We start from the raw sequence: 72,089 nt of genomic DNA, 5'->3' as shown, positions 1-72,089 counted from the left end.
TATCGATCCAAAACTTTGTTTATAATCCATCAGGTAGATGAAAAAAGTACGATATATCCTGAGATATTCTATTGTAGGATACTAAAATAGCATTTTAAATCAGAATCTATTGTTTTGTAAAAGAAAAAATGGTAAAACTTGTTTTGAAAAGAAAAAAAACTATAAATTTTATTATATTTGTAAAAAGCAAGAGGCTATTGATGTATCTATTACTAATAGAAATCTTATTATGACTTTTTGGAAAAGGCCAAATGAGTGTATTCGGCCTGTAAAAATTAAATTTTTTATCTTAATTTGTACATTTTGCTTTGATATACAGGTTACAGCAAGTAGAAACATATTCTACAAGTTATTTTACTTTTAAACGGTGTTGGCAGATTTTCCCCCTCTAGAAACCGTTTTCAAAAATATTATTTTAGGTGAAACGTAACACCAGCTTCGTATGAATAGAAGCCCGAGACGGATAAAGATCTAGTTGTTTTTTTTCAGAAAACGTTTCTGTGTGAACGGTCGTAAGTATTTCGACTATATAGTGGATGACCCATTAAAATATGGAAACTTACTAATGAAACAATAATGAAGTTTGAGTGATTGAAATTAATTCATATTTCGATATATTAATACAATAACAATTAGTTAGAAAACAAATCTGAGCTCTCTAGTTTACGTACAAGTCGAGAAAATGACACATGAGCGTGATCGACAAATTTCCATTCGCACATTCCAAGGAGTTGGGCATCTCCAGGACCACTGTTAGCAAGGCTCCAAACGTTGGAGATACCACTTTTGACATCAGCAATGAAAGGAACAAATCTCCTCCCTTGCAAGGCTCTTTTTGTTTTTTGAGTTCTTTTGAACTATTTTTGAAATTTTGCTTTGAATTCTTAAAAAAAAAATTCAAAAAAATTTAATATTAGAAATTTATTCCAAGAAAAAATTAAATTTTTTGTGAATAGCTATGGATTTCTGAAATTAAAAAAAAATAAGAAGAAATGCTTACCCCCTCGGTCATACAGTTTATTTTTCTAAAGGAGTTAGTAGCTTTTGTGTAGCACTGTAGGGAAAAGGCTGGCAGCCGGCAGTAGAAATGAATAATTATAGATGGGAGACAGATATTATTTATGGGACCTGTCTTTGTTTTGATGGATTAGAAATGACGTCATCATAGGTTTTTAATAGTATGTAAGAATTGAATCCGTGGGGATTGTTCGTACCTCAGTAAATTCCATCACTGTTCTTCCTCAACTATCTACTATCGTCTATCAATACTCTTACTCATCAATTATCTCTTCGCAACAATTGAAATCTACGTAAGTAATAAGCAAGTTACTCGGGTCCCTCACTCCCTTCTCCAGGATCAGGGATAACTAGAGTTGTTTTTTTTTTACTTATAAAATTACCTTTAAAAATTATAAAATGAAAAAAAGTTGTTGCGTTTGCTCTTTCTTCTTTTTTTGTTGATTGTTTAATCGTTCGTCGTGTTGTTAACTTTTCTTTCTGAAGTAAGCTTTTTTGCTTATATTTGCTGTAAATTGTTTAATATTAAATATTTAATAAAAGTTTAAAATAATGAAATACATATATATGAATTCAAATATAATTATGATATTTTCCTACACTTAAACTATTTTACATGTAGAAGGTTCTCCTCTTGATAAAAGTAATTCATTTCATCCCCTAAAATTATATAAAAGGGACCTGATATTAATAAGGTTCTTAATTCAGTCGTACTATATGTGTTGCTCCCGCCTTCTCCTTTCGCTTTTTTTTTCTTTGCAAAAATATAAATCCTAGTGATCATTCACTCTTACCTGCTTACGGTTCAGCTCTGGATTGAATTCCACATCAATGAAGAGGATGATCATCATTCATAGGATCATTTTAGAAGTAAATTATTAGAATATCTAATTCAGCCTTTCTTGTTTCCCTTCAAATAATATATTATTCAGTCTCTACTACTTTTTTCCTATGACGCCTTCTGCGCCAGGACAAGAAAGAGAAATTGAAGTGCGAGTATTTATTTAGTAAACGGCACGTAGTTTTAGTAAATATAAATACCTACCGGGCGTATAATGAGCATGTATAAAAAGAAACCGAAAATCAACATGGTAACCATGGCAGTTTGATTTATGCATTTGGGGAGATCAGCTACAATCAGGAGGAAAATGAAATAAACAAGGACATTGGCAAGATTTATTCCCTTGTTGATCCCAAATTCTACTCCAAGTCCAAAGGGACTAAAAATTATAAATCTGTAACAAATAATCAGGTTTAAACTCCGTCTTCTATGAGCATTAAACATACATGAATGTTCAATCAGGGTTTGAATATAATTGAGTCTATTCAGGAAAGGAAGTTCACTACTTCAGAATTAAATAATAATGCCAACTGCTAAAGAAAATAATATTCCTTTTTGAGATTACAAATTTAGAAAAACCTGGTCCAACTAAACAATACACACGATTTACATAACTAAAGATGTATTTGCCTCATTCTTAGTCATCCTCCAGAATATGGAACAGAAATCCACAGTTTTATTTTCTTGCACCGGAGGAAACTAAACTTGGAATTCATTTGCATAGAAGGAGCAAATATCATTTGCCACAGCTCCGAGTCATCTCTACAACGAATAAAGAATAAGGTGACCAGATATATTAAATGCAAATTGCGGACATTTTCAATGCAGCGGTGAAAAGTCATTTAATATTATCATTCTGGAATAAAAAACAGGAACAAATACATTTCCATGTGTTTTAACAAGCTTTTATTTGATAAAAAAACTGAGAAATACAAAGATGTCAATATAAGTTAGGTTGGTTTTTTGGCCAGAAATTTTCTACTCACTACTGAATACAAAACTGATTTATATATATATACAATAGTGTTATGTTGGTCCTTACTAATTCGGCTTAGTCAGGTCCAGTCTTAGGACTGGTCTCATCAGTCCTTGGGACCAGTCCTTCGGACAGTCAGTAGTAAAAACGATTTAAAAAAAAAGTTGGGTAACGTCATCAAAGTCCAAACTTCATAAGTGTTATAAGATATGCAGGGCTGAACTAGATCGGAAGAGACTGAAATGGACGGGACTGACACAAAACTACTTAGCAATATTGAATAAAATAATGTGTAGGATTTTAATATTATGAAATATTAGGCCGTACCTGTAATATATATTTTATTTCGAATTATTTTATTAATGCTTTGAATAACTCCAGAATTTAGTAAAGCTTGTCGATAGGCAATATAATAATTAGAAGTATGTTGCTTCTTCAACCATAATGAAGATACATAGTATGCCAATCTTGCCAATCCTCTTCTTAATTCCCTTTTTTAATTCGTATTTAATATACGTTCTCCCTCTTTTTGGTAGTAAATAATTCGTTTTTTTGTGCTTTTTGAATGGATAAGCATTACCGTAAAAAAACTTTGAGACACGGGAAATCGATCTTGTTTTATGAAAAAGGTCAACTTATTAGCGAAAAAACAAACCTGCTCTCCAGAGCCCAGATATTTGGTCTGATTAGAATGAAACATGACCATCCTTGTACGTGAATTAAAATTCTGAACAACTTTTATTTTATAACTAAATTTTGTATCTGTCTCTTTTTTTGAAATAAATACCCTATGCGTTTTTATCAGCAGACATACAACTATAATATTACATCATAGTAGATAGGTATATAATTCATTTTAAAAATTGTGGAGAAATAGTATATTCACTTATTTGGCCAAACGAGGACCCACGTGATCAACAGCTCAAAAATGTATTGGTGCACAAAAACTTTTTTTGTGAGCTAGAGGTACTGTTAAGTTATTATTTGCAGATATAATTAGGAGTTATATATAATTATGTGGTCTAATATATTTTACTTTTTAGGAGATGCTCATTGGAGGTCCGGAAGACAATCTAGCTTTATCTCAGAAGATTTTTATAATATGGAGTTTTGTTAACGTACTAATTTAATTATTCTAGTTCAAATATGTTTATTCTGCCTTATTTTTCCAAATACAATTAATATAAAAAATATATTTTATAATTAAACTATGAGTACAAGTCAAGTCTCGAGTCCAAGATCCCACCTCTGACAATAATTGACCATTGTATATTAAATTATACATTTACTATTAATTATTACAATAATAAGTAATAAATCATAAATATGTAATTGAAAACTCCTCTTCTCTTCGGTTTTCGGTGGGAAATTCAAAAAAGTAAAAATTCAGAAATAAAACAATTTCTTCTTTCCTCACATAAATTTGAGAGTGTAATTCATTAATCATCCCTCTTTTATATCCCAGTCTACGCCAGTAAAAAAATAATAGAGAGTGACGTCACATGAAAAGCAAAATCTTGCGAAAAAATGTTAAAACGTTTCGCATTGTATCTCCTTAGGCAAACAGTAGCCCTGCCCTTCTTTACTTAGTTTAAAGCTTTAACTGGCATATGATTTCGGGCCTTTTTCTGTTTCTTTTTGGAAGAAAGGTTGCGTGATATAATAAAGGCAAAGAGGTGATAGGTGAAGGTATGTTAACAACATTGAGAGCGCTTCAAATATTTTAATATTCTTACTATATATGACGTTGAATAATATTTTTCTGTAGGAACTTTTCTATTTTTATCGAGATATAGGATCTTTTTGTAAAATATCCAGAGTGATTATTGTATAATTAACTATATTTCCCAGTTTTTTGGTCAACTAAATTTCGGTTTCAAAGAATTTACCTCGCTTTTGCTCAGCGAATATATTCTATATCGACTTATAGGAAAATCATATATATTCTTGTCAAATTTATTTGTTTGTCCATTCTTCAAGATGGCCGACTTTCAGAGTAATGATGTACACTGAATAATTCTATAATAACAAGCGTAGACAATTTTTTTAAATATTTTAACAGCTGACAAATTATTTTATCCTTATTTTTCATGGAAGAAATAAGGAAAGTTATTTGTATGTAAATTGCTGTGATATGAATCAATAAGGAATGTTGATTTACCTTTTTTTTCCTTCTTGTGGTAAAACAAAAGTGCAGGGATGTGTATAATTGGAGTGTAAATATACTTATGCAATATACATACATAGTTATTAAATACGTATAAACAGGAGAAACGTTAAAAAATTGTTCTTATACACATAAAACTGTCCCGTTTTCCACGAAAATCCCCTCAAAACGAGTATCTAACTGTCAGTAAACTAGAACATCCGCAGGGGGTGGGCTAGAGGGGTTGTAGCCCCCCCCCCCAAATATAGGCATTGTTCCTTTTCACTAGAAAATTTAAAATTTGATTTTTTTTTTGCTTCAAAAATTAAATATTTGTAATTTAATTCAATTTTTAAAATAAATAAAAAGTAATAATTTGATAAGAATTGCAATAGATTTTTAAAAAATTCTAAGAAAAGTTAATTTTTTGTAAACACCTATTGATTTTGGAAGTTTTTTACCCCAATCAATTTAATATCTAATTTTTCTTTGTAAAAAATTTAATATTTGAATTAGAATTTTTGATTTTTTTGTTTCAAAATAATGCAATTATTTGTGAAGTGCTGTGGATTTTTAAATTATTTTCAAAAAAAAAAAAAAAATCTACTTTTGAATTATTTTTCTTAAGATTCCAAAAACCAAGCTATACTTAAATATAATCCTACGGGTGCCACTGTTAAACATTTTTTTTGAAAGTGCAGCCTTTAAATAGGTTCACCTATAGCTATAAGCTTAGATTCTACTTTAAAAAAAATCTATATTAAATATTTTGAAAAAAACTTTAAATATTTTGGGTTTTGGAAGAAAAACTCAAAAATCCACAGCTATTCAAAAAGTTAAGCTTTTTGAAAAATAATTTAAGAAGTTAACTTTCTTGGAAATAAATCTCAAAAATTAAATTTCATATATTAAACATTTGAAAAAAACAAATCTAAAATATTTAATTTTTTCGAATAAAATTTCAAAAATCTACAGTTATTCACAAAAATAATCTCAAAAATTAATTTGGAAATATATTGAAATTTTGAAGTAAAAAGCAAAAGTTCCTTTGGGGGGGTCCCTTCTGGCCCACCTTCTACCGACGCCAATACTTTAAGTCTCGATCCGGCCTTCTCGTCGTCCTCTACATAAATCCTATCCCTAGACATGCCATTTTTTTACTTCATATGAGCACCCTCATACCATTTCACTTCAAAAATAGTATCACTCTACTAAAAACCTACATAGTACTTATATGATGTATTTAAGAGTAATTATTTTTCTTATTTTCAGTATTACGTAAATAACATTTGTTTGTTCTTTTTGAAATGACAGTAATAAAAATAAAAAGTATTATACAAGCAATAATAATTTTAATCAGAGCTCTACTTTTACTTTCTTTGATATCTGATTTACAAAATAAATGTTTCATGAAATAAAACATCACTTCTGAACAAAAGTTCTATTAAAAATATAACTGATTTGGTTTGTGATTTCATTCAGCCTTTGTTTTAAATATATAATGGAAATTGACACATTCTACTACATACTAGTGATGACAGGGATCCCGGGTCCAAACCGGGTTGCGAGCCATTAAACGGAGAAAACAACTTTTTCTTAAAAATAAGGAAAGAATCGATTTGTATTCAACAACTCTACTGACCAAATAAAAGGAATGAAGCGTCATCATTCATCTAGTGTTCATCTCCTTTAGAAAGTAGGGAAATAGCTCAGGTACTAGTGATGTAAATCGTTTGTATTTTTTTGGAATTGGAAATATGAATAATTAATTTTCCTTTTCTTAGCTGTTGTTTGATGGGGTTTTAATAGTTTATTAAACTGGTTAGAACGTCGCTCTCTCTAGCACTAGGTACTAGACAAAAAGATCATGATTAATATTTGATTTACCATGACTTTGTATATTTAATGTATTGATGGTTATTTAATGATATAATATAATATAGTTGTGTAAATGAGGTAATAATCAGTCGTGATCATTATTGTATCGTTCTAAACATTCTATGGCGCAGTCATTTTGATATTTTTGATCAAGTTAATGGAAAGATTCAAGAATGCAAAGGGAGATGAGAATGATGATGATCTTGCTGGAAGAGCAAAAGCGAGCTCGTAAAGAGTCTATCAGATGAGATGAACAACGCCTAGAAATGGTAGAAAGAATCTTGAAGAATCTTGAATTGCAAACATTCTGATAGAATAGAAGCACGTCCTTTGGAGGAAGAAAGTGACATACAAATAACTCAAAAAATGGAAATACTCATAAAATCTTCACCTCAGCTTGAAGAAAATATAGAATATAAAGAATTTATATATTGGAAGACTTTATGGGAAAATTATGTGTAAGCTCTTGGACTTGGGATGACAATTAAGAAAAGAAAAATGTAGTTTTTAAGTCATTGTGTTGTCCGAAAATGCTGGATAAGATAGAACATGTCATGTCAATCGAAATTTTTTAAAAGAAATGATGGATCTTATTGAAAATTACCATAAGAAACAAATTAATGATGCATTTGAACGGGTCAAGTAAGTGGGAAAGAATCAGAGTAAAAATGAGTGCTTTGATTCATTTACAGGGCTTTAAGTTGCTAAGCAAAAATGTTGGATCAAGGGAGTTGTCATTTGAAGACTGGATATCAACACTAATGATAATGCGAATAAATAGTGAAGGAGCAAAAAAAAATATAAAACCTTTTTTTAAATCAACTGAGTTGTCACTTTTAGAAGTTATATCCATTTGCGGAAAGGAAGAAAAGGGTAAACTCCAGAAGGAGGCATTGGCAAGAAAATCAAGTTCGATAGCAAGTTAATAAACAAAATCATAAAAAGGAGCAGATAAAAAAAACTTTGAGGTTGATGTTCTTATTGAGGAAGAAACTATCATAGAAATCGAGAAAAATGTCCTGCATATGGGAAGAAATATAATCAGTGTCAAAAAATAGGTTATTTTAAATTAATGTGTAAATAAAAAAGAGTTTTTTTCAAATCTAATACAGTAAAAGTGAGCAGTGTAAAGAAGACCGTAGATGATAGAATGGTATCTCTGGAAGTAATGTTTAGACAAAGAAAAATTAAATTGAGCATTGTTGAAGTATAATTATCAAGTGTCGATTGGTCGAAGTTGAGAATTATTGGGAAAATACAATTAACATTTGTTTAAATAATATGTGAGTAGAAAAAACTGTCATTATATGTAAAAATATTACTGAAGTATATTTGTCAATAAGAATTTGTAGAGAGCTTTGGTTAATTACGGGGAATTTTCCCAATCAGATTCGAATAGCAACATGAAATAATGAAATGAATGAAGATGTGGATCAATTTAAAAATCACTGATGAGGTGGTAATTCGATGATATTTTTTATAATGGGCAAAATTAAAACCAAATTAAAATGGGTGGCACCATTCAATATCATTAATTTCTTTATTTACTTCACCTCTATAGGCAAATCGTATGGTGATATACCTAATACAATTCATTCTGCAAGACCCATACGATTTGCCTATAGAGGTGAAGTAAATAAAGAAATTAAGGATATTGAATGGTGCCACCACCCATTAGTTAGTTCCAAAATAATATGAGAAAGTTAGACTTAACATTGATTTAAAAAAATTGAATAATCAAGTTTATCGACCAATTCATCCAGTGAGGACTCCAAGGGATGTTGTTTTGAGTTTACCTGCAAAGGGCAAATTTGTTACGACAATGGACCAAAAGTTAAATTTTATAGATGTTACATATCTAAAGAAAGGCACGGAAGTTGATCCTGATAAATTTTGGGCAATTAGTAAATTTCTGAATAAAAAAATAGGAAGGACCTTAGGAGTTTCTTGGGCTCAGTCATCAACTTAGTCGATTTTCAGTAAGGATAAGTGAAGTAGCAGTCCCTATTAGAGTATTATTATCATCAAAAGTAGAATTTAAATGGACTACTAACCATACCTTATCCATGGATAAATTGAAAGAAATGTTGGCTTCACCACCTGTATAAGCACTATTCAATTCTAAATTAGAAACACGTGTTGAAACAGATGCATCAAAAATTAATGGTTCAGGATATGAGTTACGTCAAAAGCATAGAGGGATAAAAGTTAATAAAATTTGGATCTCTATTTTTGTCTAGTGCAGTGACAAGGTATGCTACAATCGCATTGGAGTGATTGGGAATATTTTAGGTAAGTAAGAACTACCATATATTTTCGATCTGGATTACCTACATTTACGGTTAAAACTCATCATAAACCTCTTATCCCTATTTTAAATACTTGCACTATAGATATGGGTGAAAATTCGAGATTGATCCCGTATAAACTCAAGTTGTGCCACTGACAAAGTTTGTTTTTGTTTATGTAAGTATTGACTGTCATACCAAATAATACAGATTTTTTAAGTCGTGAGAGTGTGTATTTTGAGCATGTTAAACCGAATTTGAACTTGGCAACCATGTCAAATTTATAAAACATTTTGTATGAGAGCAGTTGACCTTCATGACATTTTTCATTAGATCAACTAGAATCAACTGTGACGAGGGAGAAGGAAATAAACAATGAAATTGGCCAGAATTACGCCGGTGTCGATCCACAATTCTACTATGAGTCCAAAACGACTTACAATTATAATCTTGGAACAAATCTTCAGGGTTACTTCATCTTGTATAAGCACACACGAATGCTCAATTCGGGTTTGAATATACAATGGTGGTCTGAAAAGTTTCTGACCTAACAAAGATGAAATAAATTTTTTCTCATTTTTTATTTTTCAATATAGTCTCCTTGTATCTCTACAAACTTTGTCCAACGAGGCTCTCATTTCTGTGACACGTCCAAAAAGTACTCCTCATTTTTTTATTAAAAATAATATTTCACGAATAGGATTCATCCGTCATTTGACAAAAATCTTTGGAGTCCATTCTTTATTTACTGTATTTTTGTTTGGGGATATATTGGCAAATAAAAGTTTCATCTACAGTAGTTATTCTGTACCAAAACTCGGCTTTATTGTGCCTAAACTGCACCAACAGAGTGATACTCAATTTAATCTATTTTCACAAAAAAAAACGCACATGAAAAAATCTTTTATACATATTTTTTTGAGCTGGTAGCCTTCAAGACTCTTGGGAATCTTCAAATAGCCCTTAGCTTAAAAAGTGTTGTTGAACCCTGTATAGATATGAATATCTTTTATTTAGGAATGCTGCTATCTACCTCAATAACGCAAAAATATACAGTGACTTTTGTTGTCAGCTGTGAAGATTTCTGTTTCTTCTCCCCAAATCAGTGTTCTGAATGTTAATTCGTTGAAATAAAATGGACTCTTGTTAAGCTATTATTAGTTTTCACCAATTATTGAATAATAATTTCATAGCTGAAAAGAATTGGGTATCTCCTAATTGATTTGGGATCTGTTTTTTTCTTTCTTTTTGTATGAAAGGCTGCATAAATAATAAAAGTAACGACTTGTATAAGAACATTGAATTCATTTTGAGGTCCATATAAATAATGTATATTTTTTGCTCTAGGAGTGAGAGAGAATCGATCTTACGCGCATTGAGTTTAAAATAATAATTTCTTCCGAGCGCATTGCCCATTATGCTACGTTGCTCCATACGACAAACATATTTTATGGACATTTTTTGCAACTTATTTCTGCTTAAAAAGTACTGTAACAGGCAAGCTTCGACATTGAACCTAAAAAACGAACGGTGTTCACTCTTTCCGTTCATTTTTTTGAACAAATGAACGACGAACAGAAAAAAAATTAACGATGAACATAAAAAAATAAATGTGAACGGCGTTTATTCTGACGTTCATTTTCTTATTGTCCATAAGAGTTATCTTTTTAACTATTTTTTATGAAGATTACTACATTTTTTTTTCTTAATTATGTGGATGATTAAAATCGTTATCTATGATGGTTGCTAAGATATAGTTTATTTAGTCAATTTTTTTTTCTCAATCTGTTGCTTCATTTAATTTCACCATTAACTGGAAAATAAGTCATGTCAAGATAGCCTTCAAAATAACAAATAAGTTATAATGGATCAAATAAAAGGTATCATGGACCTTAATGCACTTGTTTATTTAGTTTTTGTAAAGTTTTATTCAATCTTTTTATCCAAAGTACATAAATTTAACCCTACAAAAGTACCTTCAATCTTTATTACTGCGCAACATGAAAGTACTTTGGCTTAATTTTTAACATCTTCTATTTTCAATATCTATCATTAACTGTTTGGCGAGTATAGGAAGATATTCATATACTCAAATTTCATATTATACAATTCAATTGCAGGTATTTTAAAATATAAACTTTTACACAATACTGTACTCTGTAATTCCTGAAAATTTAATTCAATTTTCTCGATGTTTAAGAAAGTTGTGTTGTTTTATTCAAATACCCTATTTTATTAGATCACAGATATTGGTGTAGGAAATTTGATTATACGAATTTCTTCCCACGTTCTCCAGAGAATAAATGAAAATTATTGAAAAAAAAGAAAAGTTAAAAATTAAAACAAAGTACTTACATATTGTGCAATAATACAGATTAAATGTGCTAATTTCGGGTTAAAATTGATGTACGTCTCATAAACAAATTAAGTGGAAACTTGACAAAAAAAAAATACTAGATCAACTAATGTTTTAAGTCAAGTTTAACTCTTTTTCTCCCCATTACACTACATTTGTAATTTTGAAGACTATCTTGAGATGACTTGTTTCCCTACAAATGGCGTAATTTAAGATATAAATGAATTGAAATTTTTTTTAAACTGTGTAAAATATTAAGAATTTATCTACATTAAATATAAATAATATGAATTTGATTTCTCCCATTTAAGTAATGAAAATTCAGCATTTCTATGGGGACCCCCAAAACACTTCTATACTTCTGTGTACGCCTTCTCCAAAAAAATTTATCTTCTTAAATTGGCATTGTGTAACATACATACTTTATTTGCTCTAATTTTGGGGAAAGTATTATATATAGTTTACACTTACATATAGATTTTCTTTGTGAACTCCAATCCAAGGAAATTAATATACTGAAGCTCCAAAACACTATGAAATCAAATTGTGAGATAATTATTTAATAAACTTAGAGAGAGACATATGTTTTTAAGGCCCGGTACCATAACACAGCTTGATGAATGGGCCTAGTAAGCCATTGAGGATTTATTATTACAATATTAAATTCAAATCATTTCTGTCAAACTATAATTTGCAGTTGTGAGTGTTTGAGTACATAATTCTAGTCGATGTTATAGCTTCGAGATAGTTAGATTTAGTTACTCATTTGTGGGCCTCAGGCAAAAACAGTTGAAAAATTAAAAAAAAGCGAATTGATTACGTTTGACGCTTCTCCCTACTCTTGCTTCTTGTATTTAAATTTTATTTATATGGTATTGAGCTTAACCATCTAATCGAACAGGGGCAATCCGAATTAATTAGGCGCCCTATGCAAAATATTAACCAGCAATATGTATATTCAATATTATACTGTTATACATTGCCTTAGACATTTATTATATTCTGAGAAAATATCTAACCTCTAATAATATAATAAATGATTAAAAAATGTTAACATCCATAGACAATACAAAATATAAAAATATAAAATTGAACAACTAATATCTACAAAAAAAAAAAAGCTATAGACATTAATTCGCGCTAATGTCTGTATAGTGTATACGGTTGAGATGCACTTATCATTTTCATACTAAAAATGAAGCTATTAAATGGTCGGACTAGTGCATTCAGGTCTGCCCCCCTCCACCCCAAAGTCTCGTATTAATATCTCTAACAATATCTAATAAAAATAAAAACAGAGCCCACCTTTCTGGAGATATTAACACTATAGACAAACTAGGAACACTTGGGGTATAAAAGAAATGAACTACCAAGAGGACTTTAGACCTTTTTGAAAAACAATTAAAAACCAATCAGTGGCCTCTCCAATAAAATTCACCCATAAAGTAAAAAAGGTATACCCGAATGGGCATGCCAATTAAAGACTGACCCCACCCTAGTTTTATGGGTGCAACTTGGCCCAACTATAATGTTGGAAAAATTGAGCTCAACCCGAAAGTCGGGTTAGGTTCGGGCTCATCTTTTTTTTCTTCGTAGCCATTTTGGCACCCCCGAAAGAACTGCCATCTTAGCTTTTGACTATATTGTCTTTGCCATGGGTGAACCTTTCGATTAATTAAGGGAAGTCAGAATAAATATGTCGGTATTTCTCGCTTTTTTTTTAAAGGAGGGAAGCTCTTGAAAATAAATTGGAAGTTGCCAGGAATAAAAGTACTGCCTCTTTTTTGAGACTATTACAAACAGAAAAACAATTTGAGGAAATTGGACACCATTTTATAAAAATTGAGATTCTCATTTTAGGAATCCCTGGCCACTAAGATTTCATTTTGTGATGATTTGCTCCGAGGACTCCCTTTAATGTATGATCTTTGGAATGCAACTCTCACTAAAATAATTATTAGATAACTTTACAAGGATGACTAACCGTCCTCTTTCTGTATACTGTCTGGGGAGTTTTTTTATTAATTCATATAATGTACTATGTTTTTGGATTAAATTGAGTGTGTTCAATATAGAATTAAAATCAAATTGAAAAATACAAAATCATTTTTTTTTTATTACAAAAAAGAAAGAAAAAGATACAAAGTATTATTTCTAAGATAAATTTTAATAATTAATCTTCTCCCCTCCCTCAAAACTGATATAATATTAGTGTCCCCTTTTTGGGAAATCATACCCCATGTTATTTTACGAGCATAAAAATTTACGCAGTATTTCATTTTCCGTTGTTTCAGTTTCTTTTCCCCATATCACTGTTCTGCACGTTAATTGGTTGAATTTGAATGACCTCTACGATCGATTCCCAACCACTATTGAATAATAATCCCATAGTTAGGAAGAATGGGCTAACTACTACTACTACCTAATTTGGAATTTTTGTTTCTTTCTTTTCGGAGGAAAAACTACTTTTATAAAAGGCAAAGCTTTCTTTTAACCTTTCTGATAAATTGAGTTAATATTTCAGTGAAAAAAAGATAATTTTATCTTTTCAAAAGAATTTTCCCTCGGACATCCCATTATTACCGACTCTAATACTTCATGTGGGGCAACCCCCTTTCGTGACAACAACTTTAGTGATCTTAAATTAGCTATTGGATAATTAAGGAATTTATTTATGCATAAGCATGTTTTGAAACATGGAATACAAAAGTCATATTCTGATATTAAAATAACAATTTTGCAAATGTTTTTGTGAAACTCCTTTTTGGTACCCTGAACTGCATTGTTTTGATTGAGGCATAGATTTTCAGTTAAAAAAATGTGGACATTTATTCACAAATTTTTTTGAGATTAATCTGTCAAATATATCTACATAATTATAAACAGCAATTCAAGAAGAAATCTTCCATTTAGTATGTAGATAGTTACCATAGAGTACTTTTGTTCGAACTCGTAACCATGGAGTAGTGCCTCAAAAGTTCCCCACAGTAAGCCAATTAAAGGTACGAGTCTTTTTGTAGTCATTTGTTTCGTTAATGATTTGGCCATCTATTCCCATTAATTGGAGTGCCTCTTTGTAATAAATAATTAATTCATATTAACTTTTTAATAACAATTATATTTTCTTCATTAAAATTGGATCTAAATTATAGATATTTATATAAAAAAGATTAACGCTTAAGTTTATTTGTAAGTATTTGTTGAGAAATGTTTACATATTAAAACATATGTAAGCTGAAGACTAGGATAAGTTCTTAGGCCATATTGACTCACTGGCCTTAGACAGAACACTAATAGTAAAGTTATCACGATCAAATGGACTTGAGAATGAGTGGTATCCCAGAGTTTTCATGGGTATACTACAGTCTTTTTGAATTTTTTCAATATATCCCATATCCACAGTCTTTCTCCACTCCATGTAAATGTTGTCGGACTTTCTAAAGGTTGAGTATGGATGTTTTTTGGATTCTTTTCCAAACATGTGTTTCTGGATAAAGTTATCTAACCCTTTACTACGAGGAAGTTTTAGAAATTCAAAAAGAGACTTGACTTCTTCATAAGGATTCATACAAATATCCTCATATCGTAACAAGTACACTTTTCCAGGATACTTTTTTGCTAGTTGATAAGCAGATTGAGCATCCTTTTCGAGGTTCTCACATACGACTGTGGAGTTGATACATTCTTCTCCACTACACCAGGAGTGATGTGATCGTGAGTGCATTGTTCCACGTGGATCCCTCACGAGGACAACCATTTTGAAATGAGGAAAGTCTTTGTCATTCTTTAAAAACTCTTCTGCAAGTTTCACTCGAAATCTTACAGTTTTGATAACACGAATAGGAGACATGGAGCAAATTGGAGATTGGAATTTATCCATGTAGCAAGAAACCTTTCCGGGTAAAAGGTTTTCACATATTTTGAATGATCGAAAGTTGTGTTGAAACAAAAAATTGTTTTCTCCCTTACTGGCGTGTTTCATCCATCCAATGACTTCCTTGTTATGAAAATTACATTTGAAGATGTTGTTCATTAGATCTAACCGTCGCTCTGTTGACATACTGAGTGATTCAAAATGTAGAGGCTCAAATGAGTAAAATGTTCCTGAAAACAACAAAAAAAAACAGCTCCAATTAATATTTTTTTTTACAGATATAATGAATGTCATGTAAAACATTAATTACCCATATTGTGATTGAGAAGATCCCCTAAAAAGGTCGATCCAGATCTCCATGAAGTAGCAATGTGTATTTGTCTTACAACAGTATCTGGTAGAGCGTCTCCTATTCGAAACTCCGGAGCAATGGGATGCAAAATGTTTTCAACAGTGTCTTTGAGAAGCAATTTCTGCTTTGGATTATATTTGACAGCAGTGCCCCAATCAAAATCCCCATCTTTTGAATACTCCTTACCTAATAAATACTTAAAAAGCTCAATTCCATAATTGTTAGGATTCTTAAGTCCTATTTTGTTCAGATCCGTGAATTGAAAAAAAGAATCACGAACAAATGGGGATTTTTTTGAAAAGAACTTTTTTTGACCATTCAATAGTCGTCGGGAGTTGGGTTTATAGATTCGGGACTTGTCCTCTTCCCTTTTTGACAAAGCCGGTGCTGGGCCATCCCCAAACATTTCTTTGTAGACAAAAAAAATTACCGTTAATAAAAAATGAGGGATAATTATTTACCTCGAGGAGCCGGATCTTTATTGTAGGGATGAACATCCATAACGAACATCTGTTTAAAAAATCCCAGCATGAAAATTACTGATAGGGCTAAGAGAGTCAAATAAATTGTGAACCTTCCTCGAATCATATTTGGAGAAAATCTGAAATACAAACGTACATATATATAGATTATATAATATATTTATGAGGACAGGACATTAAAAAAACAAAAGAAATCATGAATTTTATCAATAATGATTAATTCATACAGTTTTCTGTTATTATTGGATTTTTTATTCTAACGATAAAACAGAAGATAAGAATAAATGACTATTCATCCATTTTAAAAATAAGTGGCCTAAAGAATCCTACAGACCTGAAATAATCCACATCATTTTTATATTGCTGATTGTAACTAATCTCCTCCAAAACATACCTCAAATTGTCAGTGTTACTATGTTGACATGCATATTATAAGAACGATTTTCATCACAAATAATTAACTTTTTCACTATAAACAACTTGTTTACTATTTTGAAATAACATTTGACAAGTATTTGCTTAAAAGAAAATTCCCTTACACAACCTGAGTGTTAATAATAAAATCAACTCTTTCAATCTAACAGGATCTTCCATTAAGGAAATAAAAGAAATTATAAGACCATTAGATTCACTTTGAGTCATGAGTAAGTTGATCCAATTTGACTGAATTGAGTCAAACATCAGTTCTTTTGCATAGAAAAATCTTGATAACTGTCGTGCAAGTGTAATAAAAAGTAACATTGATTCAACTTAAGAGCCATCCAGTGAATAAAAAATAATGTATGAAAATACGTCAACGGGGGGACTGGTTAGAGTATTTGCTCTATAATTCATATACCAATATAGTATTAAAAAAATGAGTAGAATATACAGGGAGCACAGTATGAGATGAATGAAATCTTGCAGGCGTAATCTCAAATATATATATATATAAATGAGGGAAGTACTTTATATAATTTTTAAATAAATGAATGTAACTTTTATGGAGGTTTAGTAACGAGCTTAAGTAATCCTTGGCTCATCCAATCGTATTATTGAATGAGTAGCTACGTGTGAGTTTGCTCATGAAATACAGAGGGCTACAAACCAAGTATTTGATGGTTTGTTATTAAAGCAAAATTTGTATGTTAATCCACACCTAATAACTCCAATCATGCAGGGTACTACCGCTAGTATTCAATATGTATGCTGTGTTATTAAATTTTAGGGCGTCCAAAGGATTATTATATTTAAGGGGGGGGAGCTTGATTTTCCAAGCTTATTTAAAAAATTTCTTTTAATCCTGGACGCCCCTGAATGTAAATGGTTTTGCTGTTTTAATTTACATAAATTGAAGATTATCTTTTTGTGAGAAATAAGATGAACATTGAACAAGAATAATATATTTTACAGTCATGTTAATTTGACATTTAAAAATACCACGATTCAAGCACAGGTCAAAATCAAAGGAACAGTGAGTAACAACAGTTTTTTCGACCTTTGATTTGAATCCAACATTCCATGTTCATGAAAAGGGGGATCTACAACACTTTACTCCAAAACCTGTTTGATTTTTTAAAGTAGATGAAATACGTTATTTCAGAAAAAAGAAAAAACATTTACGGTTCTATTCATATTATAAATAGTACAATTATAATCACACGCATTTCCTTAAAAAAATTGTATTTAAAAAAAAATATATATTCAAAGCTGTGACTCAAATGTGAATTATTATGAATAAGAGTTACTACATCCTTGACATCTATTTATAAATGTTTCATTTTAGTAGGGAGAGCGAACAAATTTATCATGTTGACTGCAAAGTGCACATTTTGATAATTATTGCATGATTCATAGACACATTCATAAAAACAATCTGAAAGAAAATGAGCAAATTCCAACAAATTTTTTACTTCAAATACATATTTGAGTCAGTTATATACCAAGTGATCCATTAAAATCTGATTAATTTGAATTTTAAACTTAAACAATATTTTTTCCACAAGATGTGGCGGAAGTCCTGGTACTTCTTCGTATGTATTCTTCTGTCATGGCATCCCAGTGCTTGATGATCGTGGCTTTGAGGGGCTGGGGTTTGGATGACAGCCACTGCAACCCTTCCCCATGACATGCACCCAAAATGTATAGTCTAGAAGGTTGGCATCAGGGCTGGTCGGGGACCAAAAGTGTCAAAAAAGAGTTCAGAATAACTCAAAAGACTCGTTCAAAAGATTCTTGCAAATGGGGAGATGGTTTTTTTATTGCTTGTCTCAAAAGTGGACTCTCCTCCACCCTCACAAGGCTTTTTAGACCCACTTTTTTTGATAGCTCTCTGGACAATCTGGCGTAAAACTCCGAGATCTATTGAATGGGCTCTCCAAGGACTCAAGAAGATCAACCTGGGCTATTTTTTTAAACTTTTACGAGTTGTTGACGGAGCCTTACTTCCTCTCTAAAGTTGTGGACTTTCTGACAGTGTATACGGGGATCCTGGAGACGCACTACTGCTTGGACTGCGGGAATGGAAATTCGTTGATCACATTCAAGTGTCATTTTTTCGAATTGTACGTAATCTAGAGAGCTCAAGGTTGTTTTGTTTTATAACTTATTGTGTATGCTTTTACATATCGAAATATGCATTAATTTTAATCACTTAACCTTAATTAATTATGGAATTAGAAAGTGTTCAGATTTCAATGGACTGCCCGATATTTCATTGGATTAGTTAAGATACCCAAACTTCTATCTATAGTTTAAAATTAATATTTGACTTAAAAGATTTATATTGGGTCCGATGTGGCCTTTAAAATAAATAAATAAATAACAATTAATTTTCGCTACTTTAAGTCCTAGTTACAATACCCCGAAAGTTTTAATAAGAATAACTTATTACTATAAATTCACAATAATTCCTCGAATAATACAAATTTAAACTACATGCAATTTTGAGAAAAAAACAATTGAGCTTGCTTTTGTGTTGAGAGGCTACATATATATATTTATATATTATCCCTCATTTTTGGAACAAACAAAATTTATATATTCAATTAAGATGTATAGTATAACTTTTATAACAGAAAGTAAAAAACGTAATGAATAATCATATTTTGATAATCCGAGTCGTTTTTAGGATGGTACGGAAATACTTTGAAAATTTAGAAAATATTAACAAATTTTGTTTCTAAAAATGTGTTTAATTTTGATTTTTCTTAAATCAGGCTCTGTACACTATTTTTGAAAGTCGAGGGGAAAATAACTGTATTTTTTTTTGTGTTATACGTTGATGGCCAATCGTTCTCACTTGCCCTGACATGTTCTTTTTTACATCTCATACAGAGCTCCCGAAGTACTTTTTTATATACTCATGAAATGTCAAGTTTTATATGGGTTATGTCAATTTTCAAGATGTAAAAAGAGAACATGGTCCTGCAAAGGAGGGCTGTTGGTCTTCCTAATAGTCAATCATTATTCATAAAGCAAGGTATGTCTGTTTGTTCGATTGATGTTCTGCGAAGGATTCATTTTTAACAATGAGAGTGTGTAGCTATAGCCTAGTGCTTCATATTAAAAAAGAAAATAATAGTTTATGTACAGGGTTGTAAGCACTAATCATTTTTAGCGTGTGAGTTTTTTGTTTGTGGTCTACTAAAACAATGTTTTCTTATTTTATATAGCTATTATCATTATTTTTTCCTACTTGACTGGTGTGTCTGTGCTCATGGTAAACATTGAGTAACACTCTTGATTATTTTGGGAGTTATATTGTATCTTTACAAAAATAGCGAATCTATATAATTAATAGAAAGTTAGTCTGTTCGTAGACGCCTTATAACTCTAAGTAATGCTGATTACTATCATTAGTTATAAAATACATAAAAAATTCGCAACTAATGTTTTTTATTCCGGCTGATAATATCAGATAGTGAAAAGGAATCCAAATTTTCGAATTTTAAAATTTTTATCCCCTCTCCCTTAAAATTGACACTAATTGGGCACATCCCCTAATTTTGGAAATCAAAATATGGACACACCATATTTACCTATATGATAAATATAAACTCTCAAAAAGTGGGGTGGCTGGACCCTTTCCCCTGTTGTGCAGTCCCTCTAAATTTTGTAGTAAGTGGATATCCATCTGCTAGTCTGTTAGGAAACCGGACATTTCATGAACTTATAGAATCATTCCCGTAAAGGATGTAAGCCGAGGAGAAGGGAAGATCACTCTGTAGGGTAGGGTGACTATATTTATCATTAGTTCATTTAAATTACATTGGTGCCATACACAAAGTACGTACGTAGGAGGGAGGGGTTCTGAAATTGCATAATTTATCAGAAAAGGAGGTCAAAGAAAAGTTTAGTAATTGGGTGCCAAAAATGACTATAACTTGCGTTCATACTTTGGTCTCTTTCTAAATCTATAAGTCGATGTTAAGCATATGACATATATAAAATTGTACATATAAAAATAAAAAAGACCCCGAACATGATGTATAAAGTATGTATGAAGAAGAGTCCACCTTATTAGAGATCAAATCTTACTGAAAAATGTATTTTCTACATAATAGGTTTAAAATCTCTCGCTACTTTGGTCTTGTTTAAAACAACGAGACTTATAAGGATTCAAGACCCAAGCCTTCAAACATCAATATTCGAAATCAAGTTTGATCTTTAAAATCTACAACACTAGTAAAATAAGTCTTACATAAAAATTATTGCGGTAATTGTTTCACAGATTTTTGTACTGAGTTAAAATAATTTGAAAGTGAATTTCAGTTGTATATAACATAAATTGATGATTTAAAAAAAGTATTCATAATGATAGTTCGTGATAAACCTAATATTCATATGAATAACTTACTTTCAACAATACGATGCAAAAAAAAGTGAAGTTACATTTTACTAACGAAACTATTTGTGGAGGATGTAGATCACTGCGAAGGTAACTTTTTTATGACTGACTTATAGGCGCATATACGATGCGAGAAGGTGAGGAGACGTTGTTACGTTTAAATGGTTTTTCTGGGGGGAGGCAATGGTGTTGTAGTGATGGGCTGTAAACACATGGAGATGAGTCTTGAAGATTTCACTTTTCGTAAAACATTTTTTTTCTTCCATTAAATGAATTTGTATGTAATATAATAAATAATGTTTCTTATTCATTTATCAATCAATAAATATCTAGGCTACATCTTACACTTCAAACTTCAAGGTAGCACTACAACGGTGTATTTACATTCCAAGGAGTATTGGAGTCCCCAGTGCGCTCCTCGTACAAACTACAATACTACTACAACTTAAATACGTAAGTACTCCTCGTATTATCTACAGCGCTTCCTAAACCAAAATAAGGAGGAAAGGAAGAGATAATATAGGCTTAGTTTCAAACACTCTGTTCATATACTTGAGAAAACTGCATGCACTCGTACAAAATGGATTGCAAGTAGTGGCAGGGACGTCCGCAAGAGTATATATTTTTTTTTTTTCGTGGGGGGGCCTTAGTTTAAATTTTTTCAAAAAAAAAATCAAATATTAAATTTTTTCGAAAAAAAAGAAACAAAACTATTCCCAAAAAAAATCTAAATCCAATACTCAAAAAAAAAATCAGAATCCCAACAAGAAGCTATCCATGGGTAGATTGTAAAATTTTTCTCCAAAAAATTTAATATTTCAAATTTTATATAGGTTTGTGTGAACAACTGTAGAATTTTGAATTGATTTTCAGAAAAATTAAATTTTTTGAGTTTAGCTATGAATTTCAAAAAAAAATTTCCCAAAGAATATAATTATTTGTGAATAACTGTTGATTTTTGAAAAATCAAGAAAAAAATTAATATTTGAAATTATTTAAAAAAAAAATCTAATAATTGAAACTAAATTTTTGAAATTTTTCACTAAAATTTTTAATTTTTTGATTTTATTAAGGAAAATTCCAAAATTCATTCTCCTCACCCCGGCCAAAAACCAAATAATTAATAAATATAAACCTGCGAACGCCCTTGCATGAGTAAACACGTAACACCCTCAATACTTACATCAATTCAAATGACGTATTTTCTCCTCAAGAATAAAAAAATAATAAGAAGTATTTACAAAAAATAAAATAAAATGACGGGATGAGCTATGTGTATTTTAGTGTCTAGACATAAACAAAAGAACTAGTGATCCCCTGGTGTAAAATACAAAAATCCTGGGAGAGTTCATTCCTTTCAGATGCCAGTCCTTATATTTTATTCAATTCTTAAAATGTACTAAAAATGCATATACATTATCATTTAGAAACTGTTGAAAATTTCGCTGCTCGATTCAAACGCCTTCGATATTTCATGAAAACGATCTTTTATTAACTTAAAAATCAAAAATATGATATACATCAGTGATCCCTCTATACAATGAACCCTTAATACACCTTCCATACTATAAGAACACGCTAACAATACTTAACTAATGGAACTACATTGTTTTTTCTTATATCAAAATATGTTTATAATATACATCAGGGATCCCTATATACAGCTCACCCTGCAACTGTTTTTCATATATTCATTCTTCCAGAAACTTTTTCGTTATTAATATACAAATAATAATACAAATTCGAAAATTAAACCCTTGCTGAAGTGATAGTTGAACAACAAATTATCTTGTGTTATGTTTGAAAAAAACAGTCAAACTGCAATCATTGATCACATCTTAGATCCCTTAAATGATTAAAAACAAGGTGTACGAGGTATTTTATACTGATACCCCGATTACTAAAAATTTTTATTTACAATTTTTACATATAACATCATATTTGAGACGGTAAAAGAGGCCTAAAAATGCCAAAACTTAGACCTAGAAATATCTTTTTTCCGAACTAAAATGGCTTGTACCACACCAAAAAATGGTTTGAGAGATCTCAAACTTTGCTAACAGCAAATATATTTTGGCAAAATAAAAAAATATAAGCCCGAAAACGGAGCAGTATAATATATACTATATAAGGAAATACAGCTTTTCGCGTATACTTGTTATTATATTACTGTCTTAGGACATTACTCTTCAAGGAGCAGAAAAGAGAGGAAGATCTTTTACCCATTAATTTGAAAGAAAAATGATAAATATTTACAATAGATTTTTTGTTTGGTTGGTCATGCTCACCTGGTGTTAACAATGGATATTTCAGTAATATAAAACTTTATTGAATCTAATTAGTTATAATATATAATATTTTAAGTTTCAGTGAATGAATTGAAAAAATTTCATCAATATATGTTTTAACTGTGAGTTTATAATCCAAAATAGTATTTGGAGAAAATCATATTACATTTTGTCGACTGTTGAGGAAAGATTATTTATAAATTATTAAAAAAATGTTTTATATAAGAATAAGATTTATAACTTTGTCCAACTTTTTGTAGAGGAATGTTCCAAGGAACATATAAAACATTTTTTTAAACCTCGGATATAATCAATTCCAAAATTTGTTAAAAACTCAAAAACTAATTTAGCATTATCCCACAAAAGTTGAATAAAGGATGGATATGATTCATTATGAATTTAAATAGAAGACGGGGCACAAATATAAATACAGACAGGATATTTTACTAGTTTGGGAGATGTCACTTGTACCTTTAATAATAATGTCTCTTCAGGGTCGTCTGCAGGATTATTATATATACATGCAAAGGCGTACTTAGTGATAAATAACTGAACCCCCAATCTAGTCTCATATAGCTGATTTAAATGGTTTTTTTTGGAAAACCATTTCAAAAATTAAATTTAAAATATTGACATCCCCAGATGTTTACTAAAAATTAAGTTTAAAAAAAAAAAAAAAAAATCACAGCTGTTTAGTAAAATTTCAAAAATTAGCTGTGGAATTTCAAATATTAAATTTTCTTGTAAAAAGCAGAAATTTTTAATTTTTTTTGAGGGGCTACACCCCCTCCAACCCACCCCACTCCCTGTGGACGCTCCTGATCTTCTTTAGGTAGAAGCACATAGAAAGTGCAAATATACTCAAAATATACAATGATATGAGTTTTATTTTTTGTTTATATCATAAATTTAATCCCTTTTATTAACAGTTTTTCTAACAATGAATACATATCATAACTTTTACTCAATGCAAACTATTACAGAGATATTTACAATGCTATTTGTATATTTTGCAATAATTAATCATTACCAAAAAAAAAAAAAAAACTGTATCATCAAAATAAGTATATGATAATAGTATTTAATATGTTCTTTGATAGTTGTTTTAGCCAACATTTATTTGTCCAAACTTCTAAATTATTTATGTTGACTCTCAACAATGATATCCATTATATGATTTTATTACATTCTCCTCTTTCGGATCACGATTCTTACATTACAATAAAAAATTACATTCATATTGTGAGTTTTAAAAGAATTTATTCTCATTGAAATATCTATTTTAAAATAGATTTATTAGCTTTTCATAGATTGTTTTGATATTTTAACATGTTGACAATTTTCAATGGCAATATATGAAGGCAAATCTAAATCAAAGATAGGCTATTTAAATATAAATATATGTGCATAGCCTCTACCATATACGATTTAGTGTAAATTTAAAAATACCTTCTACGTGCATTACACCGAGGGTGATCAACCAGTTTGCTGTAAAGCGCCATATAGTGTGTCGTAGAGGCAGTGGTACTTTATTATTATTTAGCCAATTGAACAGGTACAACCTAGAAAAGTACGAAGCCAACTGCTGCTAAACTCAAAGATATTGGAGGTAGCTGAGTGCTTGTCTCAATAGATCCTGTTTCAGAAGACATAATTGTCTGTACTGTATTAGAAAATGAACTAATGGAACTATCAGTCAGGATTTTCAATTGTGACTGTCATAAAAAGTCAGAGGCAAGGAATCAATAGAAAACAACATTGAATGCTTATTTTTATGTCATTATTTTTTAAATCTTTTTAGGAACCATAAGATATACTCAACAATTTGTGCTGCCTATTTTTATCTAAAGTACAGGTAATAATATAGTAAAATTTAACCATTGTTGAAGTAACTGTTTTTAAATAGAAAGAGGAACATTATTTTTGATAAAACGGTAAAACTGTAATTAATTAAGGACATTTTATACTTTAAGTTATTTTTAAAAAAATGAGTATAATTACTCAAAAAGTACGTATGAAATCCAAAATTATCTTTAAGATAAATCCTTTGAGCTTGCTTTTGTGTTGACGGACTACAGCTACAGTTTTTGATTTATGACCCGCACTTCCATTAGGCCTAGCCCTTGATTAAAAAAGAATATCCTTTAAGGAAAAATTTAAGGGATGAGTTAAAATACCCTAGAATTTTTAATATAGTTTAGAACCTTTATAAATTTATCATTCTATTATAGGGAAGAATAATTTTGATAATTTTGAATGTATTATTTTTAGGATGGTAAAAGAGGCTAAGAAATGGGTAATTCCGATCCAAAAATATCATCCTCTCTCCTCCATTAATACCACGACAATGATGATGAAAGATGCATCAAACCTTGCACAAGTCAGTTTTTTGATTGCTTTAGCAAAAAAGGGCCTTTTCCAAGAGAGATAGAGAGAGGGATGGGGGTCAATTCAAAAATGAGACAGAGTAATAGAGTAACAGTATTATCCCCATTATTTTTCATTACGAGGATTCAAAACGCAACCATACGACCGTTAAACAAAAATAGTTATTATATTTAGTTATATAAGTTAGTTCATGCATTGGTTCTGTGTTAATTTCGTTTTGTTTCATCAAATATCGTTTGATTATATTTTGTTCCGTCTTCGTCACATTCATAGGTGATGTTTGGGGGCTGGCCTGACCCTGCCCAACTCTGCCTCATACTCTCAAGATATATTATATGAACATGTATATAGTTTATTGTATAGGACTTTTAAGGCAAGACAGGTTGAGATCCCTTTTATATGATGTATGAGGACTTTGTTGAAATATCTTTAGTTTAAGTTAGAATTCTACGTGGCGTGTTCCTTCATAGGTGATCCCGACGTGATGTTGGGCCTTCTATCTTCTATCCCAGCTATTCCAGTAGCAACATTTTCTCCAATGTACTACGTCTTAGGTTCAGCCCCGAGGCTACCGTTATCGTTGACCAAACATACTGGTGCTCCCAACGATAAGAGCTTGTTTCAGAGCTTCAATGGGATGAAACATGCTCCACCATGAGTGATCCCTGAGCCTCTGGCGAGAGTGAGGACCGCGTTGGAAGATATTAAAAAGTCGGATTATGTTTTGGTTAAGAAATAAGCCGATTAAACCATCCCTGGCTCCTACATATTTGGGTCCTTTTAAAGTCCTGTTCAAGTCGGACAGAACCTTTAGTCTGGACAACGGACATTGAACCGACTTTTGTGTCAATCTAAGAACAAAAATAAAAAAAATTGAATTTGTTTAGAAAAAAATTTAACTATAAATTTTTTGGAATTTTTTTTCAAAATCCATAGCTGTTGACAAAAAATTCGAGTGAGACCTCTATTGTTGATGGTGGAGAATATAATTATTGTGAGGCTTAACATAACTCTAAGGGCGTCAGACTGGCTCATTGCTCTTAAATTGAAATCAGGGATTGACGAAGACACTCACAATTATCTAAGCATGTAGAACAAAAAAAGCTCCACTTTCCGCAGGTTTAAAAAAAAAACAATCACAAGATAAATTGAAGCAATGGACTTTTAAACTGGACAAATGTTATATTTTAGTTGATAAAGGGGATTGTTACCCCATCCTTTTAATAACCTTGGAATCTGTGATGCTTTTTTACGTAATTTTAGATGACTATATTTGATATATATTTTTTTTATAATTTAAATTATTGATCTCTAGTGTGATTGTTTGTAGATGTGAAAGGATAATTATAATAATAATAAAATAAATAAAAAAAGTTCCAGAAAAAAATTTCAAATATTATTTTAAACAAAACAATTTCAAATATTACTTTAAAACAAAGAAAAATTCTAATATTATTTTAAAACAAAAAAATTTAACTAAAATTTTTTGGAAAAACATTTAAAAAATCCATAGCTGTCGACAAAAAAATTCAAAAATTAATTTTAAATATTCAATTTTTATTATTTCATTTTAGAACTATGTAAAAATAATTTCAATTATAAATTTTTAGGGAAAAAATTCAAAAATCCACAGCTGTTGTCAAAAAATTTCAAATGTTAAACTTTTTTGAAAAAAATTCAACTTGAAATTTTTCTTCAAAAAATTGAAAAAATTAATTTTTTGGAAAACAAATTTGAAAAATTAAATTATATTTCAAATATTGAAATCTTCCATTTTTTTTTAAATATTCAATTTTCTTGTTAAAGGCAAAAATTCATTAACACTAGAACAACGAGGGTATCATTTTATTGATACCCATTCAAAGAAATATTGTGAGAAACTCCTTAATTATATTTGTTCAAAATTTTTGAACTCTTCGAATTCATATTATTAAACAGAAAAAAAACCAAGATTAAAAATTAAGATTAGTTATGGTCTCGTTGATATAGTGAACACTACCTAGACGGACGTGAGTATCATATTTGATATCCATGTCGGCAAAGATAACACAATCAAGCACAAATAAGAATTAGAGATAATTCTGCCCATTTTAGACAAGAAAACATTTTGAAAGAAGTCCAAGGTCCTTCTTGCAAAACTTTATATCTTTAAATACAAAAATATTCAAAAATAATTGTTTATCATTTTTGATATCTACCGTCGTTTAAAGGGAATCGTTCCCATCCTTTGTTCTAGTGTTAATTTTGGGTGGGAGCTACAGCCTCTCCAGCGCATCCCCTGTGGAATTTTCTAATTCTAATACATATTTAGCGGTTGAGCTGATGCAATGCCATATTAACTACCTCTTGCAATCACTAACGAGGCCGATTGTAAATATAAAACAAGGTTCTAAGATACTTCACCATAGGAAGTTTCGCCTCCAAATTATATTATATTATTATTTAATATTTATTTTTTCTATAAATTATATATTATTATGATCAAAATAGATCTTCTCACATTTAATTAAAGTTTTAAAATGGGCCTCCCTACACTTGAAATCATTTTTAATGTATTTTGTATTCATTAAAGTAAAAAAAAGAAGCTCATTTTATGCCATTTTAATATATTTAAAATAGAAAATATCAAACATGAATGTTGCACCTTTTTATAATAAGTTCAAACTGATTTTTTTTATTACCGTTGCACTTCTGATAAGAAAAAAGAGGAAGTAACAATACGAACAAATAAAACATTATGAAATTAAGTTTTATCACTTTGTCAGGAAGATAACTGATGCTAAGACTTTCGAGAAGGCCCCTACCACAAAGGAGCATGGTATACTTTGCTTAAGGAATTACATCGTTAACTTGAAATAAATAAAATTAATTGTTTAAAATGCCCTCATTTCAAGGAATTCCATTTAAAGAAATGAATTACAATGGATTTCAGATGAGGGAAGACTCATTTTAAGGCCGAAAAAATAAGCACAGATACATTCATGCTATGTACATGAGTTTGAAATTTCCTGGGACAAATCTTTCTGTAACCGTAAAACAAGTTGCGATTTAACACATTTTCGTTGAATATTATAATAAGTAGGTATTTTTTCGGTATGTGTCATATTTATGGGTTTAATGGAATATGATCCCAGTGCATAGGTTTTGTGCTTTAAAAGTAATGAAGTATGGCAAAATAAATGAAAAAATATTTATATATAATAGCCATGAACTATTAAGTAATTTATTCCTTAGTTTTGGCTTATAATCGTTTTAAACGTCAAGGACTTCCTCTATAATAATATTGCTTGTGATTAAAAAAAAATTATTTTACTTATAAAAAAAAATTTATTCACCAACCATTCCTTGAACCAAACTTGCATAAATTGTAAAATTTAATATTTTTGTTCTTAATTTTGTGTCGGTTTAAGTCGATTATATAAATCATAAACGGAAAAAATATAGAGTAAAAGTTATGTAGCTACGAATGCTACTGCTCATTTATTATTTTGGTATTTCTGAGAGAACTTTAAATATGCATTATTTATTCGTCAAGTAACATCTTATATCTGGATAATATTTGAATTAATTTTTTAAAAAAGGAATGTCGTTTTAAATAACGTGATGCAAAATATCTTCTAAGAAAAAGTAAAACCTAAGAAGAAAAATCAAGAGATCCTTGTATTTTCCATTATTATATGATTTTTATCTATGCTAATTAGATAATATTATTTATTATCACTTAAATTGTCCAATTTGTTACAAAAATAGTGTTATACTTATCCCTAGTTAGAATCCTCAGAAGTTACAAGACCTTATTAGAAATTGTGATCAATTAGAAAATCAATCAGGGAAATTAGGGCCACCAAACTCCAAACATCATTTGATAAAGTTTATTGATAACAATCATCAAGTCGACTAAATAAAATGGGCTTGTTATTGTTTTTTTTTTTTAAATTTGAAATTAGACTTACCGTTTGTGTCGTGTCCAAAAAGAATATAATCAAGTCAAATCTAATCAAGTCAATAATTATTCGAGTCGAAACTAAACTATTTATTAGATTTTAATAGCTGATACATCCGTACTCTTCGATTTGCGTGTTGGAAACTATATGAATTAATTATATAATAAATAAGTAGGGGCTTAAATTTTTTACTTTACTTTGAGGTAATTTAAACACAATCAATTGGCAGAAAATTGTGTAGCTTAATCAAGGGTATATATGATTATTAGTACCATCAGGAGGAATCAAATTATATACTCCTATAGTATTTCCCTATTTGGAGGTAATATTTACATAAATATCTAGGTTTTTATAACACATTAAGCCCTATTCACTTTAACATGAAACCATACATATCTTTGTTGCATGAAACAATTCGGGAATGAATGACCTTGTAGTGCTATGAAGAAAAAAGAAGAAGATTTGGGCATCTTTACATCCTTGGGTAACCCGGAAGATATTTTATCACTTGTATATTCTATATATGCACTGCAGGTAGATTTAAAAAATCATTCACCTCTTAGGATGATGACTTGGACAAAAACCTCCAATTATTTATTTTGAGCAAGTATCATGTTCATTAAAATACAAATATTTCCGACCTCTTTATTAGATTTAAATAAATGTTGTGTCCAAGTTACAATTTCTACGTCCTATTTAGTCTTTTTATTTAGTTACAACATTAGTCTATTTAATTACAAACTATTTATGGTAACTATCATTTCGTTTCATATTGATCCATTAAAATTAAGCCTAAATTATGTTTTTACAAATGCTTTATAACTCTTGACGTTTGAGTTTTATATTGTGCCACAGAGTATTTATCAAATATGGGACCACACAACAAAAGAGTGAGCCGTGGGAAAATGACTATCCTATTATTTGAGGAAAAATTGATAATGCTTTTGGGCCTTGCAGTTCACCAGCACAGCCTGTGGGCCAAGGTGTATTATAGTTAGTGTTGGATTGGTCTAAAAAACCTGAAAAGACTGTAGTCCTATCAGTCCGGTCCTAATACAAGATATCAGTCCTTGGACGTGTTTTATGGTTACTACAAGGGCTTAAATTACGTAGTTACTAATGATGTACTTTCAGCTATTTATAATGACCTATTATAAAAGACAAGATATCAGAAGTTTATAATAGGAGGTCAGAGGCATTCAAAGGGATTGGAGTGGAGGAACTCTACCCTCCCCTCCAAATTAAGGAATTTTTCCTTTTTAATAGAAATTTATGTGGTCAGGATAAAAATTTTTTACGTGAAATAGGGGTAAAATTTTTTTCATTCAGGGCAAATTATGCAGCAGAGTAAAATATTAAAAATTTGATTTTTTTTTCCAAAAAATTAATTTTTTTTGTAAATGGCTTTGGATTTTTGAATTTTTTTTCGTAAAATGTAATATTTGCAATTTTTTTTACAAAAAAAATCATTTTCTGTGAATAGCTAGAGATTTTTGAAATTAGGCAATCAGTCCTATGACTTTTCCTACACTAACTATAGCATATGAGGAGGGCCCTTGATATTTTGACACACGGTGAAGTTTAAACTGCCTCAAGTCCTTGTATTTCACCTGGACAGCCTGATTAAATTTATAATTAAAATGAAATTGCTCACGGTAATATTGTCTTGCAATGAAATTGCTTCATGATGCAAATACCTACAACAATTTTGTCTCACAAATATATTGTACTATACCAGGGGTCGGCAACCTATTGCACGCGGATAAATATTAACTGGCACGCACAAATAAGAACATATTCCCGTAGTTTGTGTGTGTTTTTTACCATTATTGTGGATAGTGGCACACTCATTGATTAGAAATATTGAAGTTGGCACTCCATGTCTGTAAGGTTGCTTATCTTTTTACTATACGATTTTACTTCACAAAGATATCACTCCAACGATTTGGTCTGCAACCTTTTTACCACAATCATTTTTCAGTGAACCATATCTTTATCACCTGACCGGTTCAGTCGTGAGTTATTATGCGTCAAATATGGAGGTCTCGAAGGAAGAAATTCCCCATGTTTTACATTTGTGTACAGTGTGAAAAATGGTTAACGGAGTTTTTCGCCAATAGTGACAAGAGATGTTACGAGAAGGGCATTATAATATTGGATTCTCATTGGCAACAAGTTATTGAAAAGACCATGGAATACTTGTCTTAGATCTGATGATTGTATAAGCATTGAAATAAAACGAAAAATACGAAATTACTTATTCCCCCAACTATATATCTATTAATATATTTGATATCGGGAAAGGAGTTGCTCTCAAGGAGACTTCTTTTAATCAACTAACAAGAGTTGATATATATACACACAAGATTGAAAAAGAGGTAAATTTAAAACTGATGAAAACGTTTATCATAAGACGTTTACAACAGAAATAACATCAACAAACCACTCAAAGGAGTACTAACTAGGTTAAAAAGTATGTATGTTTGGTAATTTTGTTATTATGTTTTATAGTTATACTTTCCTACACATTGTAATATAAGGTGAATTTACATAAAAACAATCTAATACATAAATCAAGAAAGAAGAAATGTCAAACTACACACAACCCATATATCATTGAAAAAATTTCGGTCAATTATAGACTCTATATTCAAATTTATTTTGATTTGATATACCCAAGAATGTTGACTATGGTTTAAATCCTTCAATTGATTGATAAAACTGCATTTTACCCCGATATGGTTCCTTTCAAATGAAATATATCCACTTTGAATTACTTTATTTATGAGTTTAAGTGCAATTTGCGACGCCTAAAAAATGATTAATCAAAATAATTTGTCAACAGAAATTGACAATAATTCCTCGAACAATACAAATTTAATCCCGACTAAATTCAGTGCTGACAGGCCAAATACTATGTAGTCAAAACAGGAGCGTCCGTAGGGTATGGCCTGGAGGGGCTGTAGCCCCCCAATTAAGGATTTTTATTCAAAAAGTTAAAAAATAATTTAAGTTTTGTGCAAAACTTTTGATTTTTGAAATTTTTTTCTACAAAATTTAATAGTTGAAATTTAATCTTTGACTTTTTGGTCAATTTTTTTTATTTATTTTTCCAAATAATTCAAAAAACGAAACCTTCCCTAAAATACAATCCTGCGGACGGCCCTACAAAACTATGCTTCACAAATTGAGATTTTACTTTAATAACTCCGTTGGTAGGTTACAGCCTTTTAAAGTCTGTATACATTTTGTATGTAGACGACTATACCCTGTATAATTAGAACACAGTAGTTTTATATATACAAGATAGGGATTAATCATATCCAATTACCCCATTATGTTGTATCATAGTCATATATTATTCTAATATCCAAAAAATAAGAATATAATTCCTTATTTTACAAATTAAATTTGATATTCTTTTTTGATGATTCAAATATCTATAATATACATGAATTGTAAACTTATACAGATCTTTAGTATTTTACAACCTTACAGTCACAAAATTTCTGGGGAGATTGGAGACAGTTGGGAGGTATGGAGCTCAAATCCAACTTCATGCTTATTCAAGTTATTTTTGCAACAATGTAGTCACTTTTTAATTTTAATTATTGATTATTTTTTTATTAGTTGTTAACATGTTATCAAAAGTAAAAACTAACTCGGAGTGAAGATAAGACGGATCCCCATTTTTTCGGATTTGGGTCGTTTTAGATCTTTAGACATAAACATTCGAATAAATTTCATTTAAAATTTGATTTTTGTTCTAATAAAATTAATCTTTTAATTTTGTTTTTCAAAAAATTCTAATTTTTTTGTGGATTTTTTTTTGTCATTATATCAAAATATATATGTATATATAATTCTGCAGATACCCCTGACTTGTTAAAAATTTTATGAGCATTTTACTCAAAGTTCGGACATTTTCAAATATGATTTGTATTAAGGACAGACGTTGTTGCACTGATTCAATATAATTAAACATGAATAGTATTAAAATAGAATATTAGAATAGTATTTGTCTTTGAAGTGTTATTAGTTATTACTATTAGAAAATAATTTTATTAGTTATTATTAAAATTATTGTTATATTAGCAGTTGAATAACTGCGTGATTCAACTGTCGGGGCTGGATTAAATATATAAATATTTTGGGAGAGGGGTTTGATTTTCGGAATTTTTAAAAAAATAAAATTTAAAAAAACAAACAATTTTTGGGGAAAAATTATTTGAATTATTAAATTTTTCGGAGAAAAATTTCAAAAATTATAGCTGTTGAGAAAAGCGGAAATTTTTTTGGAAAAATTTCTAAAATTAAACTTCTTAAAAAAATAATCCCTAAATGTTCACAGACAATCAAATTTATTGGAAAAAAATTTAATTAAATTTCAAATATTAAATTTTTTTAGTAAGAATACAACTTTTAATTCTTTTTAAAACAAAGTTCCCAAAATTATTATTTTTTGGAAAAAAATTTCAATTATTTCATTTTTGGAGAAAGATTTGAAAAATCCACAGCTATTCACAGACTATCGCACTTTTTGACAAAAAAATTGGAAAATTTAATTGTTTGTGAATAGCTATAAATTTTTGAATTTTTCCCACCAAAAATTACAATTTTTGGGAATTTCAAATATTAAATTTTCTAGTTTGAATATAAAATTCTTTAATTTTTTTTCAGCTTCAGCCCCCTCCCAAGCTATCCCCTGCGGACGCCCTCTGACTGTGGATGTAGAGTTCGCTTCAAGTAATAATCAACATAAATAGAGATGCTACATTTGATACAAATCATTTCTCTTTTTTAAAACTACGATTAGGTATTAAGCAATAATATAAGCTGCTTTATATCTGAAAACCCCCATCGATTTTTTTTAAGATCGATAAATAATAATATTAACATAAGCCTTTTCTGATCCCAGATCTTAGATAATACAAATGTTCCTATACGTAAATAAAGGATTAATTATACTTTAACTTAGTACTTCGGATCCAGGTGCAAAATCCGCCCAATCTTCAACTTAGGGTACACAAATTTGAGATATTTTAAAGCTTATATTGTTAATCCTTCTTTATCAAAATATTAGATGCAAATGTCTGTGTGTGTGGGATTTTTTTCCAGGAATTACACACAAACCAATAAATGGGTTCTTTAGGGTAAAGAACATGTTATGAAAACAATGTTTAAGGTCTTCAACCAATCCATTGAAAAACAACAGAATACTTCATATAAAACAAAAATAAAGAACTTAAAATATTAAAAATTATTCTCAATCCATCTTGGTATGCATCTTTGCTCACTTTTTTCTAAAGGGAGATTATAAGATTTAGAGAAGAAAAAAAAAAGAAGATGAGAGAATAAGACAAAGGATATATGACAATAATATAAAAGATGAGCGAACAATAGTTTAACTTGAATATTTGTTCTTCTCTAAACCTTATAATCTTATATAAAAATAAAGCAGAAGACTTAAGAATTAATTTTTAACTCCTTAATGTTCTGGGCAACTTTGGGAAACTTACTCTATCTCCTTCGAGTAAGTTTGTACTTAACTTTCTACTAATTATGGTTAGAAAATAAAATAAATAATTATATCAATCATAATTATTATTATAATTCGTTGTAAATCATTTTAAATTGAACTTTATTAAAGTTAATTCCTCTCTTTGATTAGGAGTCAATTTATTTCTGGTTGGGCAATATATATTACTAGCATTACTGATGAAAGTGGACATGATAAGTATTTCTTAGCACTTTTTTTTTTTGAAATATAGGTTATATAGATCAAAACTATCACCTCAAGTTCTATTGAATAATGAATACTAATCTGTATCAATTTAACTGAAATTGAATCGTTGGCAAGAATTTTGTGGTTTTAATCACCAATTACTCTTCTAAAAAATTAAAGGCTATGTTTTTTATCTGTGTGGATATAGAAGAGCTCCTGCCTCGGTTGATTGACAATTGGTTCTTACTCAGAATAGGAGAGCCAGATTATGAAATAGGGTTCTTAAATTTTAAGTTTGGGTAAGAAATTGAGATTTTAGGTCAATTTACTACATAAAAACATAAGAAAATCGTTTTTTTAGCAAATGGCAAAGCAGGATCCGCACAAGGTCGCAAGGCCTGCTAAAACTTCCAGTGCCGTGTTAGCAAGGTAATCAAGAGAGCCAAATTTTATTATTAATAATTGTAATATCATTAAATGTAGCTTTTGAATAAATAAATAATGTGTTTTCTAGTTCGTTTTTTATTAGCCTTTAAAGATTATTATTCTCATTCATCTAGATCACCTTGTGTGTATGAACAGATTGGGAACTAAAAAGTAGGATTAAATTACTATTTCATATCCATTATTAATTGCGAGACTTCATTATGCAATCAAACGACAGCTGAAACAAAAATAAACAAGTATCATTTTTATCCCATGTATCGAAGCATAAAAATGACGGAGCAGCACCAGCAACAAAAACGCAAGTGTGATCTCCTCCACGCCGGTATCAGTCCCTCCCATGAAGGCCACAGAGAACGTTGGAATCTCCATCTGGACCGCCTACAACATCAAGAAGTCCATCACATCCCATACAGCTAAGAAGAACCAAAACTTCTGAATCAAAAATATGGTTGACTCCATGTTGCCTTCCTCTAGACCCGACCTATACTCCTAAAAATTACATTTTTGTCTTCATGTTCGGATTTTAAAGGGATCCATATCATTGAATGTCAACGAGCAAGAAAACATCGAATCGAATATAAGAAAAACGATAGTAATTTTTGGAGTATCAAATAGTTGGATTTATTCTGATAATATTTTTATAGTATTGGATTTTGCTCTGTCTAGTGCTAAAGCCTTTATTGCGAACAAGTGTTGCACATATCAACAACCACTGGAAGCTGAAGAATTACGAATAATTTTTAAATCTGCTGTACTGCAATACTCAACCTTTTCTTTGAGGATTCAATGCGTCGGGTTATGGATGGCAATATGGTGCGGATTTTGTACGATACTACCCGAAAAAATCGGCAAGAGATTTGAACACATTAAAATTTTTTTAGGTCTTATGAAGCTATTGGGAAGTATTGTTTTGAATGTGAATTTTAGACTCTTGATTCGGTTTTTAGTGTTTTTTTTATTTTTATTTTGAATGTTTTATTATTTATGAACGTTTAACTCGTAGTATTTTTATTTGTTTTACTACACTCTTCAATTGACAAGTTTTATCAATTGTCCGAATTTTTTTGTATTGCTGTGTATCAGCACGTACTAAAATGTTCTTCGGGAGGGAATAATTTTAAACTAAAATGTTTATTTATGTTATCTATAACTCAATTCCTCTGCCTACATATTTTATATTATAGTATAAGTGTTTATAAGCCTTAATAAAAAAAAAAGTTTGAAGTGTCTTGGATAAGAAGTTCTGATTTACCTATCATCCAAATTTGGATTCGCTCCAAGCTGCCATCATGATAGTGGGGTATACCCTAGGAACGGCCTTTATTCTCAAGAGCTGCCACTATTTTCGGAGACGTGTGAAGGTAGCTATTGCTGTTTAAGGAGGACATATTTAATAAAATATAGTATAATATAATATAGAAACTTATCACAAATTGGATTTGAGTTTTTTATTTATTATTCCATTAAAATCTCGGATTTTGTAATTTAGTCATGCTACAACAAGGTTTGACAATCCACTCTGTATGTTCTATTAAAACTTGGTGAGTATATGTCAAACAATTTCGGTGTATTGTAACTGCTACCGGTCTTCCCTACTTTGTATATTGAGTAAAGTTATATTTACTTATGATAAAATTATTATGAAATATCCGACTTAAATGTATTATCATGGCTTTAAAAACAAAAACATCTTATTTATGATAAAAAGATCTTTTTTTTACTCTATAAGCACATGTCATTATTTTTTCTTCCTTAAAAAACATATTCAGCTATCCTTTTTTTTTTGTTCAAAAATATAAAATTGTAATTTTACCTGTAGAGTCCAGTATAATATGTTATACATTATTATCCTATATCATATTTCACGTCAAAATGAAACCCTATCTGCAGATATACATATGCTTAATTCCAAGTTTGATATATGAATATTAGCTTCAATACATTGAATATGAAAACTAGGACTCGACAGATTCATAAATTCAGTGCATTAGATATGGACCAACCTCTACAACGATGCTTGTGTCTCCTAACCATTGACATTAGAATCATTTGAGTCAAAGATCAAATCCTTCCCTCCTCCTCGTACCCACTTTAGCAGAATTTGTATAGTTATCACAATAGAAAAATTTCGTATTGTGTAAGAATTTTAAGTGTCATAATTTTGTAAAAAAGATACCTCGTTCAAATTTAGTTTCTTTTCAAAAAATTTAACTCCATCCTCGAATCTAATCTTAGTCTAATAGGGACTTACACTTAAAACTCCTCAAATAATTCCCAACGTTCCTCTCCGCCATTTATGATTTCAGACTTCTAGTTCCACTTTACAATTTTATTTTGTCTCCTCAAGGATGAAATAGTAATGATGAAAGCTTTAGATAAAAAAATAAAAAACACTTTTTATGTGGCCAACAACAACGAAACTCGTATGTTCAAAAATGCTCAACAAAAAAAAGAAAGGTTTACAACACCCTATCAATAAAACAGTAACTTTTTAAGGGGTAATTAAATAACCCATTTAGATGAATAAATAAATAGATTCATTATTTATTAAGGAGCTAGTGTGCTTAGAGTTATTAGAGTCGTCGTATGTACAAATTTTGCCTTCAAAAATATAGAAGATAACAACTTAAAAGTCCTAATAATTACTCTCATTTTTCATGTGTAAATTCTTGATTGTTAAAAATATACTAAGTATTATATCCTAAGAAGGGCCTCATCCAGGTTCAATCAAATTATACACTTTTTCCCTCTCTAAATATGAATATACATTTTAGGCATTCTTAAAATCTTGACAGATCAGCTGTTTTGTTATTGACATAAGAAAAATCATTTAGTGACCGCTTTGACGATTGAATAGGATTTTGGGGGTTCAATGCTTTATTTTAAGGTAAAAAAAGTGTTCATCGTTTGTTCTCTTACCAAAATATTCGGTATCGCCCTAAAAAATAGAAATCATTTTAACCCAAGTTAAAATACTTTTTTACTTTAATTTATTAAGTACAATTGTGGTAAATCAACCCAATTACAATCTTAAATAAATACCAAGAAAAGAAAAAATGGGTAACTTATTTATTTACTTCTTAATTGCATGACGCCTAATATTTAGTGTTGGGTCAGTCTAAGAAAAACAAAATATAAAATAAAATACTTCAGTCAAAATTTGTCTATCAGTCTGGTTAACAAAACCTCTTTCGAAAAGGTTTTGAATCAGTCCTTATTATTTTTTTAAATCATCAGTAGTACTGAGAGTTTGAAGGACCAGAGTGGACCCAATAAATAAGGACTCACACAACACTAGCTAAGACTGAAGGATCCACTAAACGATCCTTAAGACCGTTGAATGGTAAAAAGATCGGACCGATAAAAACACTAAAAGGGGAGGGCAAGACAGATTAAGAAATCAGTTCTGGGATCAATCCAACACTATATATTTTATGAACATATTTCGATCAATTATAGTTTGTATATTCAAAATTATGGGATTGGTGAAATATTTAATGAATACTCTTATAGTTTAGAAGATTCATTTGATTTATGAAACTTCATTTGGCCCTGATATGGGCCCTTTCAAATAAAATGTATTAAATTATTTTTCTTTAATTATGAAATAGAATCATTCTGTTCAATTTGTGGATGATAATTTACAGAATAGTGCAAATTTAATCTAGACTCAATTATGGTAAAAATAATTATGACTTCCTCTATTGTTGACGGACCATATTTATATTTTCTTATTACAAATTAGAGAAAAGTAACTCATACAAGATCATCAATCTCTTGATATGGATTTATAAAATCACATAATCAACTCTATATACGTAACCTTGATTGAGTAAAATATACGATAAATTATAAGAATGTGTAATTGCAAAGAGACATGCTTAGATATGAATCTTTGAAATGTCAAATCCTTGCATTATTGAATTGATGAATAAATATTAAATACCCCCCTCCCAAATATATTATTATTTCATAAGGAATTTTAAGCAGGAAGTCAAGGATAACGTTATATTCAAGTATTCAGTATATTCAAACTCTTATAAATACGTTAGAGACAACGAGTTCATAATAGTTTTGTTACTTTGTTTTTTTTTTTTCTAATACGGGTTCTCTTACAGACATAACTGAAAATAATATATTCTGTCGGTATACTAATAACCAGACATCGAAAGGCTTGCCATAATTTTGAATTTGATGCACCGTACTGACTGCTGGGCAAGACGCACAGATTTTAGAGTATAACAGCGGCACTCTTATAGTAACAGTCAAGGAAGGCGATATATAATAAATACTTCATAATTAGATTCTAAATTTATTTCTTATGGAAAATACCTCCAGTAATTCTTCAAGTTACTGTGATGTACATATTTAACAAACGAAAATCAAACTTTTAACAGACTCTTCAAAATTTGAAATTTTCATTAAATAAGCACATTTGTTTTATATATATAGGTTTGCCCAGCGTTGCTTGGCCCATGAGGGAGAGGGAATCATATTAAAAATGGTTAAATTAATTGAGAATATTAAAAAAATATTCAGAAAATACTTCTATTTACTAATTATTATAATGTTAATCTTTTTTTTTTGTCAAAAAAGATCCTGATAGTTCTAATTCCCTTGGATTAATAACACTATATCAATCCGTTTAAGTAAGATAATTCACAGTCTCATCAAAGCAACTCCCCCCTCCCCCTAAAAAAATTTTACTATTGCCTCTTGTAACCTTAGTACTCTTATTATGAATATAAAAAATATGTTGTCTTATAAACTTCAAATAATACAGCAACATATATGTATCTAAAAAATGTCTGGATCAGAAGTTCATTTTTTATTTATTTCAAAAATTACTAAATTGAAATTCGCGAAGATAATTGTAAAATAAACTTTTTTTGCACTAATTTTGCAAAAAAAAAAGTTAATAGTATTTATTGGAATTGTAAAGAGGACATAAATCTACCAAAAAAAAATTTGTACATGCAAAAAAAAAAAAAAAAAGTTATTTAGAATAATGTTGTCGAAAAAATAAATCTCGATTTTACTGTTTGATTTTTGCCAATATAGCAAACATTATATTGCATAAATTGAAAATAATACATTGTAAAGTTAAACTCTAAACTTAAGTCCAAAATGTAGTGTTTTGTGGTACTCCTTATTTTCCATAAAAAATATGGAAAATAGACGTTTGATGAAAAAATGAAAAAAGAAAAGAAAAAATATTCACAAAAGGACAGATATTGCAGATAAAAATCATTTTTTATGAGTCAAATTTATATGAAAACAAATTTCCAGGCAAATTTCTAGAAACTTTATTTTATTTACTTATCCAATATTTCGTTGAAAGTTCATTTTTTGTACCTGAAAAAAACGAAATCCCAATTTTCACCAATTCCTTTTTTTGCCCATACCTTTTTTGATTTTAAATAAATGTAGAAATTTGTAGTAATTCGTATAGTTGTTGTTTTTTGTAACGCCAATCACTTTTTTAATTTATAACTCAACCCCTATCTTTTCTTTTTGAGCTGCAAAAAACAGTTTCTATATAAAAAATCACCCCCTTAGCTATGTATACATATACTTTTTGTAAAACATCAGTCGGAAAAGCGTTATGGTATAGACTTGTATTTCTATTGACCATACACTGATAATTCTAAGAATGTTTGGGAGAAGAGCAGGATTCTCTATCCAGCAATGATATAGCCAAGAATTAATCCAAGGTCCATCCTCAATTCTACTTCGAGTCCAACAAGGACTTATAACTCCCTTACAAATCCTCAGTCTTAATATATGTACTTTACGCACTTGTGATGACTTTATAGGTTAGGTTCTCACTTCAAGAGGGAAAAAATAATGATTTCAGCTTTGTAAAATAAAAAAACAAACCTGTTACCAAGTAGCAACTACAAAAAGCTACTTCATATTCCATTATAATATTTTTTTCACCCATGCCCCCAGCATCCCGTTTACCAGGTATAAGAGGATGGTTAGAATTATTTCCGACCTAATAAACATACATAACATTTTTTCTGAATTTCCATTTTATTTCTCAACATATTCTCCTTGCTACTCGACACTCTTCTCCCAGTGATGCTTCCATTTCAGTAACACGTCCAAATAGTACCCAGTTTTTGTCTCTGTAAGAGATACTTTTTATTTTTGGCTCAATTACTTCGAGTTGGATTCACTTAGACACATTAAATTTAACAGAACAAGCCTACATATATATCTTTTATTATTTAAATCTATTTGAAGGTTAGCATTTCAAAAAAATAAAAAACAATATTGACAGTTCCATACTCTATTTTGTCCATTTTTACAAAAATACTCACATCAACGCACACAAAGGTCTGTTACATAACAACTGCGTATCCAAAACGGTTGAAACTTTGATGAGTAACGTTCAAGTAGATTGATGTGACTAGCTTTTATTTAGGAGTGCTGCCATGCTTCACGTTGAGGTCGGATTTTTTTTAGAGCAAACTCGAATGTTGTGGTTTTACAGTTGCAAACAAATAACTCATAATATTTTCCATGGGAAATCTTGTATTGAATTATTTCATAATATAATCTTCTAATATCTAATATATTAAATGATTAGTTGACGTCATATTGAAGTTTTTGTCGGGATGCAAGTGCAAGTAATGAACTATGTGCAACGTTTACAAAAAATGATACCTAACAAATCTACAAATGAATAACTTCATCCTTCTAATACATATAAGAAATACAGATTAGTTTACAGATTTTTTTTTATGTTCCTTCAAGTAGTTAGATGGATTTGCAGCAATTAGGTATAAGTAAATATTATTGTATTAAAATTACTTCATCTGTCCCAGGAATTGATTTTGAAATCAATATATATAATGTCTATTTACTTTTCTAGTTTATTTCGAGCGTGTTGTTCACTCCATTCATTTTCGATAGTTTTCTGTATCTCGGATTAAAAAAATATAGATTAGAGTGTTATCTCAGGATCCCGGGGAATAATAACCATTCAAACAAAAGTGTTTTGTATATCAATAGATTGAATGAAGCACACCGTTAATAGGTTCACCTATTTTATAGACTTATTATACCAGTGGTTCTCAAATGGGGGTATGCGTACCCCTTGGTGTACTTGAATGCACTTCAGGGGTACTTGACATTTAAAAATACTATTTACATAATTCAGGGGTGCACGCAGGGGGCGGACTGGAGGAGCTGTAGGTCCCCCAATTGAGGAATTTTTCTTTTTTACTAGAAATAGCTATGTATTTTTAAATTAAAAGAAGAAAAATGAATAATAGTTGAATTTTCTTTCCACAAAGTTTAATTTTTTGGAAATAGACATGAATTTTGAATTTTTTTCCATAAAATATATTTTTTGAAAAATCCCAAGCCCCCCCCCCCTCCAAAATAAATAGAATCCTGTAGACGTCCCTGCCTCTGAAGCTAAAAATGTTTTATGCTGTTAAGGGGGTACTTACTTATTTTACTAGTGTTGTACATCACCTAAAAAAGGCTGAGAATCCCTGTATTATACAACATTATAGATAACATACATATGCATAAATATATATTAATAAAACAAAAATTATCTGTTGCGTCTTTGTACTACGTACAGCCATGTCTGAGTGAAGATTCTTCATCTAAGAAATAACAATACAATCGAGCGTATCATAAATATGACATTTTTAGGAGTACTTCCATTTATAGGGCAAAGTACTCTTTGACTCATCATGTAATATTTTTTTTTTCTCAAGCTGTTATTATTTTTCTTAATATATCAAAGAGATAACATCTAATTATTGAGTAACTAAGTTTGAGTGTGCTCATGAAAAAATAAGAGTATCACTTAGGATTTTCTTAGAAAGTTATGTTTGTATTGTTAAAGCAGATTTTGTCTGTTCCTCAACGCTTAATAATTTCAGGCAATGCAGGACTCTACTACTAGTACTTAATAAATGTATAATTAATAATAATGAGGAATTAAATACAAATCTCACAAAAACAAAGAAAAAATATAATTTATCTGTCACATACTTAAAATAAATATATTAAGAATATCAAATCCTTTTTAGACTTGACAAAGGACTGCAAAATGCTGAAACAATCAACATTTCAATCAATTAAACAAGTCATACTCTTGAGACAAATCAACCAACTACTGGATTCCAATCGCTTTAATTCTAATAATATTTAATGTTTCTTCTCTAGTTGCTTCCAGTACCGAGTGGTCCATTAAAATCCGAACACTTTATAATTTAAAACTTCAACAAGTTATTATTTATTAATTAACAATATAATTTCAAAAAAGTTAATACTATATCGATATGTGTCTAAACTCTCTTAATCATTAATGTGCATGCCATTTTCGGCCATGATGTCTTCGACGAGGTGGCGGAAGGCCTCACACCCATTTCAGATGTTGCCCTCTGCTATGGCGTCCCAGTGCTGGCTTGCAGTGGCATGGAGGTACTTGATGTTTGGATGACGGACAATGCGTGCATTTCCCTTGAAATGCACCCAAAAGTTGTAGTCGAGGGGTTGACATCAATGCTGTAGGGGGCCAAAAATGTAAAGAAGAGTTCAAAAGAACTCAAAGTCTCATTCAAAAAAATCTTGTAACGTAGGATATGCGTTCTTCATTGCTGGCGTAAAAAAAAGTGGCCTCTCCATCCTCACAAGGTTCTTTCCACCAACTTTTTTTATAACTCTCTCGACAGTATGGTGTGATATCTCTTGCATGGGTTCTCATGCATTTGAATTGATTGATCTGAGCTATTTTATTTAACTATTCAGAGTCCATTTTCACCTTTTTGACAGAGTACTTCCTCCTCTCCAACGTTTCGGACTTGCTCACAGCGTAGACAGTGGTCCTGGAAACACCCAATTGCTCGAAGTAGGCAAATCGAAATTCGTCAATCTCGTTTAAGTGTCACTTTCTCGACTTGCACGCTAGCTGCAAGACAAATTTGTTTGTTTTAGCAACTAATTGTCTATGGCTTTAATATATCGAGTTGCAAATTTAATTTCAATCACTCAACCTTTATTAGTGATTAAATTAGTAAGTGTTCAAATTTCAATGAATCACACAGTATATTGAATTCTACTGAGAATCGAGGACAGTAGTACCTTTTAAACCAGCACCAATTTTTGTAACCAAAAAGAAAATAAAAAAAATCTGTCCTTCATGATATCATTAGTAATTTTTTTCTCATCTTCATCAAATTAAATAAGCTATATTATCAAACTAATTAGTAATTATAGGATCTATGTAATCATTTTATGTGTTAATGGAATAAATAAAATAACCCTTGAAAAAAAGTGACTTTTTAAACTTGTTACATTTTTTAATATTATATTAACTTTAAAATTCACTCAAAAACAGACTCTGGAGCATTAAGTAGATTGTATAAATTAAATACGTTTACTTATCAGGATATATATTTTGTTTTGCTGAGCGGGTTCAAACTTCTTTGTATAGCATAAACAGTTAAATTAATAATCAAACCAGTCAATCAATTCCTTCAAGTTTAATCATAAAGAATAAATAAGTCCTTAGGACCATACTTTTTTTACAAAAATAAATAAATAACTATATTCAAAACCAATGTAACACTTCAAATATGTATTTTATTCATTGAAATCATAAAATAGGGTTGTAAACCGTACGTATTTTAAAAAAAGAGACCGAAAATTAACATGGTCATTGAATCATTTTTGAGAGCAGCTTAGAGGTCGTGACATATCAAATTAGTTGCGAGCAGCTATGAGAGGATGAAAAAAAAAGCTCCATATCAACCAAAGGCATATTCAAGATGTACTCCATTTTTGATGTTCAATTATCAGGGGCGTCCACAGGGTATAGGATGGAGGGACTGTAGCCCCCCCTCCCAAAAAACAATATAAAGAATTATTGCTTTTTATTAAAATTTTATATCGCCATTCGGGCAAACTAAACAGGACAGCAAATAAAATTAATATTTGATTTTTTTTTCCAAAAAAATTAATTATTTATGAAAAGCTGTGAATTTTTAATTTTTTTTCAAAAAATTGAATATTTTATCATTTGTTTTCTCCCGTTAATTACCTTAAAAATTAAATTTTTTAGTGAATAGCTATAGATCTTTGAAATTTCTAAAAAAAAATAATTTATTTTGGATTTTTTTCTAAAGAAATTCCAAAACACAGCCCTCCCCCCACATAAAAAAATATACAAGCTTCGGAAGCAAAGCGTGGATTGTAAATAAATGCTAATTATACAATTCAAGTAGAGAGGTTTTGTGATTTCCCCCTATATATTCCGAATTTCCTGTCCTTTCTGCATAAGTAAGCAAAAATAAACATTTTTCAAATCTTTCATCAGGAGTGAGCAAGGAGCAAAAAGGCAGAGATCTCAGACCTTCTGAATGCCAAAATTGAGGTGGCAGAAATTATGGACATTGTGAAGCCTCATTTTCAAGATGGCCAAGATGAAGAAGGATGGAAAAAATCTCTCAAGGAAAGAAGGAAGTGGGGGACACAACTTGAAAAGGGATTCTGAGTTTCTGGGGGACCTGAAGAAGAAGATCAAGGAAGACCCCGCACAAGCCACAAATTGCCTCTCTAACTAGTTTGACGTGGACGAGGGGACTTGGGGTTGTCTTCTTAGACAAGGACCCCACACTACATGTTGACGGACACTCTGAAGGAAAGGAGACTACAGAGGTGCAAGAAAGTTCGTGCATGGATCAAAGCAAATGTATCCATAGTAAAAAAATTGTCTAACGAGAAGATTTTCACCGTGGACCAGGTCTACAACCGTCGGAACGACCATTGGCTTGGGAAGAGGAAGTCAAGGGGTGTTCCATACAAAACATTCGGGTCAAACAATTGTTGTGGGGGTAGTGGCATCTGACGGCAAGAAGATGCCTCTCTTCCTTTTTTAAGGCTAGGGAAAAATTGGCCAGGAGGCCTACTACAAGTTGCTAAGGTTTACAATACTACAATGTCTTAAGGCCACCCAGAGGACAACTATGTGTGGACCCAAGATGGCGCACCCTCACCCACATCGGCCAAATCCCAGAAATTCTGCGCCGACAACAGGGCTAATTTTTGGCCTAAGGAAATGTGTCCGTCATCTTCGCCGGATTTGAACCCGCTGGACTTTTCTGTGTAGGGCACTGTAGAGGGGGAGACTAACCGTACATCTCAATCGAAGGTGGACTCCTTGAAGGTCGCCACTATGAAGGAGTGGAACAACTTCATCATCAATTCCTGAAAGGCTTTCTGCCAAAATGTGGAGGCTGGGATTGCTGCTTAGGGCTCCCATATTGAGTAAACATGTTCACAAAGGTCGTGTCTCAAAGTTTTGTCAAAAAAAAAAAAAAATTATTAATCAAAAAATAAAATTATTGACATTTTTCTAAAATCAGTAATTCAGTCCACGTTTTGATTCCGAGCCCTGTACATAAAATAATCCTGCGGATGCTCCTTATAATACTTTTTAGTCCAACAGGGACATTTTATAAACGGGGATACTAATCGGTAGCGTTTTTTAGCTTGCCCGTTTTTTTTGGAGTTGGCGAAGTGAAGAATGAATTTCTTTTCCTAAACTGTTTTCATTATAATTTAATTTCTGAGGGATTAACTTCCTTTTCTACTACATACATTTATATTAAAACCTGATAAAAGACAGAGAGTATCCTTGATAATTTGTTGCAGGGTTTTATTGTAAGATTTTATTTGTTAGACTTAAAAATAAAGTTGAAGATCGGCATTTGAGTAATTCTTTTCAATGTCCTCGTTTATTTCCTTCTCCCATCATCACAACTGCTTGTAGTTGATCTAATAAAATATCAGAATCGATAAGATGCTCTCGTTATAAACATTATTCAAATAGTCAGAGTTACCATGATGATTGTCTGTTTCTCTTTTTAACATTCCCAAAATTCTACCAATCAGCATCACTGTATATAAATCCCAATCATAACCTCAGCGTTACTATCTGTCATTTATGATCTCATACACAAGTTGTTAAAATTTGTCATTAGATTTTCTCTCAGCAAGAATGTCAGAATAATAGTAATAGCTTAGAAAATAAGAAAATACTTTTCAGATTGCCAACAATCAAAAAAACTTCCACGCTAAAAAAATGCTTAAGGTTTAAAACTTCATTCATAAACAATTTGTACTTTAGATATCTTCAGGGTACTTTTGTCTCATGTCTTTAAATTCGGGAAAACAACAGCTAGTAGTATGAAAAATCTATCTTTGTTAAAATATGACATAAAATAAATTGAATTTATTGGAATATTAACTTTAATATTCCCCTGATTTTTTAAATAATAGATCTTACCAATAAAGTAAATTCGTATACATAATAAATATTTAAATAAAATAAATAAGTTGGGCAAAAGTCATTTCGCATTTTTCACTATATTTGAATGCTTTACAGACAGTGTTTTAATCATTTGATTTTAGCCAAGTATTCCCCATTCTGTTCGATAACTCGTTTTAACCGAGAATCCAACTTCATAACCCCTTCTCGTATTAGCCCTTGTGCCTATTGTCAAGAAAATCGGACAAAATCAAATTTTCATAGGCCTCTCTTGGCCCGAAATTGGTACCCCCAAGTGCGTTGGCTATCGTCAGGCCGTAGTCACTTGGTGCCAGGTCCAGACTGCAGGGTGGAACTTTCCACCCGAGCTCCTACAGCTTCTGGCCCGTGATCAAAGATGTGTGCGGCCTGGTGTTGTCTTGATAAAACACAATTCATCTCCAATTTGAGATTCTTTTTGTATCCAGCCTTCTGCAAATGGTTCAAAATGGTTTTATGAGCCAAGGTTAATAGAAATACTAGGTTAGACCATCATGTAATTGGGATTGCTAGAATTTTCAATCTGATGTATTCTACCGACTGTTGGGTAAGACAGGCAGATTTTGACAAAAACACAACCACTCATAGTCTATGACGTCAGTGTTGGTAGAATTTTCAACTTAATGTACCGTACTGGCTGCTGGGCAGGAAAAACAAATTTTGACAAAACATGCAACCACATATCTACTATGAGGTCAATATTAAAAGCGTGGTGGAAGTTAAACATATGTCGTGCATGTGTAATGGTATAACCTTGTATTGCTATTAATTTTGTTATGATCGATGTTCAGCTCCTGGGCAATGCTAAGACTGCTATGATAATTGTCTATCCCAATATTTTCCATCATTTTATAGACATTTTCGACGATATGCCTGTCAGTGTATGGCACATCATTCACCAACACTACACCAAAAATAAAATTGATGTAACCACTGTTAAGCAACACGAACCAAAAGAGTATTGGCCTACATTTATCACAAATTTTCTTTGTCGTGTTTTAGCGTTTTTCCCTTTCAGGTAGTAAAAATGTAAAATATGGCCAATTTTTTCCTTTGATGCCTCTATAGTTGACGCACGGTACTTCACAACTGAGAGGAGCAATCACAATAATGTTCGAAAAACGTTTGTAGTATACACTCACACCTTTACAACTACTCATCGTATGAGTAGAAAGAGGAGCCAGATATATTTAGTTTAGTTTAAAAAAGGCAGGAAATACGAAATTACTTTTTCCTCAACCTCAATACTTATTACGTATGTTGAGTACAAGTTGCAATGTCTCTGCAAATAACAACTTGTTTAAGTAAATTGCACAAGTTGTAATTTTTTTTTGTCTTCAAATACCAAATAATAATTGACTCTATCAATTCAATTTTATCTTGGTTAAAATTACATAATTATTTATGTATTGTGGGTATTTGAACTTTATAATGTGCCACAAAATGCTCATATTTGAGTAATTTATGTTAAATTAGTCAAAAATTACACCATTAATATGTGGATTATCCATGGAATATTCAATTCTAGCATTATCCTTATCTGAAGTACTATAAATCCTTCTTTTAAAATAGTCATTTCATTTTTGATATGCAACTTGCACAATTTAGCCGTACAAGTTGTATAAGTGGCAATTTGTACAGAAAAATATACTACCATTGACAGTTGACAGAAAAAAGGGGTTTCTTCTCCCTTTTTACTCTATGATTGAGCACAAAAGTTTATATAATACTTTGATGAGTAATCAAGATTAATAAATTTATCTTCCTCCTCACATTTTAACATATTACATGATATCAGTCTTTTCTGTTTTATTGCAGAGTTAATTGACCTCTGTCTTCGCACATATACCGAGTCCTTCATAAGTTTGGAGACTAAAATGAACGAATTAAATAACGATGTATATATAATTTTAATATCCCAACAGTTTTGTATGTATTCAAGGAATTCCGGTACCGAATTTTAATTTCAACCTAGCATCCGGTTCGGTATTGATTTTTTCCAGCTGTGTTCCAGCTCAATACCACATGCTTATGTGCCGGAAATAGGCATGCAAGTATTCCATAATTTGATCCGGCACACTGTTTCACTCAGCTTTTTGTTCCTGCATCATAGCCAGAGATAAAAATCCGGTTTATTTTCTTCTTAATTGGTAATCTAAAGAATGAATAATCTTTCCTGTAGCAGTTGTCATTATTATTTAATTCCTTAATAGTGAACATCATTTCCTGAATAGATTCAATTATATTCAAAAGCTGATTGAACATTCGTGTGTGCTCATAAAAGATGGAGCGTAACCCTGAGGATTTGTAACAGAGTTATAATTGTAAGTCATTGTTGGACACAGAATAAAATTGGGGATCGACGTCAGAGTAATCTTAGCAAAAGTCTCTGTTTTCATCCTTTTCTCCTTCCTCCGTAGTCCCAGCTGATTGTTGCTGATTTAATGAAACATCATGACCATTATTCTTTCTCTCCTGTAAAACATTCTTCAAATTGATTATCGGTTTCTTTTTTTTAACATACCCATTCTACACTGGATTTTCATCACTGATCTGAACTTACTCTTGTTTTCTTTATACCTCCAATCAAAAAGAAGAAAAAGCAGGAAAGGTTAAAAAAAAGGAACAAAATTAAAGTCATAATTTTATTAAATTACTCAAAAATATCCTCATCATCACTAGTACTCAGATCACCATCTTGGTAGTGAAAACGAACGCCGACCGATAAAAAGCAAATTACTACCAAGGTGGCATAGAGTTGTGTACTTGGAAGACCTTGCACATATTATTAAAATTAAATTATATTGAGGATAATTAATCTTGAATATGATCACCGTAGGCAGCAATAAATGCTTCCAGGCGACAGTTTGCTGCATGTGCTTTTAAAGTAGATTTCTGACTTGGTAGCCCCTTTTCTCACTGGCAGAGCCCTTTCAGGCCTCAACATTTGAATGTCGGGTTCTGTGGGCCTAGAAATCTACTGGGAACTAGATACTATAACCGAGGGGATTCAGATTGGAGGGTATTTGGCTGCAGGGACTGCTTTTGGGACATAGTACGTCAAGTAAGGTTGCAATCTTTCACCTGGTGGCATGATGACTTACTATATTGTTCTGAACTTAACTTAAACAAAAAAAAGAAGACTTCTGGCTCTCTGTAGAAGGGGGGAGGGAATCAAATTGTTGTGGGATATACTAAGTTTTTATGTCGTAAAAATTGTTTTAAAACATTTGCACCACCCAGTACTTTATGAATATATGTGCATAATATGAAAGAGATAACTTCCAGATGCCTAAAAAGAAAAGGTGCAAAGAAACTCACAACAGATTAAATATTCATTTTATTATTATGATTCAGTGGAACACTTAGTACAGATATTCGTTTATACAGAACATTTATGAAAGTATTGAATGAGTTAATTAATAGAGTATATAATGGTTATGTCCATTTATTGTGGATCCATTTAAAATAGATTTTTTAAATATTTTGCATGATATTTTTGTCTTCATATCCGCTTTATTAATATAGAAGACAACTCCACAACACATCATCAGTGTTATAACAGACTGATTTTTTTTTTAATATAGATAATAGATGAATGTTGATAAATTTAAAATTCCCTTAGTAGAGCTAAAATATTGGTTTGGTCAGGATAATGAATTAATTCGATAAGGGGGATTTTTTTTAAATAGTCAACAAACTTTGTCCGTCTCTTGAAATCCAGTTTAAACAGAGTATCCTTATGTAACAATTGTAATTACATATAAATTATGGATAAATAAAGCATTGAAAATTATTTTACATTCTCCTGAGTCTACTTCCAACAGCACACTCTTCATAAAATTCCTTTTTTTTTGTCTTTGATAGCTCTAACTTGAAAGAAAACCTCTCAGTCACTGTATTGTTAATTGCAAGGCAATTTATTTTTTTAAATCTCTTGTGACGCTTATCTGGGGGGAAAATGTCCAAATGTATCTTAGTGAATGTGCACCTCAATCCAGAATCTGTTATTCAAGAAGTACTGACTCTGTTATTAACCTTATCGTATCATGTAAATTTATGTAATATAATATAATTTCATTTCAGTAATATAATCTGTTATGACGTCACTTACAGTACGTAAATAAGAATAATGGGATCTCTAAACCAAATATGATGACTGCTTTGCATTTTCCTAGAACGGCAAGCTTTTGAAAAACTTCTTAAAGTTTATTTTGTAATTTAAGAGGCTCAAATCTGGAAGCACAGCTTCTCCTTGGGAAGATTGATAATTCCTCACTCTTAGATCTACCTTTAATTATATACCATTAAGTATATTTCAGTAATTTACATAAAAAAATATATGATAAGTATTTGTATTACTACATGAGTCTGGAGTTATTTATCTACATATATAGGTATGTCGCCATATATTCCATCTTAAGCCAACAATATGTAGGTGTACTTATTTTCATGAAATGCTTATTTATTAAATAGCTTTGATTAGTTTTTATTTATTCAAATCGGTAGAATGATGGATACGATAAAATGATGGCTCATTACGTAATTAAAAACATCATTTATCAAGCGTAAATCGTTTGCATTCAATATGTTATATAAGTATATTCATCCTCCTAAAAAGGATCAAGTATAGACTATAGCCCCAGCCTATATTTCAGCAAGTGATTACCAACCTTTTCGTCACTGCGGAGCCCTATAGCATTTTTTAATATTTTGTAGTAAATAAAATATGTTCAACCAAGTGTTTTATTTCGTATTTTGTAATATCTGGAGGAGCTCGGCTTGGGAACCACTTCTAAAAGCGTTGTAAAATGAACGTACCATGTATGGTACTGAATTAAAGTACATAAAAAATCATACATATTGTGGTTTGTACTGTATAACAACAAAATTCATGGCTTTATCAGATTTTTTGCTATATATGATTTTGAAATAATAAAATGTTTTTTGTGTTTAAATATACATTTAACCGTCTCACTTACTTAGTTGCCTAAATACCCCCCATTTAGTTAACAACAGAAGATTTTCAGATTTTGCCGTTTCAGAGGCTGAACGTAGGTGCGCGATTGGGATGATTTTGGTGAGCAACGATGTGGATCTTAGCAATGCTGATATTTCTAAGCTGAAGGGGATCGTCAGAAGATAGGTTTTAGAGTTGTGGAAGGCCTGGTGGAGACCAATGATCCCTGAGGAGTGATAACAAGCATGGAGGTGCTCAAAGACATTAAAAAATTCGCCTCCTAGCTCCCCTAACCAGAATTTGATGTTTTTTGTCTCCAATGACCTTGAGTCAAAGGTCAACAGAGGTCCTGACAAGAACACTACATAGAAGTCCCTGATCATCGACTCCATCGATCTGGGATGCAAGAATTGAGATCGGGCTCTAGTTTTTAGGACTGCACGTAGTTCAAGATCCGAATCGATGTCGTTAGTGAGACCAACGGAGGGTACATATATTCTCTAACACGAATCCCATCTCTACCTATTAAATATTGAACAAAAAAGAAGAAAAAGCACAAGCAACAACTGTTTTTCTTTTTCTAAGAGATGAACTTAATGTTTTCATTACAAAAATGGCATCCTTACTTTTAAGTTATATTTAATTGGGCAACTCTTTTCTACTTATTCAATGGGGGATATGTACTTGGGAATTTTGCACAACTTGGTAAAAGGATGGGATTGTGTTTTAGTTCGTTATTAAGGACAAATATAACCACCGAGTTTTCACTAAGTGTAAGTACTACAAACAACTGCTCTTGTATATCGTAATTTATATTCTTTCAACAGCTGGTGTACACTATTTATTCATCTATTATACTGAAAAGTTAAAAACAGTTACGTACCAACAATCATAGGGACATACAAATGTTGTGGTTCCATGTTTCATTAACATATTATGTATTGTACAATAATAAGACACATATGGCTCGTCAACAACAACAAAAAAATCATTAAACACAAGTTAAAATGATTTTTCTCAAAATGGAGTGTGAAATACAAATGTATTTTTGGACGAATTATCTTCTATTCCTACAATATTCTTATTAAACCTTTGTGTTTGTCACAAATTGAAAGTGAATTAGCCAAAATGGATAATCACAATAAAGAATGATGCATCCAGTTTGACAGAACATATCAGGGCTAGTATAAGTTTCTCAAAATAAATATAGTTTTTTTAACTATAGTGGAAATTCTTGAGTATGTTAACTCATCTCAGAAATGGTCTATAATTGACTTTAATATGTCTATGAACTCGAAAAATACTTGACATAACTAAAGATTACTTATTTTTGTAAATTACTAGAATTCGTCCAAAATATCTTTGAAAAACACGACATAGTTTGAAATCAAACCCTAGACAATCGAAATATTTCTATGTGTCTCGAGTAATCAAGTATCTGGTTGTTTATTTTTAATGTTAAGGAATATCTAATTATTCTGGCTGAGTACAGATTTATACATAAGTATTTAAAATAAATGATACTCATGGCAACAAATTTAGAAATATATTTTTTATAATTATTAGTAACAAAAGATAAGAATCGTCGCATAAACTACATAATATACCACTTATGCAAGTTATAACTAGTTGTAAAGCTTGCCACACTCTTACAGTTTATAATTGACAGTGTTAACAACTACACAGGCCAGCGCCACGGAATATTTTTATGCTATAAACGTTATGTATGGAAGTATAGATTATTAAATCATTATCAGAATTTATCTATCAATGTTTTAATTAACTTTTATTTTGTGTGACTAAATCTGAGTTTTTCATATTAAATAAAATATATTTATATATCCCATTAATAAGCAACTTAACTTCTATTATGTATACTATTTCTTGATAGCAAACTCGATCCTGATTTTAGAAACTGGAATTTAAATATGAGTGTCATCATCGCATTACTTGAACTCAAGGCCAACTCAAAATCTCAAACTCTTCCATACTCGAGAATTTACATTCGAATGCAACTCTAACATGAAGTAAATAAAGGATTGTTTTCCTTTTTGTAAGCTTTTTTCAAGATTTTTTTTATGTTTTATGTTTTCAAATTTCCAATTACTATTTTGCAGCATTTCATATCAAGTGCACACACTTTTTGGAAATTTTTGACACAGTCATGACTGATTTTGATAATTTTTAGTGAGGGTGTTTATTCCAACAAAAGCAGACTATGTCTAAAATTTTAGACTTATGTGAGCACGAGAGCCCGTTTTGGAGTCCCTCTAAGTTTGACCTTTTATGAAATATACCCCAACTTCAGTGGAAAACAACTCTGCTTAAACACAACCGATTTCCAAAATATTTGCTTTCAAATACTCACAGGAGTAAGTGATTTAATTTAATGTTTATTAAAAAAAATAATATTTATTCTAAAAAATATCATTTTAAAATCATTGCAAAATATTAGAAGTGGTACCCAGCCATGATTCAAGTTTGATTTTGCCAATTTTTGGTTCAAAGCTTAACCTAATCATATTCTACGAGTATGTAAAAAATTAGAGTGGGATCTGGATGGAACTGGCTTCATTTATCCCTATAATTGAAAAAGTTATATTTGGTAAAATAGTAAATTCTTTCTTTTTTAATTTCAGCTTTGTAATCCAGGATATTTCTCAGGGTTGTTATTAGTATTCCTAACAAGCATAATACGTACCTTGGTCTTTTTAGTCAAAAATATTGACATTATACATAATTACGCATGTCTTCAACTTCAACTACCATGATATAATCAAAGTACTTTTAGTCCAGTGCAAACTAATTATCTACTGGAAAAGCACATTCAGAAATTATAAAATGACAGTTAATTTGTTTAGACAACTATTATGGTCAATACCCACACTGTAAAACCTTTTTACACCTAGGGAACTTTATACTGCTGGCGTTTACCATTTTTTTTCAACTAGTTATGCAACGGACTAGCATACAAAGTCTAGGGGAAAATTAAGTACTATTTTTGTACACAGGCAGACTACAGCAATGAAAAAAAAACTTTTAAAGAGGAGGTTGAGTATTGCAACCATTGTTCAGTCCGGGCAATTTCATGTATGCATGGTGGGAACTGATACATTAGCTGGATTTCGTAAATAAAGCAATTCTCCCAAGTCAAGAATTGAATTGTTGGTTCATAAGAAATCATTCACCAACTCTGAATTACTTAAAAGTAACATAACGGTGAGATATAATGGTCAATGGGGACTTCTTTGTATAACCAATCTGACAGAGAAAACAGTCAAGTGACTCTAATTTATTCCACTATCATGGTCCTGCATAATATTATATTTTCCTTATATAGGTATGTCCTTTGGATATTTCTGACATTTTATTCCCTGTTAATCGAGTGATGAGTTTTGCAAGACCTTTTAAAAATCAGGTCTAAGAACATACTTGAAATATTCAAATATGGACAATTTGTAGTTAGTAAGATATAGATCATTTTTAGCTCTAGAATATTAATTTTTATATAATATATATATTTTATATAAATAAAGTTAAAATTGATCTTAGATAATAGAAAATAGCTATAAAACACTAGTAATGTAAAGACCTTCATTTTTACGATCAACTATTATATGATTGATTTAATGAAACTGTTAAGTAGATGTTACCCATAAAAGGAAAATGTCACATGAAAATATTGAGCTAAATTAATAACCCCATCCTATATTGATAAATAATGCATATTTCATTTTTTAACACCAAGAGAAGGTCGTATGATGAATGATCAAAATAAAAATGTGACTTGATTATGTATAAATTTATAAGATGGAAGGGTTAGGAAGGAAGGATACCCAATGTAATTAAATATTTTTAGAAGAAAAATAAGGAATTTACTATTATGGCAAATATGACCTTTTTCAATTATAGGCCTAAATGAAGATAATTCCATTGAGATCCCACTGTAATTTTTGATATAGTTACATTGTATGAGTAGGTTAAATTTCTAAGAGAAAGTTGTCAAAAGTTGAAGCTTGACTGTAGCGCCATTTTTAATATTCCAAAATAATGTTTAGAAGTTATCGTAAGTAGAAATGATATTTTTAAATATACTGAATTAAAGTACGTGCTCTTGTGAGTATTTTAAAGCAACCATTTATGAAATTGTTTGAGTTTCAGCAGAGTTACGCCCTACTGAAGTTTGAGTATCCTTCGTAAAAGGCCAAACTTTGAGGGACTCCATAGCGGGCCATTAAGCTTGCATAAGTCTACATTTTCAGATATAATGTTCTTTTGTTGGGATAAAAACTCTCACCCAAAATTATCAAAATCGGGGGTGATGATGTCATGAGAGTGTGACATGGAATGCACCTTTTTCAAATCCCTGTCTCTTTTTCTCTCTTACCTGTCAATTCTTTTTAAAACATGCAATCCTTCAAGTACCAACGATGGCGATAACATCACTCTTTTCCCTCACATTTCACTCAAAAAACTATGACAAACATCCGCGAATCAATCCATCTATCTACACTCATAAAGTCCACAATCCCTCCACGCTCATTCTACTGTTACTTAATTAAACGTATATAAGAAGTTATATGTACGCGATTTATAGTTATACATATATATCCTCAAATGAGCACCACCCATGTCACTCCACTCCACTTCATTCCTCCCTTTCGCACACTCTTCTACCCATTATGTATATGTATATTAGTGTTGGGGTTCGGTCCAGCAATCTTAGACCGGTTTGGGACCCCTAAAATTATTTATTCTACCGAACTTATTCAGTCCTTTAAAAAGTGACGTCACATCTATCTGCTTTCAAATTATGAGGACAGCACAATGATGGCATACGAAGTTTAAACAGTGATAACTCAGAGTAGTTTTCATCCAGTCGTCCCTCCTGGAATCTCTAGAAGGATAGTCAAACTAAAGGTCTATTCCAACGATTCCCTCTATTATTTAGCTCTAACCCTTGTGAAACGACAAAATCCACTCAATCCGGCCTTAACAAATTAAGAATGGTCATACGCCTTAGCCCTTGTCATGTTAAAAGCATACCTGAACTTGATGTATATTTGGTTTTGGTGGTTTATTTTGTACTATTTGGATAGATGGATTCGGAATGTCATATGAATAGAGTATTTGTTCTACATTCTAGAATATATTGTGTACTTTTTTACGCCCCGGTCATTCCTAGAGAAGGAAATATACTTTATATATATGGACTTCATAGAAGATTCTTGGGTCAAATGGAGTGAATGTTGACTGATACTTAATCAATGCAACTCCATCTGACCAATTACAGGAATATTAAAAAATATAAGTTAAGAAAATAAACAACTATTTGCTGGACCGAGTCTCAACACTAATGTACATGTATGTAGCAGTCATGAACATTGTACACTTGAGTATTCTTCTTCGTGTGTCACTGTAACTGTGTACTACCCCTTCTCTGCCTTCTTTCCCACTCCATTTCCTCCTAACAAAAAAAAATAAAAAAAATATATAACTACCAATCAAGTATGCACTACTATGGTACTTAATACTACTACTTCTACACTCACTCTTTAAGTATTTATCATCAATTGAGTTTATTCAATTAAATATTCCCATGAATGACTAACTACATAATGTATTTATGCGTGGAGCTAATTTGTCTCCCAAAAAATTGTTATGGAACAATACGAGGCAATAAGAAGAAAAATATTCATTTAATATAATTTAAAATAGAGTTGTAGAAAAAATGACCTTAGACGCGTGCGATACTTTTAGTTGTTTCAGACAAGAACACCACTAATACTTTTATAATACGCCTAGATTCCTCCCTAAAAATCTCAGAACAATAATCATTCGTACTGAATATCAGTTGACACTTACCTTGAATCAGTTATTTATTTACTTATTCACCATCAATAATATCTGCTGATAAGTGTAAATAAATCCATACAACAAAATATCACTTTTTTTAAGCACAAGAGCAGTATATGCTCAAATTAGTATAGTTTGATCTCTTGATTCCAAATATGGCCTTATTTTTTCTCCAATAGCCTTGTGGCCTTCTGAAAAAGGCCATACATTTTTTGTTATTTTTGGCTATTTTTAAGGTACAAAGCTGTTTTAAGCCCTCGGTGTTGAAGATAGGGATAAATTATATTAATATACTCTAAAGCAGAATGTTAAAAAATTCACCAACCCTTTCTAAAATGTCTGCATCATACTTATAACTCAAATTATCTTTGTTTGAAGTGGAAAATAGTTGATTTTTGTTCTGAGGCTCATAGCTTCAAGACAGATCGATTCAAAAAGTTTAAAAATTATTGAGTGGTTAGCTAAAGGTATGAACTTTAATTTGAAAAAAGAGCCTCCCCAAAAGTGCTCTATATTGGAGTCAATTAGGGATAAGGCCACGATAACATTTGAAGGAAAGAACTCATTTTTGAATTGATCTCATAATAAAAGTCCATAAGTATTCGTATGCCCCAGCTAGAAGAGATAGAAATTAAGACAGAAAAGAAGAAAAGCGATAGAAACAGAGAGAGGGAAAAAGAAAAAGGAGAAAAAGAACATATATATTGTACAATTTGTAACATCAAACCTCATGTCGCAAACTGTATAAATAAATTATTTTAAGCTTCATGGATACAAGATGTCTTGTAGGATAGCCCTAGTGAGTGAGGGATTCCAAAAACGGACACTCAAGGCAGTCCTCTGAGCAAATCCTTTTTCTTTTTTTCTCTCTCTCTGGATGAACATTTTCTTGTGCAAGTGTCGTTATTAGCGCTATAGAAGGTTGACAGTTCGAACATGTTTCACCGTTCTGTCTTACATATTATTTACCCGCTGTTAAAATAAAACAAAACGAGAACGAGTTGAATACAACTAACTAGTCTGTTAACGCTTATAAAGAAAGATTGAAGAAAAATTAACATAATCAAACGAAATTAATCAGTTATTGTTGCATGTATAAAATCCCAAGATTTCGGTATTTTGATTAAAATCACCCTTATGTAAGGTCAATATCCGAAGATCTTGGTATAAATACCAAAGACTTCTATCTCTGGTTGCAACCTTCAAAAGAGTTTATTTTTATTTTCCAAAGCTCTTATAATTATTCTTTTGTCTTTAAAGAGAGAACATATAAGTATAAATGTTGCGTCTTGACGAGGGAGAGACACAAACTTATTTTTAGTAGGAGAGATCCAGGATGACCGAGAGAAATGAGGTGAAGGAATGACGTGGAGGAATAAGACTACACTTATTTATAAGATCATATGTTTCTTTATAATACAAAACCATACCCTATTTATTTACAAAATACGCGACTATTTATACTACGTAAAATACAGTACTTATAATACATAAACGAATATACAAGAAGATAAGAACATGAAAGGAAATATGAAATACATAACAATAAAGTAATTTTTTGTATGGGAAAGACGAAAAGTAACATTGAGGATTTGTTGCGGGGTTATAAGTGTAAGTTCTTGTTGGACTCGGAGTAGAATTGAGGATTGAAAGCTGAGACATTTCTGCCGATGTTTTTATTTGATATGTAGGGGGTTCTGTTTATATCCTCTCATAGCCACTTGCAGCTAATTTAATGAAACGTCATGACAGTTAAGCTGCTCTTCTGCCAAACATTTTCAAATGGTCTGGGATACCATGTCATTTTATTCTTGAAGAGAGAACATTTAAGTATAAAGTAATCACTAGTCCGTGAAAGAGGAAGAGTCACACTGTTGTGGAGATATAGATGTAAGTCATTCTTGAACTCAGAGTAGGATTGGTTATCAACATCGAATCACTTCTTATGTCTCTGCAATACGGGGTGGTATTTGTGTTTATTTCCTTCAAAAGGGCCGCTTGCAATCATCGCCTACACAACTGACATAAATATTGACATTGTCCACTCTGGCATCTGTTGATTTTTTATCCCCCTTCCCCCCTATTCAGTATTATGGTTGTTGATGGGTTGGCTCTTGTTAAGCTATTTACTACGGTCAACAGTTATTAAATATAACACTATGGAACAACATTTTTACCGCCCGTCTAAATCCCATTTTTGTAATTGTTGTTTTGGCCGTTGAATAAAATGTCCATTAACAACTTCAACTAATAAAGGTTTGGCCTTTAGAGCCTTTTAAAAAAGTCACGTTTTTAAATTTAAATTTCGATTTAGAGCCATCCTTCGAATTGAAAGGACTAAATAAATAGATTATTATATTTTTTTTTAAATAGTTAAAATTTGTTGACAAAAACATTGCAGGATATGAAAGATTAATGATTATGTTATCTTGATTATAATTCCTAAAAATCATACAAAAATACAATCATATGAAGGATCATACACTTTTTTCAGTTGCTTTATACCATAGCTAAAACTAAAAAATAAACCTTAAATTACAACTTAACCCTTGTTTCGTCTTACGGGTCTTTATGATGCGTTTTCAACTTTAACACAAGAACGACGATTGGTTACGACAATGGTGGATATCAAAAATGATTCCCATTTATTTTTTACTATTTTTAACTGTTTGTGGTAGATAAATGGAAAGTAATGTGTTACCAATAACTTTTCTGTACAAGGGGATATAATTTATACCAGCAAAATCCAAAATATTAATTTGCTTCAGTGTAGTGCTGGATTGGTAGTCTTCAGAATTCTTTTAGAATTTTTTCCAAGTAATTCTCCAATTTACTAGGTATTTGGACGATGCATCAACTGCTTACCGAAATTTTATACTAAATTTATCAAGCTTCTTAGTCATACATTGAGTAAATATATACCTAGCTTTGTCGGGAATAGTTGCTCATCAATGTTAATATTTTTACCTAGCCTGTACACTGACTTGCAATTTTGAACGCATGGATCTCATTCTGTTGAAGTCAAGGCAAAAACGTCGTTTTAGAGTCTTTATTATGATCTTGTGGAACAAATATCAAAATGGATAAATCTCAATCATTCCTTATATCTGTCGCGAGTTATAGTATTCCGAAAGGGATTGAGCACCATATTTCTTGATCAAATGCCCCTTTGGCTAAGATTCCTCTCACATACATTATAGCAATTAGTTGTTGCATTTCTCGTTTTCTGGTTGTCCATACATTATTCTATATTTTGGAACAAGCCTCGACTATATATTTTTTCTGTAATTATTTTACATTTTGACATTGGACTTCCTTCAAAATGTTTTATTGTCTAAAAAGGAGTGAACTCTTTTGTACCTGATTGTGTCGATCTTATCGAAATAAATTGAGTCTCTTAATAATTTGGTTAATTTTTGTTTCTTAGAAGGCGGGAAATTGAGTCACTTGATGACATCCTGCCATTTTTTGAAATGTTAAATATACTAATTAGTTGTGACATATTAGACTGTTGAGTACAAAACCAGGACGACTAAATACTCTCTCTTGACGAGTTTGTAGATTAAATATGTATACAAACAGTGTTGTGTCAGTTCTTATTTATTTGGTCCAGTTTAGTCTTAGGACCGGTCCAGTCCAGTGATAAAACCGGTCCTATCAGTTCTTAGAAACCAGTCCTTCGGACTGTGCTATACTATGAAGGATTTTTATATTGGTAAATAAAGTTGAGTGACATTATCAAGGATTGAACTTTATAAGTTTCAGGACCAAGACTGAACTGGACAGGACTGCAGTCTTCAGTGCCCAATTGGGACCGACAAAAACGAATGTGGTGGGTGATATTTTTTTGTCATCTCTGTGAAAATTTTCTATACTATAATAGAGGTAAACATATTTTTTCCTAAAACGTATTCCTCTATTCGTATGTGACACATTGTGATATCCTTGCCGACATACATTCACTCTCCTAATAAATCAATAGATTTTTTTTTTAGATGTTAGTGATTTGAGTCACTTGATTGCATCCTAGCATTTTTGAAATGTTAAATATACCAATTGGTTGTAAATAAATACATATATTATCTACCAAAACTAATAATGGTATTTAACAAAACTACATACCAACAGGCTGGTAAAAAAACAATAGAATAGTCGTAAATATCAGAAGTACTTGATGGAGGTGGTTGGACATATTCTTCATCTTGTTCTAATTCGAAATCATCAGTTTCTGAATTGGAGTACGATGTGGACACGAGATAATGTCTTATTTCTTCAATGGATGTTTTTATTCTTTTAAATTCTAACAGATGGAATCAGAATGACCAGTTCAGAAAAATCTATTTTAAAATTTATACAAGGAAGGTAAAAGATTCCTTTCTAGAATTGTTAATTCATGTATAAATTTGCTTGAGTAGTTCGTCCACAATTTTAGAACAAAAATATTATTTGAAATGATTGGATAACAAATATGATACCCACGTCTTTCTAGGCAATGTTTACTATATCAACGAAACTAATACTTTTTTTAACTTTCAATTTTGTTTTTTGTGGTTAATAAAATTAAATATGAAAATTCAAGAACTTAGTAACAAATAAAATCAAGACGTTTCTCACAATATTCTATTGAATCCGAAATGGGTATCTAAAATGATACCTTCGTCGTTCCAGTGTTAACCTACTAAAAATACCACTTATTCCCACTTTTTAGACTTGAAATTTCATGAATTTTCCTAAATATACCTTAACATTAGAAAAAATAAAAAATCATTTTCGCTGAAAATTACTTATGTACAAAGATTGTTTTACAGGTTATTTTGACCCACTTATTATAAATTATATTTTATTTTATAAATAATTTTTGAAAACTATATATAAATGAAGGAAACTCCAAAAGAAATATTGATATATGTGTGGCGATAACATATAAGAAGGTTGGATTTTTTTAGATGAAACAGAGAAAAACACAATATAAATTGTTTACTTCAATGAATAACTGAAGAGGAATTTTTAAAGAGTTTTACAATGTTAAACCTCTGAAAAACTGGCCAATAAGTTATTAAAATGAATAATATTTCTTCCAATTTTTATATAAACATATCATATACAAATTCAATCAATTTGATCGTCTGGTATTTAACTTTAAATCGCATTTATATCATCAATATAATCAATTTGACTTAGTGAGGGATGTTATTAACCAGCGAATCCCTTTCTTCTTTTCATTATTCTCGCAAACTCTTCTTAAAGAACAGTAATAACTATAAAAAGAGGGGGTTGTACCCTTGGATTCCTAGATCTTAAAGTACATAACGTTATTTTTTTTAAAAGAAATATCTAAGTCCCTAAAACCACATTAATGTGTTATTGAAGTCTTAATATTTTTTCGTTACAAAATACTTTCATTATGATCAAATTAGAGTTATAAATGAAAAAAAAAATATTTTTAAATTACTTTGAATAGTTCATCTTACTCTAGGTGTTAAATTTATCTTCTAGTTACGCATATGTTTCTAGAAATAAAAGCTATACATTGCACCATATCTGAAAAGAACTATCTATGTTTAGTGTTAATTACTTATTATGCTGTTAGAAATATACATTCACCTCTGATAAGCCTTAAGAATTAATCAGGAATCGATTTCTTGATATACTCATGAGAAGATAAAATTTATTATTAAATTATTTTCAAGTAAAAATTGATTGGTTATGGACGAATCACTCTGTTAGCTACATTTGGACTAAGATTAATGTCAATCTAATTTCATACTTGTCTAAAGGCGGGGTACTACAACATCTATCGGTCATGTACATACACGTCATTGTTTATTTAAAAAATGATATTTTTATGAGAGCAACTCATCTCCCGATATCATATATATACACATACAAGAGTTTACCTCAAATAGATGGCCCCACCTTAAGTTTGGGTCAAACTTATGTTTTTTCCTTTAGAATAAACTAAAAACACAAAATAACAATTGAAATCACAATTTTTAGTATTCGAATCATAATTACGCTCTTAAATATCCTTTAAGATATTTTAAAACAAAATTATATAATCAGTGATGAAAATTTAATGTAGAATGGGCATGTTGAATAAAAAGAAACCGAAAATCAACATGGTAACCCTGATAATTTGAGGAATTTTTCAGAGAAAATCTGCAATATTCACCTGTGACAAAGGAAGAACAACTCCTCAGGATTACCCTTCACATTTTATGAACTCACACGAATGTTAAATTAAGTTTTGAATAAAATTGAATCTATTTATGAGAGGATATTCATTACTCAGGAATTAAATAATAATGAAAATTTTCTAAGGAAAAGAAATTCATTCTTCAAAGTATCAATTCCAAAAAAAAACGGGACAGCTGAAAAATTTAGTGGATTTACATCTTTGTAAAACATCTATTGATCCACAATGAGTATTTAAGTTCCATATTTATTTAATCGAGGTTACACGAATGAAGAAAATAATTTATTTTAATATTTTTTTGTTTAACTTTTTCTAAGTGTCTATTTTGGTCAGACTAAGCAAAAATTTATTCATTTGTCAATTATTCAATAAACAAATATTACTTAAATTTTAGTGTAAACAATTATTCGCTGAAAAACATTTTTTTGGAAAATGAGAAAGTCAAATTTTGACATGTCTAATTTAAGCAAATACTGAGTAATTCAAATAAAAATAAGGAGTGTTGCAACTTTCCAGTCTCCTCCAAATATGTAAATTGATCATTTCAAAAATCGATGTTGAATAGTGATGTAAATCTGCTGTATTTTTTAGCTGGCCTGTTAATTTACTTGGTAATCTGAAGAGTTAATTTTATTTTATTTTGCAGTTGTCATTATTATCTAACTCATGATTAGTGAATTTCTCTTCTTACTACATTCAATTTTATTCCAAACCTGATTGAAAAATCCATCTAAAATAGATTAATCTGTCATTCCATATTAAGGACAGATTTCATGAAAGCTTGCCATTCAGCTGCTTGATACAATATTTTTAATTATTCCAAAAACATCTCGGAGTTTCTACTAAGAAACTTTGGGCACTTTTAAGAAAACGTGAAGCTGGATTGAAGACATAAATCTTCAAAGACGATTTTGCATAATTTTTGGTAAGACTATGAAAGTTTGTCAAAAAAATTCGAAAACTGCTCATAAAAATTCATTATTTTGGGAAAAAAATTCAAATATTACACTTTTTGGAAAAAATATTTAAAAATTAAAATGAAATTTCAAATATTACATTTTCTAGGCCAAAAAGAAAAATTACTTAATTTTGGAGGTGTGCCATAGTCCTCCAGACCACCTCCTGCGTACGTCTCTGATTTATAATTCCATAAATCTGCTTCTGTCTTTGCTTTTCTATGAGAAGTTGTCAATATTGACTATTATTGAGCAGAGCGCTGATATCCCAGCAAAAGTCAGTAGGATATTAAATTATATTTATGACTATTAATATTATGTAATGTGACAAATCTAATCTCAAAGCAAGGTCTATACCACAGGAAAATGATACCAAGGAGTAATGTTATTTTTTGTACAGAAATTTGACTTTTTCTAAGTGTTTAAAATTTGAGATCATCTCAGATTTTATTTCAATATAGGCCGCCATAGTGCCTTTTGTTGTAGATAAACCAGTCCTTATCGAAAGTAATATATAGAAAACATAAAAAAAAAAAAACTATTCTTCAAATGGATTTTCAAAAAAGTAACAAAAATAAAATAGAGGGAATTTTGAACGTAATATAGTGTTTTTTTTTTAAAGAAAGTGAAATATTACCATGTATTATACACATAGAAAGATATTTCATTGGTCAAATTTCTCATATTATATTCTCCGGTGATTTAACTTTAAATATTTGGGAAGACTATATCATTAAAAATACATATTATGTAAAAGTAGTGCTGGATTCGATTGTTACTCAAACTCGAAAAAAAAAAAAAATATTAAGAAGACTCTTTATCAAAGTAGACAATTTTCTGAAAATTACTCCAACTTATTATTCCAAAATATTATGTGGAAAACAAACTCAAATCCAACACTATTATGTGTATGTACCCTGCCATTCAAAACGAAGGACTATGAAAATATTTTAAAATCATATTTGTCTTTAGTGTATAGAATTTTAAATATAACACGGATCGATGTAAAAAAAAGACCTTGATTTGAATTATTAAAGATTTCATGACTGAAGAAGTAATTTGAAGGATGCTCAATATCCTCACGTTTTGTTTCTTTACAAGTTGATATTTTTTTTAATTTATCCTCTTATGTGACAAGGACATACATCTTGATTTTTACCTTGTCCTGTACATACTCCAAGAGAATGCCTTAATTTTACCTTGTAAATTATTAATATTATAAAGTAGTGTAAAAAAAATATAACCTTTTGACACAATTTTTTATTTGTTATTGCACCAGTACAATAACTGTAGGTTGGGCTGGACCTTCCCTTAATATGGGAATTAAAATTAGGCCCATCCTATATTTCTTCCCATTCTTGTCATTGAACCTAGAAATATGTCCCTAATTTTAGAGGGCCCTATACAGGACGTATGTTTTTAGCTGCGCCGTGTTAAAGCAAAATAATACAGCCCCTAAATGATAATATTACGTAGGGGAAAAATTAATCCCGCCTTTTTTAACTAAGTATATTTTGTTCATTATTGGTCACACTTTTTGGACAGTATTACACATGGCTGGTTCAGTCGGGAATTATTGTGCATCAAGCATGGAGGTCTCAAAGGAAGAAATTTGCCATATTTTACATTTTTACTGCCTGAGAGGGAAAAACACATCGAAAGCGACCAAGAAAATTTGCTATGTATACAGGGCCGTATATATCTTTCCTTCGTGTTGCATAACAATGGTTCGAGCGATTGTTCTACCGCTCAATTATGCCCTCTACTATGAACGAAACGACTGTTTGAAGCTGGAAATCGAACAGAAACGGCGAGTATTGTTAAATAGGAGGCAACAAGACATTATCAAGACAACGTGAGGCTGCACACATCTTTGATGCCACGCTAGAAGCCCTGGAAGCTCGAATGGGAAGCTCTTATTCATCCACTTAAAGGCTCAGACATGGTACTAAGCAACAGCCTGTTCCTGTTTATGGTAAACGTGCTTGCACTTTGGCCTCAAATTTCAACTTGAAAATTGGGTGTCCGAGTTTTTTTTTGCAATAGGAGCTTCAACGAGAAAGGCATTATGCAGTTGGATTCTCGTTGTCAGCAAGTTATCGAACAGTACAGGGCATACTTTTTTATTATTATGACGCAACTAAATGACTGCTTAAATATGAATAAACAAGTTTTTATAAGGGTCTAAAAATGTCAGAGAAGCAACAAAAATGTAATGCGTATTCGATCTCCTCCGCACCAGTGTCAGTGCTGCAGATACCTTTGCCATCTCCATCCCGATTGCCTCCAACATCAAGAAGTCCATTGTAATACCTTAAATCAAGAAGAACCAAAACATTTGCAGAAACAACGTGGCTGACTTCTGGCCTGCCTCCATGTGGCCTTGGGCTATCTCCGAGCTGCGACGATGACAGTGTGGTACGCAATGGATATAGCCTTAATCGCCAAGAGCTTCCAATCTCTTCGATGGTGTATCAAAGCTGTTTTTGTTTGTGAAGGAGGACATATGTAAGAAAAAATATAGGTAAACTGTTATTCTTACATATAAGAAACTAATTTTGAGTTGTCTTTTTTGATTCCATAAAAATGACCCTTTTTGTAACTTTGTCAAGTTTTGTGTCCCCACTCTAAAGAGGGCGCAGTGAATTTTTTAGTTATTTGATAATCAGAAGGAAACCTCTTTTTAATTTTATTATGTGCCGCATCCATCTTACAGGGTGTCACACCACCTTGCAGATAGATAATATGTATATATTTTGTTAATTGCTCATGTTCCAATTGAATAACATAGTTTAGTATGTGTATCGTTCCAGCAAGAAAATATTTTCGCATTTGTCGTTCTCTTTTTGAAGGTAAGATTAAAAGATGGATTAACCAATTCTTCTGAACTCGTGTGGAATGATTTTTTTTTGCTCACTAACTTCATCAGGCTTTATTGAAAAAATACTTTGAAATTGATATTTTTTTATAAGAATATATTTGAAATATAATACGAATATTTTTCCTGCAATAAAGAATTGAATTGTAGACACATAGAATACTCACGCATCCTACATGAGGATAAATGAAAGTAGTGATTGACTGAAAAAATGAAAGGATGAGTCATCTCATTTATTACTACATGCTTTATGAAGGAAAAACAAACGGAAAAAAAAAAGAGAAGCTACATACGTGATTAGTCAATGCGTCTAGAATTCCATAAATGTAGTCTCAATTGGTTGAGGAGACATCATCCAATATTTTCTAGAAGTCCATGCAGACAGCCTTTGATACATGCATAGGACATCATGTCTCATTGACTATATTCACTAGGGCAACAATGTTTTGGTAGCGCAGTCTACAGAATTCATTCTCAATTTGCTAACAGAAGGCATAAGCAAGAGGATTGAGATCACATCAACTTTTTTTTGCAACTTTTTAATGCTCAAAAAAGGCACATTGTCCTTCAAGAACTTCTGGTTCACTCTTTCTTTTAATAGTTGGGAATTGTTCATAGCTTAATTAATGCTCATTCGAGTTCGACTAATCTACTTTCAGAACACTAATAAAGGTGTAAGAAAATAGATAGAACATCAACATTATAAAAAAATACAATTATTAAAGCTGATGATGTTTTGGAGATATCATTGTGTCAGAATTCTATTAAGGGGGCAAATGTAAACAATTCAACAGCTAATAAATAATAAATTACAATTTTTGATGTCATAAGTAATGTGGATAGAACTTATTCTGTCTATAATATTCTGGAATAAGTGTCCAAGTTCAGAGTATTACAAACTCTTTACCCTTGAGAAACATTTTAGGTGTTCAGAAACTATATTTGAATAATTTTATATTAGTTATAGATATTGCTCAGAAAATGTGTATTATCGAACTCCATACGGTCCGTTTAGAAACCACTGGAATACTTGAACTCCATTTTTAGAATCAAAGATGGCTTATTCCAAAATATATAAGGCACAGTAAAAAAAAGAGAAGGTTTTCGGAGTTGTTTTCCGTTGTAAATAATATTTTGTATGTTATCTTATAAATCCAAGGATTTCAGAAGCCTTACGTTTGAATTTAATCACGGAGCAAGGACGTTTGATTATAGGGCACTCTTCTAAAGTTGGGATTACTGCATTGGTCTAGTTCATATAATACTAGAGACCTGTAGGTTGAAGCTCAAGTGTACCCGCTACAAAAAGGGTAAAATATTGATAAATTACTTCAAGAACATAACATGAGTTAGGGAGGTTATTTGACATATTTTTTTATTTCAATAGTCGAACTTATATTTAAAAGAGGCATATGAAAGGCTTGATGTTGGAATTAAATAATTTTATAAAAATTCTAATTTATGACTTTCACAGGCCTTTTTTTATATAGATATATATATACATTTATATTTACGTCTAACAAATACTGTTTCTTCCTGAAAATGAAGCAAATGGCTGTCTTGACTTATGTTTAAAGAAGGGACCTGAGTAAAGAACAAACAAAATATATCAATTAGAAAAGAAAAAAAAAACGGTTGATTTTTCTGCTATTTCTTCTTTTTTATTTGCTATTTAATTAAGTGGGTTAACATCTTCCTCTAGAAGAAGTATTCTCAACTATTCTTGGTGTAAATTGTCCTAAAAATGCACAATAAAATAAAGATATTAATTTAAATATAATATTTTCCCTGAACTAAAATACTTAAATAAACCCTTGTTACTCGCAATTTCTTTTTATACGATTATTTATTTGTTCGGGGGGAGAGAAAATAAATTAATGACTGATATAATTAATTTAAAATAACATCCGTGTATGAAAAATATTATGATTATATTTTAATTAAAAAATATTTATTTTATTATGCATTTTTTAAAAATTTCAAAAAGATGTTAACACTCCGAATTATTAAAAAATGAACAAAAAAGAAGAAAGAGCATCAACCGTTTCTCCTTTTTTTAATCGTTATACATATCAGCAAGCAAGGAACATTCTAGTTTATAGTATTATCTGTCAGCAGATATTCTGCCTTTAAAAGTTACCATAATTTTGATGACATACTTTCCGTCGTGGTTTTTATGCTGGCTACAATTAAGACAATACTCATATATAAATTAATCTCAAAACCACAGTAATATTCTCATTTTCTCTTGAGAAAACTCTAAAGAGCGAAGATTGTCATCTGTATATATATACGAGAGATTCTGTGTTTAGATGTTCTTTCTACTTCCCACACAATTGAACCTAGGAGGCTGGAATTTTGAAAGGTTCCCCTCGGAGCTTGGACAGGCTAGGACGGGGGTTTAAATTTTAGAAAGGTCATATAAGGGGGGTTTATGCTATACCTAAAACCCAAAAATCGTTTTTCGGGGCTCAAGGAAACTAGATAGGGGTTGAGTTATTAATTAATAAGTGATTGGCTTTTCAAAAAACAACTATCCGAAAAATATGTTTTCTAGATCTATCTAAAATCAAAAAAATTACGGACTAAAAAAAGAAATCGATGAAAATTACTATTTCGTTTTTTTCAGCGCTAAAAAATGAACTTCCAATGGATTATGGGATTAGTCAATTGAATAAAGTTTATAGAAATTTGTTTACATTTTAATTTGCCAAATAAAAATTGATGTTTAATTTTTATATAACTGTCATTTCCTGAATAATTTTTCAATTTTTATTATTTTTTCTCTCCTTTTTTTCATTTCTTCATCAAATCTAAACTTTCAGTTTAAAAAAAAATGTCAGAAGACGATATTTTTGGACAGGAAAATGCCGATGCAATATTTTCAATGGAGTATTTCCCGTTTCCAGAACATTATATTACATAATTTTTGCAAGTACAAAAAAATATTAAAGGATGTGTTTCTTCTACAATTCCAATAAATGCTATTAGCTATTTTTTTTTGGAAAATTTGTGCAAAAAAGTTTTGGCTGTATTTTTTTTTGATAATTTCAATTTGGGATTTTTTTGGAGTAAA

General features: G+C 30.7%; 1 protein-coding gene across 2 annotated transcripts; it reads right to left on the bottom strand.

The window, feature by feature from the left end:
- Nucleotides 1-14,599: 14,599 nt before the first annotated feature.
- LOC121125878 (carbohydrate sulfotransferase 1) lies at nucleotides 14,600-57,682 on the bottom strand. Of its 2 annotated transcripts, none has more exons than XM_040721135.2 (4): nucleotides 57,515-57,682; nucleotides 16,190-16,329; nucleotides 15,687-16,136; nucleotides 14,600-15,606 (listed from the first exon to the last, which is right to left on the bottom strand). In XM_040721135.2, exons 1-4 carry the CDS (start codon nucleotides 57,568-57,570, stop codon nucleotides 14,744-14,746), a joined length of 1,509 nt encoding a protein of 502 aa, XP_040577069.1. In that variant the 5' UTR covers nucleotides 57,571-57,682; the 3' UTR covers nucleotides 14,600-14,743. The 2 variants fall into 2 exon arrangements, with proteins under 2 accessions (XP_040577069.1, XP_040577076.1); XM_040721142.2 differs by lacking the exon at nucleotides 57,515-57,682 and adding an exon at nucleotides 21,048-21,390.
- Nucleotides 57,683-72,089: the final 14,407 nt, after the last annotated feature.

The sequence above is a fragment of the Lepeophtheirus salmonis genome, chromosome 1, assembly GCF_016086655.4.
Source record: "Lepeophtheirus salmonis chromosome 1, UVic_Lsal_1.4, whole genome shotgun sequence".
NCBI lineage: Eukaryota > Metazoa > Arthropoda > Copepoda > Siphonostomatoida > Caligidae > Lepeophtheirus > Lepeophtheirus salmonis.
Note: the sequence above shows the minus strand (reverse complement) of the source record. Positions and strands in the feature narration are given on the sequence as shown.

Coding starts and splice junctions, on each gene's coding strand:
- LOC121125878 (XM_040721135.2), bottom strand. CDS start 57,570: ATGTTATCGCCATCGTTGGTACTTGAAGGATTGCATGTTTTAAAAAGA. Junction 16,137..16,189: donor TAAAGATCCGGCTCCTCGAG/GTAAATAATTAT, acceptor TTGTCTACAAAG/AAATGTTTGGGGATGGCCCA. Junction 15,607..15,686: donor TCTTCTCAATCACAATATGG/GTAATTAATGTT, acceptor TGTTGTTTTCAG/GAACATTTTACTCATTTGAG.